This window comes from Nomascus leucogenys, chromosome 7b, assembly GCF_006542625.1.
Source record: "Nomascus leucogenys isolate Asia chromosome 7b, Asia_NLE_v1, whole genome shotgun sequence".
Taxonomy (NCBI): domain Eukaryota; kingdom Metazoa; phylum Chordata; class Mammalia; order Primates; family Hylobatidae; genus Nomascus; species Nomascus leucogenys.
In genome coordinates this window covers 73,274,963-73,347,051 of record NC_044387.1, presented here as the reverse complement: position 1 = coordinate 73,347,051, position 72,089 = coordinate 73,274,963, and the positions used below count along the sequence as shown (strand labels likewise).

General features: G+C 42.2%; 1 protein-coding gene across 2 annotated transcripts; it reads left to right on the top strand.

Moving 5' to 3' along the window:
• The first annotated feature begins 15,713 nt into the window (after positions 1 to 15,713).
• TMEM154 (transmembrane protein 154) lies at positions 15,714 to 70,529 on the top strand. Of its 2 annotated transcripts, XM_003257843.3 has the most exons (7): positions 15,714 to 15,883; positions 43,643 to 43,903; positions 43,994 to 44,032; positions 52,171 to 52,198; positions 53,454 to 53,539; positions 55,613 to 55,670; positions 68,081 to 70,529. In XM_003257843.3, exons 1-7 carry the CDS (start codon positions 15,820 to 15,822, stop codon positions 68,094 to 68,096), a joined length of 552 nt encoding a protein of 183 aa, XP_003257891.1. In that variant the 5' UTR covers positions 15,714 to 15,819; the 3' UTR covers positions 68,097 to 70,529. The 2 variants fall into 2 exon arrangements, with proteins under 2 accessions (XP_003257891.1, XP_012363427.1); XM_012507973.2 differs by lacking the exons at positions 52,171 to 52,198; positions 53,454 to 53,539; positions 55,613 to 55,670; positions 68,081 to 70,529 and adding an exon at positions 49,646 to 50,082 and having other exon boundaries at positions 15,741 to 15,883.
• Positions 70,530 to 72,089: the final 1,560 nt, after the last annotated feature.

Here is a 72,089-nt window from a genome sequence, read left to right as displayed (position 1 = left end):
TGGAGTAATTTGAGGGTCAGAGGCTGGTATGCAGGGCAGGTATACGTAGACCTGCTGGAGAAAAGATGTGAGCTGCGTGCATACTTGTTTTATGTTTTCTCCAAAGCTTATAGCCAGGCTGTTGAGGAACATGGGCAGCAAGTGTGAGGTCAAGGAAGCTATCAAGGGCCGGGCACGGTGGCTCACGCAGCCACTTTGGGAGGCCGAGGCGGGCGGATCACAAGGTCAGGAGATCGAGACCATCCTGGCTAAAACGGTGAAACCCCGTCTCTACTAAAAATACAAAAAATTAGCCGGGCGTGGTGGCGGGCGGCTGTAGTCCCAGCTACTCGGGAGGCTGAGGCGGGAGAATGGCGTGAACCCGGGAGGTGGAGCTTGCAGTGAGCTGAGATTGCGCCACTGCACTGGGCCACAGAGCGAGACTCTGTCTCAAAAAAAAAAAAAAAAAAAAAAAAGGAAGCTATCAAGAACAAGAGGCCTCTTCAACCCTCACCTCTCAACCTAGAAGCTCTAAGCCAATGGTTCAAAACCATGGCTATACAATAGGAGCACCTAAGAGATTTCCTAAAAATACAGAGGCCAGGTCCTCACCCTCAAGGTTCTGACTTGCTTGGTTTGAGGAAGGGGCTGGTTTATCCACATTATTTAAATATTCTCCAGGTGATTCTAAAGTGTAGCCAGAATGAGAACCGCTCATTTTAACTTTGGTAGGGCAACCAACTAGGTGGTCAGTCAGGACGTGGGGCAGGGGAGTGGGGAGGGGTAAAATGGCCCAGAGAACCGTGTTTGCCCAGCAAAAAGATGTTAACCCTGGAATCGGTCTAGATGCTGATTTTTATTTGGCCCTTTTGCCTACTGATTTTTTTTCATTTTACAATTTTTTTTTTTTGACACGGAGTCTTGCTCTGTTGCTCAGGCTGGAGTGCAGTGGCACAATCTCGGCTCACTGCAAACTCCACCTCCTGGTTTCAAGCGATTCTCCTGCCTCAGCCTGCCAAGTAGCTGGGATTACAGGCATGTACCACCAACCTGGCTAATTTTTGTATTTTTAATGGAGACAGGGTTTCACCATTTTGGCCAGGCTAGTCTCGAACTCCTGACCTCAGGTGATCTGCCCACCTGGGCCTCTCAAAGTGCTGGGATTACAGGCATGAGCCACCGTGGTGGCCTCATTTTACAACTTTTAATGTTTTAAAGTGTCTATTTTTCTCTTGGATTCACAGGTGTTAGCTACATCAATTCCTGGGGATTCTGTTGGCTCTGGAGGACTTGTTAAAACAGATTGCTGGGCCCCACCCCCAAGGTTTCTGATTCAGTAGCCCTGGGGTGGGGCCCAGTATTTGCATTTCTAGCAAGTTCCCAGTTTATGCTGGTGCTTCTGGCCAAAGAACCATCCTTTGAGAAATGCTGGGCTTCATTTATTTTATCGTTTCATCTTTCCGATATCTTAGTTTTCTGGATTTAATGTTTCAGTTAGATCTCAATTTTCCTCAGCTTTTGTTTTCCTCTTCTCATTAAACTATGCGATATTTAAATTTTTTCTTAATCTTTATTTTAATCTAGATTCTTATATTAATTTTAGCTCTAATTTTTACTCCATTTTTGTTTTACTAGTCATTTCCCCCACTTTTTAAAGTAGTTTTTGAGAATTCAACACATTGTTATTAACTATTCTCACCCTGTTCTAAAATAAGTTCATGATAGCTCTCTTGAACTTATTGTCTATCTAACTGAAATTTTGTATCCTTTGACCAACATCTCCCCAACCCCCATCAGTAGTTTTTAAATTTGGCCTTTTAAACCATATATGACAGACATCCTTAGTTGCCCACTCAAGATTCATTTTGCGCCCCCCTCTTTCTGTTAACCAAACCCCTATTTTGTTGAGGTATTGGGTAACAATGTGTTTCATGAGCCCCTTTCCAGTCTTAGGGGTGATTCTTGATTAGGCTAAACCAATTACGTAATTCCATTTCCTTTGCCAGTGACAATGGTGATGGAGTGTGAAGGGAAGCCAGCTAGTGCTCTCTGAGAGTTTTTCTTATAACTCAGAAACATCATCTTTTCCAAACTTCAGACACTGTTGTGTAAGGGTTTGATCCTTGGAAGAGAAATAGTCACCTGGCATTTATGAGGAAACAAACCTTAGGACCAAAAGTCAATAAAATGTTGAAGATGGCAGAGCAGAAAGACAGAAGGAACCCGTGTCCTTGATGATGTTGTTTAAGCATTCTTTGGACCAGTAAGCCCTGGAACTGCCTTATCTGCAGACTATTTTTTTTTGTTTTTTTAAGAGATGGAGTCTCGTTATGTTGCCCAGGCTGGACCTGAACTACTGGGCTCAAGCAATCCTCCTGCCTCAGACTCACTAGTAGCTGGGACTACAGGTGTGCCACCATGCCTGACTGGGACTTTTTTTTATGTGAGATTCTCTATGTTTTTTAAGCATTTTAAGTGAGGTCTTCTGTTGCTTGAAGCCAAAAACATCCTCAATGAAGTATGTCTTTTTAACCTTCTTAAAATAACTATATTTTTATTTGTCTGTAGATATTTATAGTTATATCTCATAATAAGTTCCTTGAGGCCGGGAATCATGACATTTTACCTGGAGTTTCCCAAGATCTTGAATACAGTACAATGTTGTTTGAGAGAACAGGCGAATTATTTCATTTGCATAAACATTAAGATTTCCTTCATGTCCATTTCCTGCTAATGACTAGAAACACTAAAATAAAATTGAGCATATAGCACTTTTTTTTTCTTTTTTTTCTTTTTTGAGAAAAGGTCTGTCTGTTGCCCAGACTGGAATGCAGTGATGCTATCTTGGCTCACTGCAATCTCTGCCTCTCAGGCTCAAGAGATCCTCCCACCTCAGCCTCCGCAGTAGCTGGGACCACAGGTGTGTGCCTCCAAGCCTGGCTAATTTTTGTATTTTTTTGTAGAGCAGGGTTTCACCACATTCGGGCTGGTCTTGAACTCCTGGGCTCAAGTGATCTTTTGACCTCAGCCTCCCAAAATGCTGGGATTACAGGTGTGAGCCACCGTGCCTGGCCCACGTAGCACTTTTGATTGTACAAAACAAAAACAAAGTATCTAACTGCCTTAAGGGGAAAGGAAAGAGGGACTTTATTATAAGGCCGTCTGTGGATGGACCTAGCGCACTCTCAGCCCTACCGCTGATTCTCTCTGTGTCGCCCTCTCATCTGACCCAGGCGTTCTCTCTCATTGACCTCTCCTTCTAGCTCCATGTTTGTGAGTTTCACCCTTTTCACTGCCAATTGGCCAATGGGCCACAAATCCTTCAGTCCAGATTTCAGAAGGACAAGTTAGATTTGCTCATTATCATTCCTCTAGGGCAGAAGACCTCAGGCCCGCTACCTTGTGGATCACTGGACAGCTTTGGGTCAAGTGCCACTTTTGATCTAAGCAGTGTTTACTTTAGAACAATAAAGTATCCTGATGCATCTTCTCTGAAACTGTAAGAGGAAGTTAGGAATAAAAGGCACTATGATTAATGTGTTTAGAAGGGCAATTTAGATAATAACTCTGGAAAGAAATGTATCGTGGTGAATAGTGGGTGACTCTTTTATTTTCTGCCTTTTTTTTTTTTTGGAGATGGAGTTTCGCTCTTGTTGCCCAGGCTGGAGTGCAATGGCACCATCTCGGCTCACTGCAACCTCCGCCTCTCAGGTTCAAGCAATTCTCCTACCTCAGCCTCCCAAGTAGCTGGGATTATAGGCATGCACCACCACACCCGGCTAATTTTGTATTTTTAGTAGAGACGGGGTTTCTCCATGTTGAGGCTGGTCTCGAACTCCTGACCTCAGGTGATCCGCCCACCTCGGCCTCCCAAGGTGCCGGGATTACAGGCGTGAGCCACCGCTCCTGGCCTATTTTCTGCCTTTTACTTATCTGCATTTTTCCAGTTTATCTACAGTGAGCATGTAGTACCTGAAAAAATATTAAAATGTTTATTAAAATAAGAGTTGTAAGTAATTAAAAGGTAAAGACAGTCACTATTGGGTTTCATGCACAGCATGATACCATGAGTAATTAAGTGCTTTCCTTTCTTACACTTTTTAGGGTGATGATCTCCATTTCAGAGACAGCAAATGTAAATGACACTAGATCCCCTGTGTACACACTGTAGGCTATTTTGGTTCATTTGAGTGTAGCATTGTAGTAATAAACCTATTTGGGTTAGTGTCAGGTGATGGCTGCTCGTAAGAGTGTTTGTGCTATGACTTCACTTACTATGTATTTAAATAGGCACCCAAAAGGACAGCCTGTGCAGGAGGCTATTTTCATCTGCTTCCAATTTCTCTGTGAGTTCTGTCATCCAAATTGTAGCAGAGTACTCAGCCGTCAGTGAAAACCCACCAACATCAAATGCAATGCTTTTAAAAGCAATCAGTTTTATAATATGGGCAAGAGGAATAAATGTGATTTCAAAGAAAATGTCCTTCATGGAGTGGAGACTTTTTAAAACACTGGTCAAGTCATGTCACTACTGCCCTTCAAAATGTCCAGGGCTCGTGGTTGCTGACTCTGATCTGCAATACCAAGATAGATGCTCCTTTACCAGTTATGACTGACCCCAAGGTTAAGGAAACAAAAGTTACCTACAGGTTGAGGGTTCAGGACCTGGCTGGCATGTAGAAATTTCTAAATTTCTATAGCTACAAACACACACACACACACACACACACACTCTTATTAAACACACTAACAATACCCCTCCTAACTCTGATTTACAACCCAGGCCACTATGACTCTGACTGGCCAGAGGACCGGCCTTACAAACATTCTTTTCCGATAAGCAATTGCAGACCTTAAGCCAGTTTCAGGCAGCTTATAAAGGCTGCATACAAACTGTTTTTGTGTTCTGTAGTTCACTTTTTGATGTAAACAGCCAAATTCCAGCTCATTTTAATGCTAAAACCCCACCCCAAAGTGAACACAGGATGTATATTACATATGTTTACCCATTGCGCATGCACTTTGCTCCCCTTATAAATACGTACAACTTTTGCCCCCAAACCTGCTGAATATGTGTGATACAGGCTGTGCAAGGCATAAAACCCAACCCGTCCTTCCCCTCTTCAAAGAGACAGCACCTTCAATCCACACTTTATCTTCTCAGCTTGCAAACCAGTTATCTCCAATAAAGCTCCCCTTTCTACAGTTTGGCCAATTAGGTGGTTTTTTGGACGACACGACCTAATCTAGTTCTATTTTTCACTTGATCTCCAGGATCGTGTCTCTGCTTTCCAACCTTACTGTCTGCCACATCTCTTTCAACACCTCCACTTTCTAACTGCATGTACTTGTCCTTCCTTGAGCAAGTCAAGCACTTTCAGGTCTCTGTGTATGAAAAACTCCTGTGGGTGTATGACAAAATGAGACCAAGAGCCACCACCAAAGGGAACCCATTGTAGCTGTTTCACTGGCACTTGAGCAATTTTCCATTAGTCCCTTTCAGTAATGTCACCCCTGGCACTGTGACTTTTCTACTTTTGCTTCAGTGGCAGCCCCTCTCCCTGTCACCTTCTGGGGCATGGCACATATTCACCCAAGCATCTAGTTCAAAGATGACTTTGGTATGCCACATGGAACAGGAGAGTCAGCAGGGTGTGGAGACAGGGCCAAAGACCTGGACTCCAGGCCGTGTGCCCTTGGATCTCTCTCTGAACTCCTACTTCCTCAGCAGCCACAGGGAAATAGAGACGTCTGCCCTGCCAACCCACTAGGTTTGTGATGGGGAGCAAATGGATGTGGAAACACCTAGTAAACTGTGAAGCACACACAATGTGAGGCATTAACTGCTCAGCAATCTCATTATTCACTTTTTAGTACAGGGTTTCTCACACTCCATACTTCTGACATTTGGGGTGAAACAATTCTTTGTGGTTAAGGGCTGGCCTCTGTGTTACAGGGTGTCTACCCACTAGATGCCAGTAGCACCACGAAGTTGTGACAACTGAAAATGTCTCCAGACATTAACAAATACCCCAGTCTAGAACCACTGGGGTTTGGAATGAGCTTTTAGAGTTGCATTCTGGTCACCCTTCCATCTCTTCCCTCCAACTGTGCCTCCAGCCTCACCCACAGTCTTTTCTGGTCATCAAATAAAGCTTAAAAAAAATTCCATGTTGGGATGCCTTCCCCTATCCCACACCGATGTTTCATAAAGATACGCTTCCAGTTATCTATGTACAGACTCAGTAGCTTCTCTGGATTCTGTCCACAGAATCTTCTGCAACAAAACTTCATGGCCGGGTGCAGTGGCTCACGCCTGTAATCTGAACACTTTGGGAGGCTGAGGCAGGTGGATCACCTGAGGTCAGGAGTTCAAGACCAGCCTGGCCAACATGGTGAAACCCTGTCTCTACTAAAAATACACACACACACACACACAAAATTAGCCGGGTGTGGTGATGGGCGCCTGTCATCCCAGCTACTCGGGAGCCTGAGACAGGAGAATCGCTTGAACCTGGGAAGCAGAAGTTGCAGTGAACCAAGATCGCGCAATCACACTGCAGCCTGGGCTACAGAGCGAGACTCCATCTCAAAACAAAACAAAACAAAAAAAACTTCACTTCCTGACTTAAAGATGCTTTCTCTTTTCTTTCTCATCCCTTTGGTTTTTGTTTACTAGGCAATCCTACTTTTGACTTATAATTTCTGACTTTGATACATAGTTTCTCTTAAAAATCAAGTTTTATTAATTGAGTCATCTGTCTTCCTTTTCCACTGGCATCACCAACCTACTTATGGGCCCAAAAGTCATTGCATAATTGTACGTCTCTTTTTTTCTCCTTACACTTCTTTTCTTATCTGGTTTTTAATATTAAGAAGGTAATACACAGTATTAATCTTTTTTCAAATAGTACAGAAGTGTATTAAGGGAAACCTGCCTCCTTTATTTTCCCTCCTCCTCCTCCCTGCCCTGTCTCACCTCAGGTTTCAATCTCCTTCTCCAGAGGTGCGCTCTTAATTCCTGGAGGATCCCATCCTTCCAGTTTTCTATGTATATGCAAGCATATTTTTTCTCCTTGCTTTTCAACACGCTAATGTTTTTATGTGAAGACAATGCTTTTTCTCTTATTTTGTCCTCAGCCAGAAAAATCCTCAATCCCTAAAGACCATCAAAGAAGGAGGTTTTATGAGTGCTCTGCAAGCATCTAAAATAAGCTTCCTCTCCTGCCAAAGCCCCACAGGAGCATGGCATGCACTGTAATTGATGACAGCCTGAACAAGCTCCAGACATCACCAAGCGAACACCTTTAGGTATTCACACACAAAAGCCAGGCATTCAAACCTCCATCCTATTGGATCCTTTTTTTTTTTTTTAAGAGGCAATGTGGCAATGTGTTTTGCAAAGGACCCTGAGGAGAAAGGACAGACAGGTTTATGCAATGGAGAAAAACAACTCAACACCAGAGGAGGAGAATGTAGGCAGGGTGTGTGTACTGGGCTCATTCCAGTGAACGGCCTCCCTTGCAAAGGTTCAGGAGTTAATCTCCTGGCAGGGAGACAGTAAGAATTGTTTTATTTGTCCCTGATTCAGTAACTTGTGACCATCTACAAACGTAGGTGCCCATATGCAAGAAGAGATTTTTTTATCTCATTTGAATAAGGGCCATTTTAAGATTCTTTAATTCTTGTATTCATTTAACATGTATTACTTGGCTCTAGGCTCTCCTGGGAGGGCAGGGCTTTGAGTAGAAGGAAGTCATAAAGTTAACTCAGGTATGGATCCTGCTTTCCAGAAGCATTTCCAGAAGCGTATTATCAATTAGTGCAGAAAGAGATCATCTAAATTATATCATCTGAATATAATGTGATAAAGATCACAAGTACAGCTTAAATGCTGCAAGTGCTATTAATATCCTTTCAGTCCAATAAACACTTCTGTGAACACGGGTTCTAACACAACTGTCCAGTGACTCAGGAATCCAAGATGCCATGGGTGAAAACATAGCATGACCCAGCTGAATATAATTGCTGGCTCTAGACTGAGCAGTGGTTCCTGCAGGAGAAGGGAAAAAGATGACCGTGGCAAGTTAAGTGTGAACAGTCCTATCTTCCAAAGGCTTTACAGTATAACCTGACAGCCAATTTCTCAAAGTTTTTCTCTGCGTACCAAAAGCAGTTCTTATTTTCTTCTCTGACTTTCTTCACTCAGGTTTGCAACTCCTGAATGAAGAATCCTAAGAGATAAATCAATTCGCTATTGCTGCACTAATGCTACGGAACAATCTTATATCCCTCCATAGCCCATAATCATAACCACTTAGTTTCATGCTCATGGGTCTGCAGCTGAGGTTTGGTTGACTTAGGCTATACTAGCCTGGAGTCTGGGTTTCTGATTTTGTGTTCTGCTTCACATCATGGGGCTCATCTTCGAAGATCATAGAAATGCAAGATCACAGAAAGACAAGAAGGCAAGTCAAAGTCTGTGATGGCTCTTAGAGACCTTTACCCACACCCAGCACAGTGTCTCTCCCATCCATATATCTTTGATCAGAGCAAGTCATACATGGCCTGGCCCAGCATCAAAAAGGCAGGGACATAAACTTTGCCAACTCTAGTGGAAGGAACTACCAAGTTGCAAGGACATAGATGAACAACTGTAATTCAGAAAAGGCACGAAGAACTGGGAACGATGATCTAGTCTACTCCAACGGATTGCCATTTTTCACGAAGAGAGAATGTAATAATGAGATATGGAAGCAAGTGACCTCTTGCCACATAGCAAAGTTGTTGTGGACCTTTGGGTGCTAAAGCATTGTTACCAACACCAGTGCTTTTTTTTATGTGGTCGTAGCTGAGACGATCATCACTGTGGATATGAAGACTTTTGTTCCTGGTCTCAGATAAGCTTTGCACTTGCTGCTTTGCAGATAGCGAAGCAACCACGTCATGTTTCTTTTCGGTGTATTTTCCTGTTTATTTCCTTCCTCCTGCCCTGATTTCACAACTGTCATGCTTCTCCAGCCCCCCCTGTTTATGGCTGTCTATTTCAATTCAGTGATACCCAGCTGTTTGGCAGTTCTGGAAGGCACCACCCTCTATTCTTATCCTGACAGGGCTGTGATGTTGCTGTAAATACAGACCTTCGTTTCTGGATCTCAGTGATGATGGAAAGTCTTGAGGACCTGGCTGGGTTGTTTGTAGCAGGTCCATGTCTTTAGAAGCTGAGGTCTACCTTTGCCCCTGAAAATCTTTGTATGTGCCTCCCCACCAGGAATCTGATAGACTCATGGGATGTGAGTGCTGGATCTTAGAGATCATCTACTCAGCCCTACTGTTTTACATATAAGGCAAATGAAGGCAAGAGAATCCAATTAGTGAAAGAACTAAGACTGGGACCTTGGACTTCTGGTGCTCAATCCAGTGGACCCACCATGTCTCACCACATCCATCCTTCCTTGGAGACAGTGCATTGCATTTTTACTGAAATTATCATGAATATAAGTGGCAGGATAGTAAATGAAATTCTATAAACATAATATGTGTTTGGAAGTCCTGGACACTCTCTGTTTATACACCTACCTAAACCCATCCAAACTAGGAAATTAGACCATTTGATCTACAAAAAGGAGGCCATTCTAAAATATAAACATAAGGAGTCAATTCTTAGCTCTTGATCCTCTAAGGGCTGAAGAACCAGTGTTGTATTTTAGAGACAACTTTCCCTATCAACTCTTTAGCATTCTGGAGGCAATTCTAGAGAAAAACGGAAGTGGGGATAAAGGATGGAGCAAGGGAGAGACCCAGAAATAACTGAAGTTAATCCCAAATAACTGGGAAATCACTAAACTGATTGTATTAGTAAGTGACTGCATTTGGTTTACCACTAGCAGAAGAATTGGAATTCAAAGTCGATGCTGTAATAGAAAACTAGAGCAAGTTACGATTTTCCCATATCTAAATTTGTTACCTGTGAATTCTATACCTCCGGCCAGTTAGCAGGATTGTAATACCAACTGCTAGTACAGGAAACAAAGTGGAATAATACTGCTAGTTAATATGTATAGAAAAAGATCTGGAAGAATTTAAAAACAGAATAATTTTGATTCTTCTTTTTATGTATTTTTAGTTTTTCCACAACAAACATGTATTGTCTCTGTAATATGAAAAATAAGTTATTTAAATTGAAAACTAGTCACCTGTTACCTTTTCTCACCTGATACAATATCCTTTCAAGTTTTGCTTATTTCTGGCACTACCCACATATATACCTTGGCACTGGAGTTCCTCCTAGCATCTTTCCTAATTATTTTATTTCATTTTATTATTTTTTGAGATAGGGGCTCCCTCCGTTGCCCAGGCTGGAGTGCAATGACGCAATCATAGCTCACAGCAGCCTTGAGCTCCCAGGCTCCAGTGATCCTCCTGCCTTAGCCTCCTGAGTAGCTGGGACTACAGGTAGGTGCCACCATGCCTGGCTAATTTTTTTATTTTTTGTAGAGATGGGATCTCACTGTATTGTCCAGGCTTTCTTTTATAATTTGCTACATCCTCCACATCTTTGTTCCTTTGTTTTTTCTAGGTCTATTGGTGTTGAAGATTTAGTTGGCAAGGGCACTATCAACTGTGAATCGGGAAAGTCAAATTCAACAGAAAAGCAAAAGAAGAAACATTGAGGCCATCAATCTGCATGTATCATTCTGGAGTGGACTTTGGTATAAATACTATATATTTATTAATGAGGTATGTCCTACTTGCAAAATGTGTGGAGAGACTTGGGGGGAAAAGGCCTTAAGATATGATTTGATCAAAAACAACAGCAATAGAAGAAGAAGTCTAGTTCCTTTTAACAGATGCAGGAGACCACAGATGAGTGAGACTAGGGTAATCAAGGTGGGGAGACAAAGACACAGCCAGGTCTTCTGGATGTATTCTGATGGGTGTTATGTGGGTGGCAGTAAAAGATGAGCATTTTGTTCAGCTTGGGTTAGGGGGAGGAGGAAGGCTTCTAAGATAGCTCCCTGCTGGACATGTCTTCTAAATTAGGGCTAGACAGATGAGTTACAGTTAGCCAGGAAAAGAAATATTCCTAGAAATGGTAAAGGCACCTGGGCTAATAAAAATTACACAACCAAGCTTAAACTTTTAGTTCCAGGCTTCCTGGCAGTCAAGGCAAAACAGGAAAATACAATGTGCTTTTTATTTCTCACCTTTGGAGAAAAGGGATCTTTCTAGGAACTAGCAATAATTTCCAGGAACTAACCAACAAATGATTCTCAAGTTTTATCTATTATGCATAAAAATCCCCTCAAACATTACGAATACAGAATTCTGGACCTCAGCTCTAGGGATTCTGACTCAATAGTTCTGGCATAGGGTCCAGGACTCTGCATTTTAACAAGCTCCCCTGAATAATTCTAACATAGGTGGCCCCCTCCAGTGCACTTCAAAAAAATACTGCTGTAAAGGGATTTTCCCCCCATTTACTCACTTCTCTGTTCTCTGTCCTAAATGCTGACGATAGACTGGAGAGCAAGACAGAGAATGCCATTGCTCTCAGAGGGCAATTAGAGGAGGACCACGGATGTTCACCAGTGAGCTGATGCTCTGTCTCTTCTCAGATGAGCCACAGCACCCTCTAGCCCAGAGCTCTGCACTCTGTCCCATGTGTCAACTGCCTCTTTAACTCCTAATCACAATCCTTTACAGTTTCATGTTGTGGTGACCAGGCCATCTGCCTAGGCCTTGGAAGACCCTGTCATGGAAGCCCCTAGGATTATCCAAACCTTGCAACAGCTTGTCTGAAGAGTATTGGCAGCTGGGATGCAGAGACAGAGACCCCCAAGGGTGGAGATAGGCTGGTCAAGATGAACCTGGCTGTGCAGGCTCCAGCTGCTCCCACTTCACATGCAGCGAAATTGCTGTCAGCCCCTCTCCTGGCTGTGGCTTCTCTGTACACCCTAAGTTTCAGCCTAATCCTTCTGCCCCAGCCTCTGCCCTGCCCGGCTACCTCTCTGGGCATTCCTTCAGAACCTGGGACTTCAATCTGCCTCCTCCCTGCACCTTCCTGGCTGGCTTCAGAGCAATACACAGGCCCCATCTGATGTCACTATTATCTTGTCTGAGGGCCAGCCCACAGCCAACCAAACACCCAGGAGCCATCCACTGCCACTAGCTGGCATTTAGACAGAGAAAGAAGCCCCAGAACATTTGTGCGTGAGTGTCAATGTGAGAGTGTGTGTGTGTGAGAGCATGTGTGCACATTTCTGAGTATGTGAGTGTGCCTGTGGGTGTGTGTTGGGAGACTGGATGTACAAATGGACAGTGGCCAAATAATATATGCAAAAACAGAACACTGACTCCCAGCTTGCAGCAACCAACCCCGGAAACCAATTCACTATCTTCAATAGCAAGTCTAGGAAGCCAGCCTGCTAGAAATCAAACTTGTAGGAGGTCAGAGCACCTTCTGACAGATTCCCTCATTTTTATCTCCTCTTCTGATCTAGCAGCAGCAAAATATGCACCCCCTTACCAATCACTAGAACTTGCTGCTGGTTCCCCATGCCAGCAGCCTCCCTTCAGGCCATACCTGAGCCTTCTTATTTTTTTTTTTTTTTTTTGAGACGGACTCTTGCTCTGTTGCCCAGGCTGGAGTGCAATAGCGGGATCTCGGCTCACTGCAACCTCCACCTCTCAGGTACAAGTGATTCTCCCACCTCAGCCTCCTGAGTAGCTGGGATTACAGGTACCCCGCATCATGCCCAGCTAATTTTTGTATTTTTGTAGAGATGGGATTTTACTATATTGGCCAGGCCGGTCTTGAACTCCTGACCTCAGATGATCCGCCCACCTTGGCCTCCCAAAGTGCTGGGATTACAGGCGTGAGCCACTGCACCTGGCCCCAAGCCTTCCTTTTATCCACTATAAAGTTTTCTCATTCCTTGGCCTGCCTTTGGGTCTTTGCCAAAATGCAGTGATGGTGATTGACTCTCTTGCTATGGCAAGCTCTGAATTAAATATCCATTGCTTGGTTTCATTTGCTTGTGCTCATTTAGTCTTCATTTATTTCCACCATGTGCATGAATGTGTGTGTGAGAGATAGCTGTGTGTGTATCTGAGTGCATGTGCACATCTGTGTGTATTGGGAATGGCAGGATTGGAGTGTGAAGAGGAATGCGGAGAAGGCTGTCTGCACTCACTGGAAGATCCTATCATTTATCTGGATTTGTTCCCTTGGAGTCCCTCTTCTTTTATGGCCCATGGAGTTGGTGGTGGGGAGGGGGCGGGGGGAAGGGAGGGAGGATTGGATGAGAGTCGCTTTTGTAGTACGGACAGTTGATTGTAAAAGTCACACTCCTTTGTGTAAAGTAATAAAGAGTCCCTAGACATGGTTCCCAGTGTCCCTTCCTGCCCTTCTGAACATGATGACGCACCATACTTCTTTCCTGCTTTCAGACAGCCAATGGCAGGCTCCAAAGTGACATTACCCCTGCCTGTGTGCCACTCACTCCGAGGTTCCCCTGTGCCCGACATCTGGGACGGAGGCCCTGACTTCCTACCACCAGTGCATCGGGATTTAATCTGAGGCCGGGTGGCTACTTGCGTAAATTAATGGTTGCTAAAATTAAAACAGAGGTAAATAGCCCTTTACCTACCACACAGCCTCCCTGGGATTTTAACTGCAGCAAAGAGATCATTGAGGTGTTACAATTTTCTGATCAATGATGGTAATATTCTTGCCCCTAAGATCAGCTTAATCATGCTAAGGGTCTTAGAGAGCACAGGGGTCAAAAGAAAATTATATGGTTGGGCAGGATTTCTCTGCAGCTCCGGTTTATTTTGTACCCCACTCTGATTTAGTGTTGCACTGCTCGGAAGCAACGCATAGTGCACTTGTTGAAACTGTAATGAACTGTTTGGCCATGTCATGGGGCTCAGCAGAGGTCCACAGAATAAGACAGTCTATGGTCCAATCCACAGATACCTGACTGCAAAAGCTTCCACAGGGAGCTGAAGTTTAAGATGAAAGAAACGAAGGCTGACAACGTTGCCCTTGCCAAACATTTGCCTCCAGCCTGGGATTCAACAATGTTTTAATAACATTTAATAATATTTTAATAGGGCATAAATGGTAAAATGGAGAGAACTCCCAAGCCCTGGGCCTGCTCTCTTGCACGTGTGTGTCACAGCTGCAGAAACACGTGCTTGTACAGGAATAATTGCCACCCCAACTCTGTACCAGCAGGTCTTGGAGCCCGTGGTCTATTCACATGCTCAGCAAGTGTTTAATTAATAGTTCTTTCTCTGTTGTTTTCAAATCAATCACCCCGTTTTGAACATGTCTATTTTCTCCTGCTGTTTGTTCTGTATTGTCACCTATGGTGCAAAAAGCATATTTTATCAAGAGTTGACTTAATTGCCAGTTTAAAACACTTCAGTGCATACTGTAAATCCATTAACAAACTGATCATTACATGAATCACCAACCTATTTCTTGTGGATAATAACTGCGATAAACAGTGACTAATGACACTGAAAAGCAGCAATGCATTAAAGAAAAAATTAACAGCTATGTCAGGGGCTAAGGATTTCCAGTCACCTCATATGTTTGCACCAACCAGATCACTGAAGACAAACGACGGGAAGTGGTGACTCAGATGGTAATGTGCAGGGAAAGGTTTAGAGATGAGATGTGTCTGATGCCTCAACACTACCCCTCTCTCCATCTGTCTGTCTCTCTTGGCACCACGGTTATGAAATTGCATTCTGAATGCTTAGGCCCTAAACCTAAATCAAGGGAAGGACCTCCAATAGAACACCCAACACACACTAATCTCCCCTGTATACTAGACATGACCTTTCTGTATTGTTTCGATTGGATAGGATTTCCACCATTATTCTATTTCAATTCAGTCCTGTTTGGTTTGTTGTCTGAGAACTTGATTGTCAAGTAAGAAGGAAGGAAGGTGAGATGCACCTACCTCCACCCTCAGAGCATATTCTCCTTTGGAAATGGACCTTGAAAAGATCATTTCTCTCTGGGGAAGCAGAACATAACCTTCAGGTGTGGGTGTGGCATCCACCTCCATGTGGCGTGGGCCTTGGTGGGAGGCGGGCATTGGGGGGTGGAGAAAGGAGAATGGGCCTGGCTAGAGAGAAGTGGTCTGGCAGTTTTCTGATGATGCAGTTGTCCCTGCTGTCTGGGCCTGCGCTATCCAACACAGCAGCCACTAGCCACTTGGAGTTATTAAAATTTTATAAAAATTCAATACAATTTAAAATGCCATCAGCACTAGCCTCATTTCAAATGCTCAGTGGCCAATGTGGCTGATACTGTATTGGACGGCACAGACTTGGAATATTTCCATCAGGGCAGAAAGTTCTACAGGACAGCTTCTTCCTAGGCTCTAGGCAGCCCCGGAGCCTCACCTGGGGGATAAGCAAAATCACAGAGTGAGAATAAGCAGAATCACAGAAATCACCTGGGGGGTAAGCAAAATCACAGCGTGTGGTCCAGGACCCCTCCCAGTCCCAGGTGCCGAATGACATCTGAGCAAGGGACTCTGTTGCCCCGGGGACGGTTTCAAAAGCTGGAGGCCGAGACTCCAAAGGGCTGGAGAGGCGTGCTAATAGAATCAGTGCTTCAACAGCAACTTCTCTTTTGCAATCCTTGCTGGTCTGACAGGCTTCTGCAGAATTACATCACTTCCTAAAAAACAGGCACACACCTCTCCTTCAAGTCAGCACCGACCCAAACAAGCAGGAAACAGGAAATGTTAACGTTTCAGAGAGGCTGCAGCCCGGCGCAGCATCCTGAGCGCGCCTCTCCCGAGGCGAGCGGACATGCAGGCTCCCCGCGCAGCCCTAGTCTTCGCCCTGGTGATCGCGCTCGTTCCCGTCAGCCGGGGTAAGCCGCCTCCACTTCCTACTCCTGGGAAGGAGGATCGCAAAAGCTGGTAGGGTGCCCGAGGCTACAGAACTCTGCCGGGGAGGGTGACACCCAGAAAATCTAATCCTTTCTGTGAAAGAAGTGGAGAAAATTAGAACTCCCTTTTTTGGGGGGTGGGATGGAGGGGGGACTTTGCTTATCGCTGCAGCTGTCTAATCTGGCTCCAGCTCTCTCACTTCATTTAACCCTCTTTCAGTCTTTGTCCTCTAGGATGTGTGCGTCCCTGTAATTTACCAGCTTTAATGGGCATGTTAAGAAAACCATAAACTTTTTGGCAGTTTATGTAAAAGAAAAAAAAAAGCTTCAATCGGCTGAAACAGAGACATGATTAATTTGCTTTTAATAGTGTGGGCTGAGAAGTCTGCTAGTTCCAAAATCTCCTGGAAAAACTGGGGTGTGAAAATTTACCACTAGAAAGCATACTAAGGAAACGACATAAACTTAAAAAAAAAAAAGGAAACGGGAAATTATCCGAAGAGCTACCAAAGAGCTGTGTTAGAGGGTATCCCCTCTAACACATCAAGTGAGCTCTCTCATCTACTTTTATTGCACCTTGTTACTTTTACAGATTTTTTTTTTTTGCATTGATTGTTACTAATGAAGATTTGTTTGAAAAAGTAATATGATTGGAGCCAATCAAAGGTATTGGAAAAAACAAAATATTGAATCTCATTATTATGGCTAAAAGCAACAACTGATTTACACCCTTGCCAGTTGCTACAACAAGCACAAGTACCCTCAGCTGCCTCTCTTGTTGACTTGCCCTTGGGCAGATACGCTCGCTCCCCATTGTTTCTGTCAATGAACACCTACTGCTTCTAGTGTAGGGCGGTATTTACCAAGCAAAAGGAAAGTTCTCAAGCTAAAGTTCTTTAGATAGAATGAGGGACATCAGCCACAACCTAACAGATGTGACAGCTTCCTGGAGGTCAGCAGCCAGCACCCAGCCACCCCACCCCATCAATTTCTCTTCCCCTGGGTGTTCTCCATGTGGTCCCCCAGGCATCTGAGGTAGAAAACAAAGTGGAAGGCAAATCATTCCAGCTGAAAAGAGGTCTCCTTAAATTGAGTTTAGTGTTCAGAGTGGGTTTGGAAGTTGATGTGTTGTTTTATGCCCAGTGTTTTGGAGCTGGAAGGGAACTTGAAGATGATGCAGCTCAAACCATACTGGGCACACAGGTGAAGAAACAGTTGTGGAAGAAGGGAGATGTCTGGGTCTTACTGCTAGTCAGCTCTCCTGGCTTCTACTCCAGAGTTCTTTGAGCTCCTCCACACCCCCACCACCACTCCCCCTCTCCCCCCTCCCAGCCCCCAAACCAATTACTGTCTCTGCCAAGAGCTCTGGAACCTTTTGTAGTAGGACATCAGGGAAGAAAAGCCTAGCCATCCTCCTTCCACTTCTTCTATTGCGCAACACTGCCACAGGTGCCTCAAACACTCCCTTAATACTAATTCATCTTGCCTGAACTTTTTTTTTAGCTTCTAAAAAATGATTGAGTCCTAGTGTCTGCAATTCAGGAGATGCGAAAAGAGAATCCAAAGAGACTCGGTTAAAGTTGCCTTTCTAACACCTGAATCTGATCATGCACATCTTGCCCCTTAAGGACCCCTCATTTATGCCCCTTCACTTGTTCCTCATTTTTGCTCCTTAGACTCTCACTGCAACCTCCTTCCCAGTGGCACCTCCTTCCAGCTGTCTTCCCACTCCGTGGCTCTTGCCTATAATGAATACATTCTTTTTCCTACCTAGCAAATTCTTATATCACCTTAAAGGGATCAAACTAAATGTGATCTCCTCCTTGATGTCTCCTTTCTCTGCCCCTTCCCTGGAGCTCTACTCGTACCTGCTGCTGTGCCCTCATAGACCTAAACTTCTGCTACTCACTTTGAACCATAATTGTGTCCATGCCTCCCAACTGGCTGTGAACAACTCCAGGGAAAATCCTCTGTAGTTCATCTTTGACTTTCCAAAATCCTGTAAGGGCTCAGTATAAATTAGAAAATAATTGTTGATAAATATGAAAATCATCCCTAGAATGGATATGAGGCTGATTACAAAAAAAAAAAAAAAAAAAAAAACCTGATAGCTCCTGTAAACAGGTAGTGTTGGAATGTAAAGAGAAGTCAAAGAGGAAAAGTTGCATTTCAGTAGAGTGCAGGGATTACCTAAATAATCCAACATGCTCATTGGGCCCTGCTGGGATTCCCAATGTCTGAAAAATGCCCACTTGCAAAAGCTGTTGAATAAAAGCTATGACTTTGAGATGATTCATCATGGAAAAGGTGATTTTAAATTAAAGATTTTTAAGATTAATGTACACTACTTTTAGCTAATATGCCTAAGGCTTCAGGATATGAGTTACTTTCTAGGTGTCACAGGTATATTTCCTTGAATTCTTCAAAAAATACCTGGGGATGTTTGTTAGAAGAATCCAACCTACTGAACGGCCTGACACTCTGTTTGTGAGTATACTCTGAGATGCATCTCAAATTAAGCCTTTATTAACAACGAGCAGGCAACATGAGATAATATCTGCAGTTGCATGAGACGAGCACTGTTACCTCTGAGTCAGCAACCTCTTCTCTTTTTAGAGATAGATAGCCTGACATAGAATTGAGTTCTACCCCAAGAGAAATAATTCACTTGGAAGTTAACAGGAGAGAAATAAGAAAGCAGCATTTCTGGGACTATAATCAAATGGGTGAGCACAGTTAAAGGAAAGCTTGGGCCTAGGTGTCTTGGCCAGTGTAGAATCATAAGAAAGTTCAAACTCAAGGAGATGTTCTGCTCATGGAGTGAAGCAGGGCAGGGGTGTTCCCATCTCTGTTCTTTATGCCCTGTCAGTGTCAGCTTAACACTATCAGAAAACCAAAAGCAATTTCCTAAATACCAAAAGCATGGGATTTATTAGTTGCTACAAGCAGAATTGTTGCAGAAGGGAGAGCTGAAGGCCATGAGGCAGAAACAAGGATGCTGTGACTGTTTTGGTGGCCAAACAGAGAAGAATGGGAGATTTTCTATGCTGGTTCAGAAGAATAAGAATTATATAAGTATTGGATGAATCTTGACAAGGAGAGAAAGAATAGTAGAAAATACTAGCTATGTAAGTAAGGCTACACATTCTGACACTGTGGTATCTCATATCTTATTTTAATGAACACGGCTGACATCTGCTATTTCCTGGGACAGTCCCAATTTCAAGTATTAATAACAATGGTAGCTAACATATATAGAACTCATTATAGGTCAGGCACTGTTCTAAACGCTACATACACTAACTCGTTTAATTCTCAGGACAACCTTATAAGGTGGGCACTATTATCCCTGTTTTTACATTTGAGAAAACTGAGGCACAGAGAGGCTAAGTGACTTGCCCAAGGTCACACAGCTAATTAGTGAATCTAAGTAAGATTCTGCCTCAGGAGTCCATACTCTAACCATACTCTATACTACCTCTGGGTTTCCAGGCTCTGCCAGGCTACTCGTCTAGTTTTGGGTTTAGAAAACTGTGGTTGTTGAACCTTTCCAGCTGTAGGTGCAGCACAGAACTCTTGGCGAGGCTTTGCGGTTGCTGCATGTCAATTATAGAGCTGCATTTGTTTGCACTGGGTCAGAGACTGGCTGACAGGAAGGGGAATGATGAGAGTTGGGTTAAAACTCAGACTGCTCAGGAGGAAGGGAGGGGCTGAAAGAGGTGCAGAGTGAGCACAAGAGAATCTGGGGATTTAAGACTAGAAGCAGGAAAAACAGAACGTTGAAGTCACTGGGTAAGAGGCTTCAGGGTGTGGGAACCAGCGAGGAGAAGAACAGCCTTATGTCAGGCAGTCACTGTGGGAGAGCCCTACTGAGAACTGGCCATTACGACCAAATACTCTCAGGGACTCCCCCAAAAAACAGACAGAGAGGATGAGCTTTAAAGTCCTTCTGTGTCTGAAATTTGGAATCCCAGGAAACCATAAGAGGGAAGATATTGACTGGGATGGGCTCAATTCTGTAATGAAACAGTGCAAACTGCAGCTTGCCTATTCGTATGTAGTTTGTACCACTCTCAAATGTTGGCAAAGACATGGAGAGACAGGAACTCTGCACTACTGGTCCAAGGGCAGATTAGTGCAATCACCTTGTCTATCTTGATGGTCGAGCCATCCATTGGGCTTTTAATTTTAGTCATCATTATTTGGCATTTCTAGAAAATTTGTTCTTTTTTTCTTTTTGAGACAGAGTTTCACTCTTGTTGCCCAGGCTGGAGTGCAATGGCATGATCTTGGCTCGCCGCAACCTCTGCCTCGCGGGTTCAAGCGATTCTCCTGCCTCAGCCTCCCGAGTAGCTGGGATTACAGGCATGCACCAGCACACCTGGCTAATTTTGTATTTTTAGTAGAGATGGGGTTTCTCCATGTTGGTCAGGCGGGTCTCAAACTCCCAACAGCAGGAGATCCACCCTCCTCGGCCTCCCAAAGTGCTGGGATTACAGGCGTAAGCCACCACGCCCGGCCTTGCCTCCCATTCTTGATGGAAATCCTGGGGGCCCTGAGAGCAGAACCTGGTACACCGAGAATGGCTCACCCTACTTAATGGAACCCCAAATCATCTGATCCCATCACCAAGGTACTATAAAGTGCTCTAAGCCCCAATTCTTTTCTAATATAACCCCAGCCTTGTCATCACAAACTAGGATTTGGAAGAAACTGAGACAGGGGTGTGCTTAAGGGAGCCCATGATTGGACCTCAGGCTTAATCCCCAGCCTTGAATGGGAAGTGGCAGGCATCAGAGGTCAGCTTCCAAGAGCTGCAGGAGGAAGCAACAAAGCCTCCATGAAGGGGTAAGCTGGCCAACCAGAGCCAGCAGTGGAGCCAAGCCAGGCGCCAGAAGTAGGTAACCAAGGAGACTGAACTGATTGCCCTCAAGAAAGAAGAAAGGAATAGAGCAATCCTAATTGAAAATCAGAGGAGGGACCAGGTTCCACAGGTGTCAGGATGATGGCAAGATCAGCCTGGGGAAGCTGACCTGACTCTGAACTTTTTTCTTATACCATGGTCTGAAGTTTTAGCTTTAACTCTTGACCCAGTGAATGGACAGGAGCTCCCTGAAAACATTATATAGCCTGTTATCTCCCTGGGCCCACACTTTTGTTGAGGAAATCCCCATTGGTAGATATAACTCTGAATTTCAACTTCCTCTAAGCATTTAAAAATATATATCTCTCCTAAGCCTTAGGCATTTTCTTGCTTTCTTGAGATTTCTTTATGCATTTAAAAGATTGCCTTTTATGTTTTATTCAACATTTCTAGGTGTTGCACATTGGGAGAATTTTCAGGTTACCACGTTTATCAGATTATATGAAAAAGGAAATTTTTCTATACAACCATTCTGGAGAATAATTTGGAAATATTACATAAGCAGAAGATGTTCATGTGCCACAATCCCAAGAACTGACTCCTAGCTCACTCACAAATGTGCAGTCAAAAGATACGGCTGAAGTTGCTGATGATAACATTGTTTGTAAAAATGAAGAACAAAGCAAAACAAAATGAAAGCAACCTAAATGTCTATCAACAAAAGGAAAAATAAAATTAAGTATAGTCACAGAATGAGTACAAGATAACAAGTAAAATTAATGAATTCCAGCCAAATGTATCAAGGTGAATCAGTCTCAAAAGTCATGTTGATACATGTATCAAATGTATAAAACCAAATGTATCAAAAGTCATGTTGACGAAAAAGTCAGTTAAAGATTATTATGCCACCAGGGATGGTGGCTCAGGACTGTAATCCCAGCACTTTGGGAGGCAGAGGCAGGCAGATCACTTGAGGTCAGGAGTTCGAGACTAGCTTGACCAATGTGGTGAAATTCCATCTCTACTAAAATTACAAAAATTAGCTGGGCATGGTGGTGCACGCCTGTAGTCCCAGCTACTCGGGAGGCTAAGGCAGGAGAATTGCTTGAACCTGGGAGGCAATAGTTGCAGTGAGCTGAGATTGTGCCACCTCACTCCAGCCTGGGCAACAGAGTGAGATTCTGTCTCAAAACAAATAAAGAAGTAAATAAAATTATTATGCAGAGGCGGGGTGGGAAAAAAAAAGATTATTATGCATAGAATAATTATACTTATTTAAACATTTTTAAACATCCAAAATTAAGCTATATATTGCATAGGGACATAGACATGTTTCAAAAGTGGGAATGATACACAGTAACTTTAGGACAATAATTACCTTTGATGAGTGACGAAGAGAAATGAGATCAGGGAGGGGCATAATGAGGGCTTCAATTATATCCAAAATATTGTTTCTGTCAGCAAAAAGATGGTAGTCCAGGGCTCAGTAAACTAAGACCCATGGGCCAAACCCAGCCAGCTTCCTTTATTTCCAAGCTAAGATTGATTTTTACATTTGTAAATGTTTATATCTTTAATGTTTATATAAATAAGTGCTTTCATAATAGCTGGTATTTGCCTCTTGGCCTGAAAAATCTAAAATGTTTACTCTCTAGCCTTTTAAGAGAAAGTTTGCCAACCTCTGCTCTTGTCAGTATGGAAAAATTTAAGATAATTAGGGGATGAGTGCCTTGTTATTTGTTAAATCATTCTCTATTCTTTTCAGTAGGTATACTTTCATAATGAAAAATAATGAGAGAGCCTGTGAGTTCTTCTTGCTCTTCTCCATCTTTCTTTTTCATGTCTCCCAGTCTCTTCGAAGATGGTCAATACACTCTTATTTTCTCACATTCCATTCATTTCTCAATCCTCTGCCATGTGGCTACTGTGTCAGGTACAGATTTCAAATCGCTCTGTCTCCATCACCAGTGCCTCCTAAAATCGAAACCCAAAAGACCCATTTCTGTGCTTATTTTATGTTTTTCTCCATAGCACTTGTCCTAATTAATCAGTGATTGCAGCTCTCTTATCCTTGATCTTCACGATGCTCTTTTCTTCTGGGTCTCCTACTGTGACTCTGATTGCTTCTTTCCAGTGTTTGGTTATGAATCTTTCTCTACCACCTGCTCATTTCATGTCAATGTTCTTTTCTTTTATCACTCCTTACACCAGTCCTGGGTCATGACAACCCTTTTCTTTGTTTTTTTTTTAAGGGTTTCACTTTGTCACTCAGGCTGTTTAGTACAGTGGCACGATCCTGGATTCAAGCCTCTGGGTTCAAGCAATCCTCCCACCTCAGCCTCCTGAATAGCTGAGACTACAGGCGCATGCCACCATGCCTAGCTAATTTTTGCTTTTTTTTTTTTTTTTTTTTTTTTTGTGGCGATAGGGTCTCTCTATGTTGCTCAGCTGGTCTTGAACTTTTGGGCTCAAGCCGTCCTCCCACTTAGGCATCCCAAAGCGCTGGGATTATAGGCGTGAGACATTGAGCCCAGCCACACCCACTTTCATCTCACTCCTGGGTTGAGGATTCCCAAATAACCACCTCCAGCCAGACCTATCTGCCCAACCTGGTATTTTCATCACCAGGTTTCCCTGGACATGTCACAGGGGCCTTCAACTCAGTTCCAAAACAATACTCATTCTTTGCTCCCTGCCAGTTCAGACTCCTGTGGGCTCTCACCTAGGCTGTTTTCTTAACTTCTTAACCAGTCTTCTTGCCTCTAGTCTCATCTCCAACCCATTTTCACATAACCTCCAGAGTGATGGTTCTGCAATAAAAATGGAATGATTTCCTCCTGTACTCATCCCTCAGTGGTTCTTCATCTCCTTGAGATAGAGTCCAATCCCCTTGGCATCATTACAAGCTAATGATGAGCTGGTCTTGAGTTCCTTTCCTGCTTTACATTCGCTACTTCCTGCTTCCCACCATGAACCCTATAATACAGCCACTTGAGTGTGCCAAGCTCTGTCAGGCCACTGAGTCTTTCTGTATGCTGTGCCCTCAACTGTAATGCCTTTCTCTTCCCTCTTTGCTTGGAGAACTCCCAAGGTTCAACTGACTGGTCCACTCCCCTGCATCAAATACCTGAGTACCCCTTAGCCCCAAATGCAATGAATGTCTTCTTCTCCCATGTGCTCATGAGACTTTGTATACAAACACATGATGGCTTTTATTAATCTGTATTATAATTACTGATTTGCATGCCATCGTCCCTACTTAACAGCCACTTCCCTGGGAGGCAGAAGCTGGTCTCATTCACCTTCACTTGCCAAAGCTTAGAATGGCGACTTGCACGTTAATAGGCACACAACAAAAGTGTAGTGGCTGACTCAATGAACGCATAAACAACATGAAATTTATCAAATGCCCCAAGATTTACTTGTATTTATGAGGAGATTATAATCATTTAAATAATAAAATCAAAATATAGCAATACTTGGATAAATGTTATTTTTAGTTAACCCAGCTTTATAATTTTATTCCAGAATATTAGCTAACTATCCCAAATCTTTTATTTATTTAGTTAGTTATTTTATTTTATTCTTATTTTTTTGAGATGGAGTCTCACTCTGTTGCCCAGGCTGGAGTGTAGTGGTGCGATCTCTGCTCCTGCAACCTCCGGCTCCTGGGTTCAAGCGATTCTCCTGCCTCAGCCTCCCGAGTAGCTGGGATTACAGGCACCTGCCACCAAGCCCAGCTAATTTTTTTGTATTTTCAGTAGAGATGGTGTTTTACCATGTTGACCAGGCCGGTCTCAAACTCCTGACCTCAAGTAATCTGCCCACTCTGGCCTCCCAAAGTGCTGGGATTACAGATTACAGGCGTGAGCCACTGCACCCGGCCTCCCAAATCTTTTAATGTATGAACAGTTCACTTCTGTCCCTTCAAACCAAAACAATTATTGCACTCCACCCCCACCAGCCTTCCTGGAGAAAATACTATGTAGCTGCAGAGAAAACGTTTTTACCCACCTTCTGAAAATATGAACACAAGTTCAGACCCAGAAAAATACACATTAAGTGGCAAAATTATTTACAGAAAGGACACACAGTTACAAGCATTTTGGGGAGACATTTGAAAGGAAAACAAAGGAAATACAAGTTCCATAGATACTTAACTTCAAGCCAGTAACAGCTGATTTGATAGCTTTAAAAATAACTAAACTTTGTGTAACATAAAACTCATGGGAAAATCTACTTCAGTTGTTGAGGAAAACACAGACATATTTCCTGAGTAATTAAAGAAGGTGGTTAAAAAAAGAGTTACCTAACAGAACAGTATTCTGGTAGTTGTTCTGCCATCTTTTCCTTAAAACCAATAAATCTAGTTTGTTTCTGAATTTTTTCTATGTTTCATATGAGTTAAAACCATCGTTGTTATTTTCTACTTCACACTACGCTGTAATTTTCAGAAACGGGATTCCAATGGTTGCCAAGGTTTGCTGACATGTTATTATTCCCTGACAACACTAAATTCATTCATTTAAAAATTGATTTATTCTTTTCTAAGACTTATACTTGTTTGCTTATTTGTTTATGATTAAGATTGCCAAATTTAGCAAAAAAAAAATAGGACAACCAGTTAAATGTGAATTTCAGATAAGCAATGCTTTTCTTTAGTATAAGGATGTCCTTTACGATTTAGTATAAGTATTTAGTACAAATATTACATGGGACATACTAATACTAAAAATGTTTCATTGTTTATCTGATACTCAAATTTAACTAGGCATCCTGTATTTTACCTAGTAATTTTATTTTGGATTATGATTATCTTTTATCAGGCAAAGACCATCTCTGTGTTGGTTCTGGTTCATCACTAACGTCATAGACATGTTGGTTATGTACTGCTACATATTAGAATAATATTTAGGCTGAGTCCTAGATCAACCATTCAAATAAAAAGAGACCATTTCTGAAAAAAAAATACTGATAATTACATAGAATAAAACCAGGAATTCAAGAGCAGATCAACTTTTTAAAAATCTATGAATGTAATCACATTAAAAACTAAGTTAGGAAAAAATAAGTTTGTATTAATAAATGCACAAGAGAGATTGACAGAGTGAGACTAGCACCACATCGACAGCTCCAGCCACGATAGGAAAATTCAGAGTGCTTGAGCCTTGGAGGCTGTTCAGGATGGAAAGGCAGGATTGATTCTCTTTGAAGGTAAAATAGGACCAGAAGCCCAGTTGCTTTAGGGATCTGTTCGGGGCTTAACTGATCCAAGGAAATGCGACCCACGATTCTTCAAAACCTCAGCAACTTGTTTCCTTCTTCAGCCTCTTGTAGGAAAGCATCAAACGCTGTTGCTCCTATGCTCCTGCTTAGGCTGGCGACGGGGACTCTGGTGCACATCCTCTCCCTGTTGTTCCTCCTTCACCCTTGGTGGTGACCAAGCCCCTGGGGTGGCAGCCCACAGCGTTCCCTGGTTTCCTGTTCTTTAACTTATCACGAGCACACACCTACCAGTTGTTGTTTTGTTTGTCTCTGTCTTCCAGTTTTTCTCTCTGGCAATGCTGAGCTTGTGCTGAGCTGAGCAAGGAGTGGGATGCCCATGTACCCCATGAAAGAGCTCTTCACCTATGGAATGGGGTGGCGGTGTCTTCCCACCCTGCCTCAGAGGCCAGGGAGACAGCAGATGTCTTGAGGCAAGGGCATGGCTGGGAGTATCTGTTTTCTTTTTTTTTTTTTTTTTTTTTTTTTCTGAGACGGAGTCTCGCCCTGTCACCCAGGCTGGAGTGCAGTGGCGAGATCTCGGCTCACTGCAAGCTCCGCCTCCCGGGTTCACGCCATTCTCCTGCCTCAGCCTCCAAAGTAGCTGGGACTACAGGCGCCCGCCACCATACCTGGCTAATTTTTTTGTATTTTTAGTAGACACGGGGTTTCACCGTGTTAGCCAGGATGGTCTCGATCTCCTGACCTCGTGATCCGCCCGTCTCGGCCTCCCAAAGTGCTGGGATTACAGGCTTAAGCCCCCGCGCCCGGCCAGAGTATCTGTTTTCAAGTTACTCTTTTCAATTGTAATTTTGAAATTGGCCCTTGAAAAGAAGAAATGTAATAAAATAAGTAGAAATACAATAAAATTGGGAAAGTATTCAGTTTGGCAATAACGATCATTTAATAATCTTTTTTTCATTTCAAAGCACTTTCATGTTGCTTATCTCATTGATGGTACGAAGGACTTTTTTAAAGTTTAAAATGTGTTTGTATTCTGTCTCCTAAAAATACACATTCTTTAAAACTGCCAGGTGCTACAGGCTACTGTAGGATTCCAGTGTATAAAAAGGTAGTCAGGTGGTCAAAAATGCAGCTTCCCCAAGTGAGTGACTTCAAACCAGAAACAGCCTTGGGGCCTGAGCAAATCTGATTAAATGTGAGCAAGCTTCCTCTTGAAAAGACATCAAAATAAAAGTTTAAATGAAAAAGACATTGGAACATTGTGGGTCTCCCCACTGTAAAACATGTTTTAATCTGATAGTAAATTACAGTTGCAGGTGTGCTTCTCAATTCAAGGAGGTAAAAATACAACAAACCCTCAACAAGTAATTTCCCAGAGCAGACTACTGGCTGAAAGTGTTTTACCAGACAACCTCCTCAAAACTGGAAAAAAGAATCCTTTCTTTATGTTCTTTTGATGCAAGGCATCATCACCTCTAGTTATCTGGTGGCTGAAGAGAAAAAGTGTACAAAACACAGGCATTGCTTGATGATCTCAAATACCTTTCTATTCTTACAAGCTGCCATTAACCTTCAATGCTTCTGCCTTGTATCTGTTCAACCACCTATTTATTCTGTCCATATGTTCTTCAAGTAAATTAGTCAGAAAAAAAATTAGGTGAAGGCTTTCACTTAATAAAATTGGCAAATATGTAGAACAATTGAGCTTATAAGAAAGCAGCAATCCCTCCTCTTCTCGAGTCCTGGTCCCAGACAGAATCAAGTCACCTGACATTTACATGGGGGCAAATGCATGAACCACCCTTATTGCTCCTGCCAAAAAAACTATAAACATGAAATCTCATCATTTAGGATGCATAAGTTGTTATTAAGCAATTCCTCCATTCCCTAGTATGTTTGAAAAATTTAGATGGCTTTTTGAAAGAAAACCACTTTAGATTTCTTTTTCTTTGTGAATAGAGATACACCGTGTATGTATGACTGAAAGGAAGTTGTTAGGGGAAGGAGGAGATCAGACTCTGGCGAAAAAGGTGAGAGCGTGACTGGCAATTTCATCACAGACCCACCAGGCCTATTGGACATTTCCTTCAGTCATTCCTTCCACACACAGCAGATGGGGTTTCAGGTGCTGGGGTTACGTACAAAACAGTGAAGGAGACAGATGGTAGACAAGCACACAAATGAAGTAATTCTAGATAATAAATAATAAGTTAGTACCTTTTGGAAATGAACTAGAGAAAAGTACAGAGCACTTCAGAGCAGCATCTGTAGTCCATGAGCATCGGTGTCCTTGTAGCACTGTCTGCAGTCCATGAGCAATGGTGTCCCATCACCACCATCTATAGTCTGTGAGCATTGGTGTCCCAGTGCCACTGTCTGTGGTCCATGAGCAACAGTGTCTCAGTGGTGTCATCCATCCACTTGGAGTTAGTGTCTCTATGCAAACACAACCTCCCACAGCCAGGCTGTGTCCTGAAGAGTCTGGCATGGTTATTCTTATTTTAGTCTCATTCTGTCCCTGACCACATCACAGTCAGATTCCACAGATGCTGAACAATTGATTTTTAAAAAGAGATCAACTGAAGAGTTAAACTGTTTAACGGTGCATACTCCAAAATGCAAATTCTGGTAGGACTTGGTGGCTCATACCTGTAATCCTGGCAGTTTGGGAGGCTGAAGCAGGAGATTGCTTGAGCCCAGTAATTTGAGACCAGCCTGGGTAACGAAGTGAGACTCCCTGTCTCTACAAAATTTAATTTTGTTCCCAAAGCCTTCTGTGGATGGTTCTCTAATCACATTTAAAACTAATGAGGACTGTCTTCATGAACAATGGCAAATTAAAATAAAGTCCACTCAGTTATTATTTAACTCAGTCATTCTCAACCTAACATACATACTTACTAGAGTTATTTGGGGGAGCTTTTAAGAAATACTGTTACCTAGGCCACACCCCCAGATATTCTCAAATAACTAATTTGGTTAGGGCTTTAAAAACTTCCCAGGTGATGCTGATGCACAGTAAATGTGGAGAACAACAACAGGTGTGACTGATAAATAGACACAACTAAATGAGATTGTTTGAGCAACTTCAACCAGTATGCCCTGCAGACCAGCAGCATCAGCACAACCTGATTACTTGTTCAAAATGCAAATTCTTGGGGCTGGGCGCGGTGGCTCACGCCTATAATCCCAGCACTTTGGGAGGCCGAGGCGGGCGGATCACGAGGTCAGGAGATCGAGACCATCCTGGCTAACACGGTGAAACCCCGTCTCTACTAAAAATACAAAAAATTAGCCAGGCGAGGTGGCGGGCGCCTGTAGTCCCAGCTACTCGGGAGGCTGAGGCAGGAGAATGGCGTGAACCCCGGGGGGTGGAGCCTGCAGTGAGCCGAGATCTCGCCACTGCACTCCAGCCTGGGCGACAGCGAGACTCCATCTCAAAAAAAAAAAAAAATGCAAATTCTGGTAGGACTTGGTGGCTCATGCCTGTAATCCTGGCAATTTGGGAGGCTGAAGCAGGAGGATCGCTTGAGCCCAGTAGTTTGAGACCAGCCTGGGTAACAAAGTGAGACTCCCTGTTTCTACAGAAAATGCAAAAATTAGGCGTGGTGGCACACGTCTATAGTCCCACCTACTTGGTGGGCTGAGGTGGGAGGTTTGCTTGAGCCCAGGAGTGCAAGGCTGCAGTGAGCCACGTTCATACCACTGCACTCCAGGCTGGGCAACCGAGTGAGACCCTGTCTCAAAAAGAAAAAAGCAAATTCTTGGGCCCCCTCCCAGACCTATTACATCAGAAACTATAAGACTACGCCCAGCAATCTGTGTTTTAAGAAGGGCTGTAGGTGTTTCCAGTACACATTAAGGTTTGAGGACCACTGGCTTAAAGCACCGATCAAAGCTATTGCTGATAGCTGTTCTATTAGCCATAACACTTTCTGGATATGCAGGGTTTAAACCCTGGCATGCATCTCACTAATGCAGGCTTATTCAGGAAGGTGTGATGGTCACAGCCCTGTCTCATATCCTAGCTAGACTCTTCCAGGTTCTTGAAACTTCAGTGATGATTTTTAAGCTATTGTGTTCTGGTGATAGAGTTGGCAGCTGCTAGGCAAGCCTTTGGCATCCAACTCCTTGACCTCGATTTTTCTCAAATTCACCAAGGAGCATAGAGAACAAGACAGGGAATGATCTGGTGTGGCTCAGGGGAGGCCAGAAGTGGGCAGGGTCTAGAGAAGTGAGTCTCAACTTCAGCTGCGTCCTGGAGCCACAAGAACTGTAAAAATTATTGAGACCTGGGTTCTACCCCTAAATATTTTGATTGATTGATATTTAGAACAGGGTCTTGCTCTGTTACCCAGGCTACAGTGCACTGGTGTGATCATAGCTCATTCAGCCTTGGACTGGACTCAAGTGATCTTCCTGCTTCAGCGTCCCTAGAAGCTGTACCCTCAGGTATTTTGATGTAATGAGTTTGGGGTATGGTGTGGGCATCAGGTTATTGAAAGATGCCTCAGTGATTCTATGTGCAGACTAGGCTGAGAACCACTGGAAGACTTCTTGGTTTGTTTTTCTCTCCTCCTTCTAACGATAATCAGGCTCTTTGTTGTATACTGAGGTACAGAAAAGAATGAAAAGGAGTCAGGCTTTTGGGTTTGATTTCTTGATCATCCTGAAATTCAAACATGTCAGTTACTCCACAAAGCAGGGAAGAGTTTGAAGGCTTGACATCTGACATGTTTTCTTTCATTTCACCATCTTAACTATAAAATTGTTTAAATAATTTGCACATGGAGTTCACATAATTGACAAATGAAAGAATGGGGCATCTGATTGTGGTCCAACATGCTTCACGACATCCTGAGTTTAGTAGTATTCTCTTGTCATTGTTTTATTTCACATTGTATTATTAATGTGACAGTCTTTCAGTCAATTTATAATACTTTCTTCTAACTTTAAAAGCTACAGCTTGGTTGCAGTTTTTTAACATGTTTTTGTGTTTATTAATTAAGCTTCAAAAAAATTTTACTTTAAATTCCAGTGTGCAGGTTTGTTACATAGGTATATGTGTGCCATGGCAGTTTGTTACACCTATCAACCCATCATATAGGTTTTAAGCCCTGCATGCATTAGGTATTTGTCCTAATGCTTTCCCTCCGCTTGCACCCCACCCCCCGACAGACCCCAGTGTGTGTTGTTCCCCTCCCTGTGTCCATGTATTCTCATTGTTCACCTCCCACTTATGAGTGAGAACATGTGGTGTTTGGTTTTCTGTTCCTGTGTTAGTTTGCTGAGAATGATGGCTTCCAGCTTCATCCATGTCCCTGCAAAGGGCCTGATCTCATTCTTTTATATGGTTGCATAGTATTCCATGGTGTGTATGTACCACATTCTCTTTATCCAGTCTATCATTGATGGGCATTTGGGTTGGTTCCATGTCTTTGCTATTGTAAATAGTGCACGTACGTGTTGGTTGCACATTTGTTTCACTTTCAGAAAAAGAGAAGTTAGCTAGTTTGCTTCCTGGAGAAGCAGAGTCATTTCCACTTAGTGATGATGCCCTGAGCAGGGATAATGCAGACACTGTGCAGCCCAGCTGTTGGGGCTACCAAGCGTTACCTCAAACATTTCTTCTCATTTACAAGGATTTCCCCATACATCCTCACCAGATGTGTGAAAGATGAGTCCCAGATATGTTTGCGTGAATATTGTCAATAAGTATGTGTAAGTGACTCTCTACACTGTGCAGTTTATTATCGGCTGATCTTAAGATTTTTGGATTAACAATAAAGTGAAGTATTGCAGCTTAGTTTCATCATTCACATGACTGACCACTTCCATTATCTCTTTAAAATGCTACATTATCTGAGCAGAGAAAAAGAGAAATGGTGAAATGGAGGGAGACTTCCTGGGAGAGTTTGTGTTGGGGTCACTTGAGATGACTGTGACTTGGCCACCTAACAGGAATGGCTTCTGCCAAATCTGCAGCTTATGAGCCACCAGCCTCGGCCCTCACACCCAGTGATCTGGGAGTTTGGTCCCATGCAGGGCGTGAAGCCACACAAGACTGACCTTTACCCACCTTTCTGCTTCTAACCTGTTGTCTTCCTTATTTCTTCTCTTCTATTCTTTTGCTTGTTAATTCCTCTTTCTTTGCCCTCTCACCCTGTGTCCTATTTCTGTCTTCTGCAGCTTTGCTAGTTTTACCTCTAGCCCCACCTCTTTTACCCTGAAATATGCCCAAATTTAGATAAGGAAGTAAAGTAGCAGTAAAATGAGGAAGTTATACCAGGCAGATTAACCTTCTGGGGAACAGCAGAGAAACAGGCAAGTACAGAGCTGGGGGGAAAGAGAACAGGCCATGGATGAAGAAAATAACAAAGACACAAATACCTGGCCTGCGGGTGGTGCTTTATGGCTCCTAAAGCATTTTAACAGTTCTTATTTCACTTACTTTCGTATGAACACTATGGGCTAGACACAGCAGAAGGCCTACTTTTTTGGCTTTTAGGAAATGGATAATTAGAGAGGGAGGGAATTCTTCCCAGGCCCCAAGGGTGCAGAGGGCAGCAGCCAGTCTCAAGCCTAGCTCTTCTGAATTCAAATCCTGTCTTCCTTCCATGATGCTATGGTTATGTCCTTGGAGTCCTGGAGCACAGCACAGGAAGTACCACTGGGTGTTCTGGGGGGTTCACCTCCAGACTTATTTCCTGAAAGAGAGTTCTGCCTTCCTCCCAGTGGCTGGACTCCCAAGGTTGTAAAAGGTCACTTTCACCCAAGAAGCCCAGGATGCCGCCCGCAGGAAATCTCCATGGATGATTATGGGCCTTAGTCAGTGTTTCTTTCAACACAGTGGTTTTAGGGGGCCCCATGTCCACTGGATTAAGAGTGGCTGTTAACCCATAGGCCATGGGAGGGACACCTGTCATGTTTTGGGGAAAAATCCCTCGAGCTGCCCTCTGCATCCATACTTTTGTGGCCTTTGGCACCTCCTCTGGTTTCCACCTTGTTGGTGTACACTTCTGATTTTCTTCCTAACTCTTACCCTTGTCACCTTGGCAACCCACTCCTGGCTGCTGATCTGATTCTATGGCTCATCTTTGTTTGCCAGCCCCCCTTTTGATGACATTTGATTCCTCCTTGCACAAACTCTTGGAGCTGATCCCCAGTGTTTTCAACTTTCCTCCCTTTGACATCCCAGACTCCCTGCACACCCGGTTCTTCCCTTAGTTTCTGCCAATTCTTATTATGTGAAAACTGGAGTACTAGGTTTGTCTTAGAGAATTTTTCAGATCAGACCACCAAGAGTAGTTTGATGCTGTCCCCCCCTACCCTGCACCTAACACCCTCTCATGCTCTCTCCATTTTTAGATACACTGTAGAACGTGCTTGCCTATGTGCAAACTGAAGGATGAACAGAGGTTTATTGCAGTATTGTTGGAAACACAACAGAACTTAAATCTCTATCAATAGGAATAGATTATAATACATTCAAACAATGGGGAAAAAAGCTCTCTATACAGTCGTGGAATGATCTTCAAGTAAAATTTTAAGTGAAAAAAGCAAGGGGCAGAAAGTATATACATTGTGCTACCATTTGTGTCAAAACAAGAAAACAGGAAACAATACTTATACTTGTATATGCATAGAGTTTCTGTCAAAGGAGCAGAAACAGTGGTTACTTCTGGGGAAGGAAACTGAGTAACCTGGGGAAAGGGTGGTAGTGAAACTTCCTTTCTGAACTAAGTACCATGTGCAGATTACCTATTCAAAAACTTTACTTAAAAACAAGGTAGAACACTTTGGAATCAACAGAGATGTGGAAATAGATGGGACCTTGGGGATCACTCCTCAATTGTACAGATTAGAGCATTAAGTCATTAAGGGAAAAGTAATTTGTCCAAATTCTATAAGTACAAAGTGACAGAGCTATGACCAGACCCTCATCTGTTATTTGTCACCTATGCTTGAAGAAATGCACCTTCAAAACCCAGTAGAAATTAACAATGTAAATGACAGGATTGCACCCCAGGGCAAGACATTCAAGATTCAGTTTCTTCATCTGTAAAATGTGGGCAATAAAGTTGTGAAGATCGAATTAGATAGCACATGTTTATCCTAGCAGCTAGCACATACTAAGCATTCAATACATCCCAGTTACTGTTATTTATTATTTCGAAGCTATCATAGAGTTGGGGGAAGAGAGAGTGAGAGAGAGAGAGAGAGAATGAGAACAATCCCTTGATTCTCATTTAGCCACTAGAGAATCTGAGAGAGCAAATGATGCTTAATGCGGAAAACACATGTGAGGGCATGTGGGAGAGGGCATTGCAGAGAGAACGTTCAGCCTCTTTAACTCCACCGTTCCACCAAGGGCCACCTGTGAACAGCGTTGTCTCATGCTGAAAAGTAAATGTACACAGTCCAGGACCATCTGGTATGCTTCTTTCCGTTTCTCTTTTATTCCCGATTGTCTAGATGTCCCCATTATTCTTGTTAGCTTGTTTCCTTTCCTATTTTCTCTTTTCCCGGGGCCACGGGTCAAATGGTGACTAAGAGTGCAAAGTGTTCCTCTAGGGACTTCATTCACCTTCCTCAGAGAGGCGCTGAAAAGACCCTGTCCTTCTGGGCAGTTTTGCTGGCAACGCATCTGAGCTGAGGAGCCTTAGCATGAGCCCCAGCAAAGCCGAGGTTTCTGGGAACCCTTTCCTCTGTCCTGTCTTCTGCCAGAAAGCCACCTCCTAGTATAGGCAGAGGAATGGGAGCAGGAGGTTCCCTCTCATTCACCACTTTATGGCCAAACTTGATGATTTGCAAGCATTGCATTCCTCCCTGAGGGAGGGAAAACTCTGTGTGGGGTTATAAGCTCTGGTTCTGCCATCGGCCCCCTGGTTTCAAATCGTCACTCCTCCATGTGAGCTCTGTGATCTTGGGCAAGTTGTGTAACCTCTTTGCCCTAATATCTATCTGAAAAAATGGTGAGGACAAAATGAGATAATCAATAATCTGGGTACAAGGCAGAGCATAGAGATTGGTTCTTTTTTTTTTTTTTTGTGAGCAACATGGCTGTTTATTTCACCTGGGTCGAGATTGGTTCTTAGTAAATTCTCAAAAAAAGACGCTGAAATAGTAACAGCAGCTACAGCATTCATAGAAGTAACCAAAAGAAGTAAAGTGAGGGGGGCGGGGTCTGGATACTCAAGGAAGATTCACTGACCTCTAGGTAAAAGGATTATTACCACCAACCGCACCAACCACCAACCCCATTCCCCACCCCACACCCAACCTCATCATACCCATATGTACCAGTCTTCACTGGCCAAGGTTACCAGTGAAAATGCTATTTGATCTGGCTGCAGTAGTTCTCCAAGCAGAATCATTTTAATGAGGAGGTTTTCTTTACTAGTTCAGGGTGGTACATAATATATCAAAGGCTTTAACATATATGTGAATACATTATTGACTTACCCAATTTTAAAGACTTAAAAAGTAGTCCCCCCTTATCCACAGTTTTGTTTTTCGTGGTTTCAGTTACCCATGGTCAACCATGGCCAAAAATAGTACAGTACAATAAGACATTTTGAGAGAGAGAGAGATCATATGCACATACTTTCATTATAGTATATTGTTGTAATTGTTCTATTTTATTACTAGTTATTCATTGCTTACTGTGCCTAATTTATAAATTAAACTTTATCATAGGTATGTTTAGAAAAAAACACAGTTTATGTGGGGTTCAGTACTACCCATAATTTCAGGCCTCTTCTGGGGCCTTGAAACATGTTCTGCTTGGATAATGGGGGACTACTGTAAATGTAGGACAAAGCCACTTAACTCAGAAGGCAGAGATCAGTAAGTGGTAGATTTTTATTGACACATAATATTTTACATACTTATAGGGCACATGTGATATTTTTTGTTACATGGATAGAATCTATAATGATTAAGTCAGTGTATTGGGGGTATCCATCACTTTGAGTATTTATCATTTCTATGTGCTGAGAACATTTCAAGTCCTGTCTTCTAGCTACTTTGAAATATAAAATATATTATTGTTAACTACAGTCATCCTACTCTACTATTGAACGTTATAATTTATACTGTCTATCTAACTGTATGTTTCTACCCATTAACCAACCTCTCTTCTTCCCCCACTCTTACCCAAACACCCTTCCAAGCCTCTGATATTTATAATTCTCCCTCTACCTTTGTAAGATCAACTTTTTTAGCTCCCACATATGAGCGAGAACGTAAGATATTTGTCTTTCTGTGCCTGTCTTATTTTACTTAAAATAATGACCTCCAGCTCTATCTATGTTGCAGCATAAGATATGATTTCATTCTTTTTTATGACTGAATAGTATTCCATTGTGTATATATACCACATTTTCTTTATCCATTCATCCATTGATAGATACTTCGGTTGATTTTTTATCTTGGCTATTGTGAATAGTGCTGCAATGAACATGCGAATGCAATTATTCCTTTGATATATTGATTTATTTTCCTTTGGATAAATGCCCAGTAGTGAGATTGAGGATTGTATGGTAGTTCTCTTGTTAGTTTTTTGAGAAATTGCCATACTGTTTTCCATAGTGGCTGTACTAATTTACATTCCCACCGACAGTGTGTAAGAGTTCCCTTATCTCTGCATTCTTGCCAGCATCTACTGCTTTTGCCTTTTCAACAATAACCTTTTTTTTTTTCTTTTGAGATGGAATCTTGCTCTGTCACCCAGGCTGGAGTGCAGTGGTGTGATCTTAATTCACTACAACCTCCAGCTCCTGGGTTGAAGTGATCCTCCTGCCTCAGCCTCCCAAGTAGCTGGAACTACAGACTTGTGCCACCATGCCCAGCTAGTTTTTGTATTTTTAGCTGGCCAGGCTGGTCTCAAACTCCTGACTTCAGGTGATCCTCCTGTCTTGACCTCCAAAAATGCTGAGATTATAGGCATGAGCGACTGTGCCCAAAAATAACCATTCAATGAAATGATATCTCATTGTAGTGTTGATAGTTTGTTTTTTGTTTGTTTTTAGTCTCTATTTCATTTAGTTCTGCTCTGATCTTTATTATTTCTTTCCTTCTACTAATTTTGGGTTTGATTTGCTCTTGCTTTTCTAGTTCCTTGAGATGCATCACTAGATTGTCTGTTTAAAATCTTTCTACTTCTTTGATGTAGGTATTTGTTACTATAAACTTCCCTCTTAGCACTGCTTTTGCTGTATCCCATAGGTTTTAGCATGGTGTGTTTCCATTTTTATTTGTTGCAAGCCTTTTTAAAAAAATTTCCTCCTTAATTTCTTTCTTGACTCGGTGGTCATTCAGGAGCATGTTATTTAATTTCCATGTATTTGTACAGTCTCCAAAGTTGTTCTTATTATTGACTTGTAGTTTTATTCCATTGTGGTCTGAGAAGATATTTGATATGATTTCAATTTTTAAAAATGTGTTGAGCTTGTTTTGTGTTCTAACATTGTTTTCATGATGATAAATGTTGTTCTTTTGCTTCTCAGTGGACTCCCTTAAGCGTTTCTTTTAGGGCCAGTCCAGTGGTAATGAATTCCCTCAGCTTTTGCATGTCTGGGAAAGACTTTGTTTTTCCTTTGTTTTTGAAGGATAACTTTGCTGGGTATAGAATCCTTGGTCGACAGGGTTTTCATTGTCATTGTTTTGTTTTCTTTCAGCCCTTTGACTATATCATCCCGTTCTTTCCTAGCCTGTAAGATTTCTGCTGAGAAATTAACTGTTAGTCTGACAGGGGTTCCTTTATAGGTGACTACTATGTGTTTCTCTTGCTGATTTTGGATTCTTTCTTTGTCTTTGATGTTTGACAGTTTGACTATAATGTGCTGTGGAGAAGTCCTTTGTTGAATTGTATCTATTTGGAGAATTCTGAGCTTCCTGTATCTGGATGTCTAAATCTCTTGCTAAACTTGGGAAGTTTTCATCTATTGTTTCATTAAACAGGTCTTCTTTTTCTTTTTCTTTTTTTTTTTTTCAGGCAGGATCTGGCTCTGTTGCTGAGGCTGAACTACAGTGGCATGATCTCAGCTCACTGCAACCTCTGCCTCCAGGGCTCAGATGCTCCTCCTGCCTCAGCCTCCTGAGTAGCTGGGTTTTCAGAAGCACGCCACCACACCCAGCTAATTTTTGTATTTTTAGTAGAGATGGGGTTTTGCCATGTTGCCCAGGCTGGCCTTGAACTCATGAGCTCAAGCAATCTTCCCTCCTTGGCCTCCCAAAGTGTTGGGATTGCAGGCATGAGCCACTGCATCTGGCCTTGTTTCATTAAATAGGTTTTCTAACACTCATTTTCTCTTTGTCTTCTTGCTTTATGGTATCTCATATGTCACACAGGCTTTTCTCATTCTTTTTTCTTTATTATTATATTTTTATTTTTTTTATTTTGAGACGGAGTCTCACTCTGTTGCCCAGGCTGGAGTGCAGTGGCACAATCTCGGCTCACTGCAAGCTCCGCCTCCAGGGTTCACGCCATTCTCCTGCCTCAGCCTCTCCGAGTAGCTGGGACTACAGGTGCCCACCACCACGCCCGGCTAATTTTTTTGTATTTTTAGTAGAGATGGGGTTTCACCGTGGTCTCGATCTCCTGACCTCGTGATCTGCCTGCCTCGGCCTCCCAAAGTGCTGGGATTACAAGCATGAGCCACTGCGCCCGGCCTTTTTTTCTTTATTTTTATCTGACTAGGTTATTTCAAAAGACCTGTCTTCAAATTCTGAGATTCTTCCTTCTGCTTGATTTAGTCTATTGTTGAAGCTTTCAAGTGTATTTTATTTTATTTTATGAATTCTTCAGGTCCAGAATTTGTTTGGTTCTTTTTTATTATCTCTATCTCTTTGGTGAATTTGTCTCATTCATACCCTGAATTGTTTTCTAATTTTGGGTGTTGTTTTTCTGTATCCTCTCATGGCTGGAGTGCAATGGCATGATCTTGGCTCACTGCAACCTCCACCTCCCAGGTTCAAATGATTCTCCTGCCTCAGCCTCCCGAGTAGCTGGGATTACAGGCATGCACCACCATGCCCAGCTAATTTTGTATTTTTATTAGAGATGGGGTTTCTCCATGTTGGTCAGGCTAGTCTTGAACTCCCAACCTCAGGTGATCCACCTGCCTCAGCCTCCCAAAATGCTGGGATTACAGACATGAGCCACTGCGCCCGGCCTCTGAATTTACTTTCATAGGAGAGGAAAATGTTCTCCCCTATGAAAGTAAGGTGTTTCTATGGTGCTGGTTAGGTAGAGTGCTTTGGCTTTGATTCTGGGTATGTACATTAGTTAGTGTAGTCTCCGTATGATTTATTCTGCTAGAACCAGTACCAGCAGTATCTGTGGCTTCCCCAGCAGCTTAGGATGTGGTTGCTAGTGGAGGCTGTGGTGAAGTATTGCTGGGGACTAGGATACCAGGTGGGCCAGTCTTCAGGCCCCAGTGGTGACAGAGGTGGGTTGAGCATATCTGTCCTTGGATCCCAAGGCAGCACACACTGGCACTGGTGTTAGTGTGTCCAGGCAGGCTGGTTCTTGGGCTTCCAGGTATCTTGCTTGGGTGCTAGAAATGGTAGTGGTTAGCCAGGCAGGTAGGCAGATTAGCGTGGGTGTTGGCAGTATCAGTGGTAGGACAACACTCTGGGTCCCAAGTACCCGTGCTGGTGTTGGCAGTGGTTGCAATGGACTGGGCAGGCCAGTCCCCAGGCTTGTAGCTGGTACATGAGGGTGGATGCCAACTATGATGGTAGCAGCAGAGTGGGTAGTCCCAGGCATCTGGGAGGAATGCTGTGGTGCCAGTGGTGATGGGCTGGACTGGGCTGGGCGATCACCAGGCCCCAAATGGCACAGTCAAGTACTGCACTGGGAGACAGCTGGCCTGTGCAGACCTGTTCGTTGACTCTCTGGTGGGGCATGCAGTATCTGGCTGTAATAGGCAGGGGTGAAGCAATCCCCAGGCTGCTGATAGAAAGCTCAGGTGAAGGCAGCAGTGACTACATTGCTGCCTGCTACTGCAGAGGATGGGATTGCTTTCAGTGGGAGCAACCATAGGCAGCCAGCTGGGGCAGGGGCATGCTTTTCTCATGCCTTGGCCCTAGCAGCAGCAGTTTATAGCAGCAATAGCTGTGAACAGTGGAGTTTGTCCTTGAGGCACATAAACATGTGTGAGCGCCCCTCTGCTGGCCGGGGTGGGGGGAGGGGTGCTGCCAGTGGCTTCTACCTTGGCCCTGGCAGCAGCAGCCAGCAGCAGTGGTGGCTGCAGGCAGGGGCTCCAGAGACATGGAGATGCAGGGGTTGTTGGGCCCTAGGGCAGGATACAGTCTGGTGGGGGCTGGGCCCTCAAAGTGGCACTGTGCTGCAGCCACTAGGGCTCAGGGGTGTGTGGGACTCCGCATAAAGTCCCTCTCTGGAGCAATGCCATTGCACAGTCTACAGGCAGCTCTCAGTGTTAGTCTCAGGGCCTGTGAGAGTTGAGGGGCTCTCCCACGGCTAGGCTGCAGGAGTCTGCAGTGGAAATATGGACCACTTACCCTTTCCCTACATTGGGGAGCTTCTCCTGGCTCCCAGCCAGTCTCAGCCAAGAAGGATGCCTTATTTCCCTCTTCTTCCTTGCTTTAAGTGTTGACTGTTACTACTCTGTTGAATTCCAGTGTTCTCCCTTAAATGATCAATTCAAAATGTAGCTTATCTACTCACTATTTTTGTTATTTTTTGTGAAGAGATGAGTGCCAGATGCATCTAGTCAGCCATCTTGAAGCCCCTCCTCTCTTCAAAAATTGATAGTTTTTTTTTTCAATCCTGCCTTTGGCATATACACGTGAGAAGCACCAGTGAGTTTACTCTACAGTTTGTAATTGATTCTGATGGTTTGGGGTTGCATTTACTAAAGGGATTCTCAAATGAATTCCCTGATGTGGGAGACTGAAGTATTTATTCATACAGTCAACACAATTAGATTCTTACTGTCTTAGCTCAGATGCCATAACAAAATACCACAGACTGCGAGACTTAAACAGCAGACATTTATTTCTCACAGTTCTGGAGCCTGGGAAGTTCAAGATCAAAGGTGCTAGAAGATTCAGTATTTGGTGAGAACTCTCTTCCTGGCCTGCAGTTGCCACCTTTCCATATCCGCACATGGCAAGGAGAGAGAACTCTGGTTTTCTTATCTTCTCATAGGAGCAATAATCCCATCATAGGGTCCCCACTCTCATGACCTCATCTAAACCTAATGACCTCTCAAAGGCCTCACCTCTTAGCCCTAATCCATCATATTGAGGATTAGGGCTTCAATATATGAATTTGAGGGGAATGCAAATATTCAATTCATAGCAGTGACCAAACATTTTTATTGTTTCAACCAAAATCAGAGGACTCCATTGTCATGGGATTATGAAGATAGATTAACTATTGAATTGGCTCTGCAATGTCCAGTTTGATCATTCTATAAAGTAATTGCCTAACCTATACTGCAGAGTGTGGTTTAAAGCAGCTGACTTCTCTATTTGCATAGTTCCTTTCACCTTAGAATAACTTTCTTATAAATTATCTCATTTGATAATTTTTCTGTAGCATCAACTTACAAGGTATTTTCGTCAGTTGGCCCCTTCTGAAAGGTAGCAACATTATACAATATTAGGACAAAGACCTTCAGCTTACCTTACCATGACTACTGCTTAGACAAGTAAGGAAAAGTTTTTCAGACAGTCATCAAGTCAGTAGTCCTTTCTCATCCTGATAATTTTTATTTTCCTTTTCTTTTTTCTTTTTCTTTTTTGTTGAGATGGAGTGTCGCTCTTGTTGCCCAGGCTGAAGTGCAATGGCACGATCATGGCTGACTGCAACCTCTGCTTCCTGGGTTCAAGCGATTCTCTTGCCTCAGCCTCCCAAGTAGCTGGAATTACAGGCATGCACCACCACGCCCAGCTAATTTTTGTATTTTTAGTAAAGACAGGGTTTCACCATGTTGGTCAGGCTGGCCTCAAACTCCTGACCTCAGGTGACCTGCCCTCCTTGGCCTCCCAAAGTGTTGGGATTACAGGCATGAGCCACTATGCCCAGCCAGGATGGTTTTTCAATATACTCTGAGGTTCAAATAGAATAAAGTTACTTACAGTTTGACAGTAGGGGAAGCTCTACAGATGCATGTAATAAATAAATTTAAATATTGATGTCATTTCCTTAGTCCCTAAGGGAACTGTCCCTTGAGAATTTTACTTTACCAATGAGATATGCATCATATTTTTATTTAGAGTCCAGGAGGATTTCTGTCAGATAATCTCAGAAGCAGACTCAGCTCTATGCAGAAAGTGAGACCTTATACTGAAATCTGAGCAGTCAATCCATTTTTTTTTCTTTTCTTTCTTTCTTTTTTCCTTCTTTCTTTCTTTCTTTCTCTCTCTCTTTCCTTCCTTCCTTCGTTCCTTCCTTCCTTCGTTCCTTCCTTCCTTCCTTCCTTCCTTCCTTCCTTCCTTCCTTCCTTCCTTCCTTCCTTCTTTCCCTTCTCTCTCTCTCTCTCTTTTTTTTTTGGATAGAGTCTTGCTCTGTTGCCAGGCTGGAGTGCAATGGCGCAATCTCAGCTCACTGCAACCTCCACCTCCTGGTTTCAAGCGATTCTCCCACCTCAGCCTCCCAAGTAGCTGAGATTACGGGCAGCCGCCACTATGCCCAGCTAATTTTTGTATTTTAGTAGAGATGGGCTTTCACCATGTTGGTCAGGCTGGTCTCGACCTCTTGACCTCAGGTGATCTGCCCACCTCAGCCTCCCATAGTGCTGGGATTACAGGCGAGAACCACCGTCCGTGCCCGGCACAGTCAATTCATTTTCAAAGAATTATTTTCCATTGGTAGGTAACCTTTTATTTAAATATTAGGACACAGACAGGCGCAGTGGCTCACACCTGCAATTCTAGCACTTTGGTAGGCTGAGGCAGGTGGATCACTTGAGGCATGGAGTTCGAGACCAGCCTGGCCAACATGGTGAAACCCTGTCTCTACTAAAAATACAAAAATTAGCTGGGTATGGTGGCATGTGCCTGTAATCCCAGCTACTCTGGAGGCTGAGGCACGAGAATCGCTTGAACCCAGGAGGTGGAGGTTGCAGTGAGCTGAGATCATGCCACTGCACTCCAGCCTGGGCAATGGAGCAAGACTGTGCCTCAAAAAAAAAAAAAAAAAAAAAAAAAAAATTAGGAAACAGAGTGCACTTCTTTACATCTAAAAGTGCTGTATGGCATGTACTTAACTTTTAGTAAATGTGAATTTAAATTTATTCAGACATTTTATTAAAACATTATCATATCCTATAGGAGATGTCCTGTAATATCACATAACTTGGCTTGGAAAATCACCCTTAACATGAGGAAGCTTCCGAATGCACTTTGCTTAAGCGTATCTAAAACGTCTGGTCAATGCAAAACTGCCTACCTTTGTGCGAGGTTTTTCTCTGAGCTCTGATTCCATATTCAGTATACTCCCAGATTGAGCTTCATTTATGTTAAATCAATGTTCTGTGTCACACTTAGCTTGGAGGCCAAGTATAGTGGGTCAAATTTATCACAGAATGTATCTAGGAATAATTTAAAAATCATTGACAATATAACATACTAACTTTGTCTCCATGGCAATTTCAATTTTGTATCTGTTCCCACAGGTAATTATGAGGAATTAGAAAACTCAGGAGATACAACTGAGGAATCTGAAAGACCAAATAAAGTGACTATTCCAAGCGCATTTGCTGCAGTGACCATCAAAGAAACATTAACTGCAAATATAAATTCTACCAACATTGCTCCGGACGAAAATCAGTTAGAGTTTATACTGATGGTGTTGATCCCATTGATTTTATTGGTCCTCTTACTTTTATCCGTGGTATTCCTTGCAACATACTGTAAAAGAAAAAGAACTAAACAAGGTAAATATTTGGTGTATTCCCATTTCCAGAAAATTGCTTCATGTGTTAGTGAACAATCAATAAAACAAAATATTCTTTGCTTTGATACAGAACCTTCTAGCCAAGGATCTCAGAGTGCTTTACAGACATGTGAGTATTATCCTAAAACCTGCCTACAGGTGGGGGTGGGATTGGAGAAGGAGCAGAGATGTTTTAAAATTAAGCAACAAGGACTACATATAATAGTAAGCGATAAATAATACATTTCATTGAAATTTTCCAGAAGTGAATATATGCATATTCCTTTCTTAAAAAAAAAGTTTAATTGAATTTTAAAATACAGGTGCACCTTGTTTGGTTGCACTTTGCTTTATTGCACTTTACAGGTATTGCTTTTTTTTTTTAACAAATTGAAGTTTTGTGGCAACCATTGCATCGAACCAGTCTATTGGTATCATTTTTTCAACAGCACGTTTACTTTGTGTCTTTGCATTACATTTTGATAATTCTCACAATGTTTCAAATGTTTTCATACTACTATACCTGTTATGGTGATCTGTGATCATGATCTTTGATATTACTGTTGTAATTGTTTTGGGGTGCCTGAAACCATGCTCACGGAAGACAGTGAACTTAATTGATAAACGTTGTGTGTGTTCTGACTGCTTCACCAACAGGCCATTCCCCATCTCTCTCCCTGTCTTCAGGCCTCTCTATTCCCTGATACAGAACAATATTGAAATTAGGCCAATTCATAACCCTACAATGGCATCTGAGTGTTCAAATGGAAGGAAGAGTCACATATCTCTCATTTTAAGTGAAAAGCTAGAAATGATTAAGCCTTGTGAGGAAGGCAAGTTGAAAGCTGAGATAGGCTGAAAACCAGGCCTCTTGTGCCAAACATTTAGCCAAGTTGTAAATGCAAAGAAAAAGTTCTTGAAGGAAACTAAAAGTGCTAGTCGTGAACACACAATGATAGGAAAGCAAAGCAGTGTTATTGTTGATATAAAGAACGTTTCAGTGGTCTGGGTAGAAGATCAAACCAGTCACAGCATTCTCTTAAGCCTAAGCCTAATCCAGAGCAAGGCCTTAATTCTCCTTAATTCTACAAAGGCTGAGAGAGGTGAGGAAGCTGCAGAAGAAAAATTGGAAGCTAGCAGATGGTGGTTCATGAGGTTTAAGGGAAAAAGCCATTTCTATAACATAACAGTGCAAGATGAAGCAGCAAGGACTGATGTAGGAGCTGCAGTGAGCTATCTAGAAGACCTAGTTCAAATCATTGATGAAGGTGGCTACACTCAACCATAGATTTTCAATGTAGATGAAACAGTCCTCTATTGGAAGAAGATGCCATCTGACTGGGCATGGTGGCTCACGCCTGTAATCTCAGCACTATGGGAAGCTGAGGCAGATCATTTGAGGTCAGGAGTTCAAGACCAGCCTGGCTAACATGGTGAAACCCTGTTCCTACTTAAAAAAAAAAAAAAATGCCATCTAAGACTTTAATAGCTAGAGAGGAGAAGTCACTGCCTGGCTTCAAAGCTTCAAAAGATATGCTGACTCCCTTGTTAGAAGCTAATGTAGTTGGTGACTTTAAGTTAAAGTCAATTCTTATTTACCATTCTGAAAATCTGACAGCTCTTAACAATTATGCTAAATCTACTCTGCCTGTGCTCTATAAGTGGAACAACCAAGCCTGGATGTTAGCACATTTGTTTATAGCATGGTTTACTGAATAAGTTAAGTCCACCGTTAAGATCTACTCCTCAAAATACAAGATTCCACTAAAAATATTACTGCTCATTGACAATGCACCTGGTCACCCAAGAGGCCTGATGGAGATGTACAAGGAGACTAATGTTTTCATGCCTGCTGATAAAACATCCATTCTGCAGCCCATGGATTAAGGAGTCATTTTGAATTTCAAGTCTTATTGTTTAAGACATACATTTTGTAAGGCCATAGCTGCCATAGATGGTGAGTCTTCTGATAAATCTGGGAAGGAATCTTCTAGGAAGAATTCACCATTCTAGATGCCGTTAAGAACATTTCCGATTCACAGGAGGAGGTCAAAATATCAGCATCAACAGCATTTTGGAAGAAGTTGATTCCAAGACCCACGAATGACTTTGAGGGGTTCAAGACTTGAGTGGAGGGGTCACTGCAGATGTGGTAGAAAGAGCAAGAGAACTAGGATAAGAAGCGAAGCCTGAAGATGCCATGGAATTGCTGCAATCTCATGATAAAACGTTAAGTGGCTGGGAAATTGCTTTTTCTGAATGAACAAAGAAAGTGTTTTTTTGAGATGGAATCTACTCCTAGTGAAGATGCCATGAACATTGTTGAAATGACCACAGAGGATTTAGAATATTCCATAAACATAGTTGGTAGAACAGGGGCGGGTTTTGTGAAAATCGTCTCCAATAGTGAAAGAATTCTATTGCGGATAAAATGCTATCGAACAAAGCATCGTATGCTACAGAGAAATCTTTGTGAAAGAGAGTCAATCAATGTGACACATTTCATTGTGATCTTACTTTAAGACATTGCCACAGCCTTCCCAACCATCAGCAACCACCACCCTGATCAGTCAGCAGCCACCAACATCAAGGCAAGACCCTCCGCCAGAAAAATTACAACTCGCGGAAGGCTCAGATGATCGTTCGCATTTTTTAGCGATGAAGTATTTTAAATTAAGGTATATACATTGTCTCTGTAGACACAATGTTGCACACTTAATAGACTACATTATAGGAAAAACATAACTTTTTATGCATTTGGAAACTAAAAAATTAATGTGACTTGCTTTGTTGCAACACTCACTTTATTGCAGTGGTCTGGACCTGAACCTGCATATTTCTGAGGGATGCTTTTCTACTGCTGCCATCTTTGTCCCTAATCCAGATGAGGATCCTGTATAATTTTAGCCAGTAAGCCAGTATAACATTTCCCATCACTGGGGAAAGAGAAAGGCTGATCAAGGAGTGGGTCAGATCAGGGTTAGGGATGGGAAGGCTAGAGGCCTTGGGGTCATCACCACCAGAAGAGCATTCTTTCATCTATATTTCTGTTACAGATTTTATTTTCTCCCCCACCCCACATCCCAATTTGATCTTGAAAAGTCCTGGAGGAAGCATTGTTCTTGTTCCCATTGAAGCTATGCTAACTTTCATAATCAAATTCTTCAACTGTCTAAAGATTACTAACATCAATCTGAAAATGAATTAGATAGAAAATTCCCTCAGTCAGAGACCCACTTTGAGAGTATTCAGTTGTGATTCAAGGAGCATCACATGCTAGGAGTCAGGGTAGTTCTAGGTCCAAAGCAGACTTGGGTACTTTTGGCTTGTGCTAGTAAAACTCGCTCGGATTCAATTTTTAAGTTGAAGCCTTTATAGTCTTTCCAAAAAGTTACTCAAAGGATAGGAACGTCTGTAATACAATACATAGTCATACATGTATACAAAACTCACTTTATGTCCCTCACACCCATGACAGGGCACCTCTGGCTTTGGGGCCGTGCCCTTGTCCCACATGCCTACTTCACTGTCTCTGTGCTAGAGGAATATTTCATAGCCAGCAGATGAGGCAAACGTGAGCTGGGGAAGAAGCCCTGAAGAGTATTTCCTTTCATGGCAGAGGCCCATATAATGGATTCCAAAGAAGTCAGAAATACATATATTTCTCCACTGCTTGAAATTTCCGGACTTCCTAATAACGTGGTCATATGGAGGCTTCTTTCTAAGCTTAAGAAAAAAAAGCAAACAGAGCTTTTTAAATTTTTTAAAATTCAGGGAAATTCATCATTTCCTTCCCCAAACCATGGCTGGTTTTACCTAATGGAGTCAAGGGGTGGGGGGGATATCCACTCACATGGTGAGGCTCTTAGGCTCCAAATCCAGAAATTGATTTTTCATTGAATTTCATCGTGAAAGTCTCAAGGTTCAAAAGCCATTTACAAGCGAGAGCCAGCCTCAACCTCAGACATGGTTCATGCATCCTCTGCTGCAACGACACTTGAAGTATTTGCTATTCCCAGAACTTGACTTGACTTTCAGGATGCCTCCATGCCTGGTTGATACCATTTCTTCTGTCTGGAATTTTCTTCTTGTCTGCTTGGCAAACTGCCATCCCTTTTTCCAGGGCCCAGGTCTGTTTTTGTTTTGTTTAAGAGAGAGGGCCTTGCTCTGTCGCCCAGGCTGGAATGAGGTGGCACGATCATAGCTCACTGCAGCCTCAAACTCCTGAGCTCAAGTGATCCTCCCACCTCAGCCTACAGAGTAGCTGGTACTGCAGGCCTGTGCCACCATGCCTCGGTAGTTTTTGATATTTTTAAAAAATGTTTTGTAGAGATGGAGTCTTGCTATGTTGCTCAGGCAAGTCTCAAACTCCTAGGCTCAAGTGATCCTCCCACCTCAGCCTCCCAAAGCACTGGGGTTACAGATGTGAACCACCATGCCCCCCTGCTAGGGCCTAGTTTTTAGGAAGCCTTTAATAATCCTCCCCTAGGAAAAATTAATTGTCATCTCTTCTGTGCTCTCAGAATACTTTGTTCACACTCTTTGTTCACAGCATTCACATTGTCATAAGTTGGTGACTTGTTTCCCTCCCTCCCTCCCTCCCTTCCTCCTTCCCTTCCTCCTTCCCTTCCTCCTTCCCTTCCTCCTTCCTTCCTTCCTTCCTTCCTTCCTTCCTTCCTTCCTTCCTTCTTTTCTTGTTTCTTCTTTTCTTTCTGGGTTATGTGGTCGTTAAGGTCCAGGAGAACCAAAAGCTAGTCTTATTTGTCTTGTGTGACAGTGTGGCATTGAGGTTGAGAGTCCAGACTCAAACCACATACACTGCTTGGTTGGCTTGCACTTCCTGGCACTGTGACTCTCTGATTAAGTTTCTTCATCTGTAAAATGGGCAAATTCAATACCTACCTCATAGAGTTGTGAGAATTAAATGGTTTATATAGGCAAATCACTTAGAAAAAATCAGTACCTGGCATAAGTGCCAAGTGCTAGCTTATTATCATCGCTTTACCTAACTCAACGCATAGCCCAACACACACTAGCTGCTTGTATATGTTTGTTGAATAAGTGACTTAATTAAAGAATGTTAGAATGTTTTTTAAAGAACATCTACTCTCAGAGGGAAAGTGAAATTTGTACATTATCCTTACTAAAAATTGGTACATGATTTTTATCTTAAATATGCCTAACTTTAAAAAACACAACAGAGAAAACTTAGAATTTCAAAACAATTGGCTTATCACAAAAGTTTTCGATAAGAGGTTTTATTTGAATTTTTTTCTCTTATCAGCCAGTGCTTTAACACAGACATGACCACTAACTGCTTAACAGATGGACAGCTTTTCAGAAAAACTGAATGCTAAAAGTTAATAAAAGCAGAATATTTACATTAGCAAAATTTGATTCTTTTCAGGTAAAATACAACTATCATGGAAGGTCAGACCAGTGTTTTGCTTGGAAAGCTCCCACAGAAATGTTTTATGGGAGGGCATGGATACCTGCACACTATGTCCCCTGGGAAAGTTAGAAGCAGACATACTGTTTCTTACCCCACATAGATAGAGCCTGGTCTATTATACTATACCAGGAAAGAAGTCTTTAAATTTGACAATGGGAGAGGACTTGGCCAAAACTTTTAGAACACTTCATCTGATTGGAAATTACTTTTTCCTTTGGGCTGGTCCGTTTCATGTCCAGGGAAAGGGAAACATGCTGTAGTAACGTGATGTTCTGCTATCATTCTTCCTAGACCTCCCGGCATTAAGTTTGCAGTGTCTTGATGTGCGAGGTCACTCTGAAAGAGCTGCAGGGAAAACAGCTGGCGATAAACTACCACTTTAAACAGGCTGTGGCTACATGATGCCTGGCTTACTCAGTAAATCTTCCGGAAAGAGACTCTCTCTCTTGCTCACTGCTCAGCGTGGAAACAAGATAAGGAAGCCAGAGGCTCCTGTAGCTCCTGCCCTCCCCTAGCCTCCCCCCAGACAACCCCACTATCGAATGCACAGAGGAGAGGATCTGAGAGGAGGGTACTGTCAGGCTAAGTGGGGGTAACGTAGGAACTGAAGGAGGAAGACAAAGTGGGTCAGAGGAGATGAAATGGAAGGATTGTTGGAGGGAAAATGGAACGGGAGGCTTGAGATGGAGCTTTATAAGAGCTGCATTTGCCTCCTGGTTGCAAAGGGAATAGGTGGCTATTCATAAATATATATAGCCCGGGTGGAGTGGAGCGGGCAGGGCCTGATTGCTGAGGACAAGTAATTGGTCTCCCTCCTGGTTTAATGCTCTGCTCTTTGTGTGCTCTCCCAGATGTTTTTCTGTTGCCATGGTGGCTGGAGCAGAGGTAATAGCCATGGAGCGGGGAAGATGAGGCCATAGAAAGCTTTTTGCTCTGTTTTAATACTGATTACAGGAGCTTCACATTTGGTGCATCTGGAGCACTTTTGTAATGGCTTTTAAAAGTTTTCCGTCATCTGCATGCAGGCTAGCTTTTGCTCACCCTGAAGCCTGTGGGGAACCCGGATTATAAAGATAAATCCATGCCCACAATGGTGGGGTCATGCAGCCACTTGCTCTCTGGGAAAATAGTCAGGGGTTATTCAGCAGGGGAAAAGGGAGGGGGGAGGAGGGAGTGACAAAACAGGAGGATCTTTACGGGTCACCTGTAGGGATGTTCAATTGTGTAGGAGCTTTATTTATAGTAAAATTCCTTAAGGAAATAGCCTGTGTATTTTAGATAGAAAGTGTGTGTTTGTGGAGAGTGTGTGTGTGTGTGTGTGTGTGTATTCTCCTTTCCCCCATCTAAGTTTCTGAGGAGTCAGGCATCTGCAGGAAGCTTTAGATGCCTACTGGAGGGCAGGAGGACGTAGCCTGCAGCTCCTGGAAGGCAAGCAGTGATGGCATGAAACTTACATCTGTGCCCAGCTTTCCTGGATTAGCAATGCCATTCAAGCTTGCCAACCCGCAGGAAATTACAGCAGCTCACTGCTGCCAGGAACTCAGTTCCAGGTGTCTGCTGGTTGTATTCCTTTACTGAGGACCTCCATTTCTCCAGGACAGACAACGGGAGGCCTTTAACTGCCAAGGATCAGAAACCTCTGACTATTTGGTGGGCCCCTACAAAGTGGTTTGCTTTTCAATAGTTTTCACATGATAAATGGTGCAGCAGGCCTGTGCTATCCACTCAACATCATTGCCTCATTTCTCTGGATGTGTTGGTTCTCCTGCCAAATGAAACAGGGCTTCAGCTGGGATATCAGGCTCCAATTCTCACCACTTGTTCATTTGGAGTCTGATGTGCATTAGAGCCATTTTGTAAACAGTTACCTGACTCTCACCTCAACCAACAGGAACTAAAAACAGGCTTGTTGGAAGTTTCACTATGCTAAGTCCGAAATATTGGACATGAATTGAATCCCAGTGCTGGACAATGGAGGTTAACACCTAATCATTTATTCCACTGATACTGACTAGGCATTTACCAGGTACTGGGCTAGCTGGCTCAGAGCTGAGGGGATACCACAATAAATAAGACAGACACGATCCCTGCCCCTTTGTACTTTGTCTAGTGAGAGAGACAGACAGAAAAAAAAATCAAACAGACGGGTTGACCAATGAGAAATTGTGGCCAGTATTATGAAAGATGCAAGCAAGGTGCTGAGCTGGGGAGCAACAGGAAAGATGGGCCCTTCTTTAAGTAGAGTAGGTGGGGAAGGCCTCCCTGAGGAAAGAGTATTTAAGCTGGGACCCTGAGGATGTGAGGGATGCAGCCATGCAAAGAGCAGGGGTAAAATGAAAATTCCAAGGGGAGCCGCTGATGGAAGAGCCCACATCCTCCGCCAGGAGTGAGGCACAGTGCCACGGCGCTCAGCATGGTGTATCACAGGAGATGAAGCAGCAACCTTTAGATCTGGGACATTTTACTGAAGGACGCCAAGGAGCAAGCCCTCTTGTTTCACCCTCCCTTGCCTTTCCTTACCAATGTTTTCCTCTTCTCGTGGATGTAAAAAATAAAGACGGATGAACATCTGATCTGAAATGAGCGTTCTCAGCAGACCATCCACATCTAAAAGAAAGCAGATTTCACACGGATTAGGACCTCGTTTTAATATGGCAATCCGCACTTGTTTGACTCTAAGTTAATGATTGCTCCTTTAAAAATGTTACTTAATGTCATTTTACTCTCTTTGTAAAGGAGACTTCAGCTGTTGTTGAAATTAAAAGTTGTTACAGAAGAACAAAGCTAACATGACCTTTATGTTCATTTCCTTTTAGATGAACTGGGAAGTGAAAACGTGAAAGTGTAAGTTTTCCCTGCTGTGTAAATTTTCCCTGCTGCTTCTGATCCACCTGGGGTGTGAACAGCAACAGTTAAGGCGGACAGCTGCCTTTTCAGGTGTTTTTGTTCTGACACCTTGCGGGACTCTCCTGCTTCCCAGGCGGGGCTGGAGATCCCTGGCAGCCTAAGGGAGGATGTGCTGGCATCCCCAAACCCTATCCAGCGTGTGAGTGTGATCTGGGCAAGGACAGCGTGGCATCTGCTTTATTTCGTTGTCCTACATTCAGAAAAGAATCTGAATGCTACCAATTTCAAGTGCTTAGCAGTTAAATATTCTATCCCTAGCTGTATTTCAAGGACGTTGGTTCATTTACTCTGATTAGAAATTTTATCACCAGGAAAGATACTTGAGCTGATATTTAGCAGGGAGCCCTGATCGAAGCAGAAGTTCACACAGCAAGAACCCCCAGCAATGGGAGAGAGAGAGGAGGAAGAAGGGAAGAGTGGGAGGAGCAGGAGGAAGGGAGAGGAGGGAGGGAAGGAGGGGTGGGAGAGAGAAAAACAAGCCTCCACTCAGAAGCATGCTCTGGGGTGATGCCATATCCTCCCCATCTTCCAAGCAGCCTCCTGGTTTAGAAACTTTGTCGCTTCCTCTACGCAGTGTACCGCCTACGCTGCTTTCAGAGCTGGTGGTCCCTCTTTCCCCACCCCCATCTCCACTAACCACGGGCTCTGTCCCCTGACTGTGCACTTTGAGCTTCTGCAAGTGAGGGCGGTGAATTTCTGAAAGCAACTGCTCCATTTCTCCAAGAGAGAAAGGCCTGGGAATTGAAGGGACAGGTGATAACTCTAGCCTGTTGACAGTGGCCTCTTGACCTGGGGCACTGATCAAAACACCCCAAAGAACAGGAAGTGAAATTAAGCAAGGCTAAAATGCTTAATGTGGCAACTCCCCGGAAGCGCCTCACCCTGGGAGCCTTGCAGACTTGACTTTGCACCTTCAGGGGAGCAGTCTCCTGGGTTCCCTTTTTAGTCCACTTGCTGGGCCCGTGGGCACCCCACTTTTGGACCTGTGATAAATGTATGTTTGCTTGTGTGGTAGCCTTTCTTCCTATTGAAATTTGATAGTTTGGAATAGGGCAAGCCTCCAGGCTTCCCTAGAGCATAAGGCACTGAATCAAGTTCATCTTCCTCAGGATCAGCATTCTAGTCTCTTTCCAAATGAAATTAGGCATCTTTCACATTTCTTTCTAACAAGCCTTTTGCTCTCTATTTCTAGCCCTATTTTTGAGGAAGATACACCCTCTGTTATGGAAATTGAAATGGAAGAGCTTGATAAATGGATGAACAGCATGAATAGAAATGGTATGTGGTAACCTAAAGTTGTTTTTTTTCCTTTCCTCTCTAGTAACAGAAGGCTGCAACAGCTTTATAAATATCTCAATAAATCCTGGAGTGAGACAGAGCCCAATCCCACATTAGATCTGGTACATGCAGATAATAAACTTGGTCTGACAATACTTAAATATTCAGCTTAATTGGTGCCACTTGTTTTTATTTCTGTACAAGTTGTTGAAATGGTCTTTTTGAAGAAGAAAATGGTATTTTATTTGAGAAAGGAAATCTCTGAGGCCAAATGATCTGGAAAAAGTTAGCATCTGGCATTATCTTATACATTACAGAATTTAAAGATCTATAATTTTAAACTGACTATGGATATAAAACTTTATCAAATGTAGTATCCATAGATCTGTGCTGTTCAACCTAATAGATAATCACCAAATGTGGCTATTTAAATTTAAATTAATTAAAACTAAAATTAAAAAATATTGAGTGTTTAGTAGCCAATGGCTACTAAGTGGAGAGTAACGTAGAATATTTCTATCACTTTAGAAGGCTCTATTGGACATTGCTCATGTAGATGGTGATATACATACCCCATATAACAATTTCCAATTGATATCTGGCAGTAATGGAAGTATATGTTCCTTACTTTTTAGTAAATCAATAATGGGACTTTAAAATGATGACAGCTGCTTTTTTCTTTTTTAAATTCCCTTTAAAAATTAATTATTGTTACTACTTAGATTAAATTAATAAAACCCAGCATTATCATATCATTTGTATTTTTTACCATTTATCTTAAAAAAATACCCTAGGGTCTGTCAAATTCAACAATCTACAGTAGAGTTAGAAAATTCAGAGACTGGTTATAAGAATTACTACTGCCAGGCCAGGCACAGTGGCTCACGCCTATAATCCCAGCACTTTCAGAGGCCGAGGCGGGTGGATCACCTGAGGACAGGAGTTCAAACCCAGCCTGGCCAACGTGGTGAAACCCCAGCTCTACTGAAAATACAAAATTATCAGGGTGTGGTGGCACATGTCTGTACTCCCAGCTACTAGAGAGGCTGAGGCAGGAGAATAGCTTGAACCCAGGCGGTGGAGTTTGCAGTGAGCCAAGATGGTGCCACTGCACTCCAGCCTGGGTGACAGAGCGAGACTCCATCTCAAAAAAAAAAAAAAAAAGTGATTACTACCAGAGGCTTATCAAGATGTGATTTCAAAAAACAGTCACTCAGCTAACTTGTACAATTTCTAACAGTTTTTCATACTGAGGAAAGAAGGACTCTGTAAAGCCATTCTATTTGAGGATGGGGCAGGTCACTGAGATAGTCCTTCAGGAATCTCATTTTGTTGTTTTTCAGTTGCTAAAAGTAATATGCATACATAGTAGAATTTGGAAAATGAAAAAAAAAAAAGGTAGAAGAAAAAAATTCACCACAGAAAGGCAATCTCTTCTTACTATGTTGTTGTATTACGTTTTGTGCCAGAGATTTTGTGAAATATAAAATCATGATTCTGTCGTACTCACTAAAACCAGAAAACTGGAAAAGGCATTTCTATTTGACAACTAAAGCTGAGTTATTTTGACACATAGGTGATAGAATCAAAGAATTTTTTTGCCCTTAAAAATAACGAGTGGTGTAATAGAAAAGAACTCATGACCGTAGGAAGATCAGCTGTTTTCCCACTTTACCCAATTCTTTTCTACCACGCAATCTGATGGAAATCATTCTGCAGACACATTGGAACCTCAGGCGAAGCCATCTTATTCCAGTGTCTATCCTGAGACATGCAGATTCTAGCTTTTGGATCACTGGGGTGCTACAGGGACAGAATAACCAAGCAGTGATGAATTGTGTCCTTTCCAGGGTCAGAGGCACGTTGAAGTTTTGTATCTGTGTTATTAGTGCTTTTGCCATTTCAAGAGCCTTGACATCATTAATCTTTTCACCACTATCACTCCTTGAGGAGGCCATTTTTGTGAAAGTAACCACACAGATCAGAGAACTATGGTATTCAACTGTATCAGGTTTGTGGATAGAAAATACAATTTCAGGAACTAACAATGAGTTTGCTTTTATTCTGTCCTAGCTAACTTTGAATGTTTACCTACCTTGAAGGAAGAGAAGGAATCAAATCACAATCCAAGGTACTTCTTATTTCTACCACAGATTATATGTATATGGCAGGGAGGGATTGGGAACCAGGGTGGAACACTTTTTGCTTGCCTTCTCCACGCCTATAAGTCGTATGAGATCATTTACATGGGTGGATATGTGCATAGTGCGGAGAAGAGGAAGTGTGTTACAGAAAATAGAAGGCTACAAAGTAAATATCCTAGGACTCTTTATCTTTAGAAATAAATGAGTATTGACATTTCCTTGCCCTTCTAAAGAGACACTGTTGCTTCGGCTTCTGTTTTAGTCATAAAGCTTTCCAATTATGAAAAACTGTAGGTTTGTTTACCTTGGATAAATAGATGTTTGGTAAGGAAAACAGATGGAGGCGACAGTCTTAAAGTGGGTAACTGTAAACTAGGAGTGAGAAAATAAATGGGAATTTTAAAAAAATGTTGCATTTTACCACTAGGTGGCTCTGCTTGATAGAAAAATTTTAGTGCTTTGGGGTTTGGGTGTATAGTTTAGCATTCCACAATCTCATTTAAATTATATTATCTTTTGTGAGGATAGAAATGACCACGTTTGGGGTGTTTTGATTAGAGAACTGTTTTGTCAGGACGTGGGAAGTGTTCTAAGGAAAAAGGATTGATGGTTCAGAAGGTTGGGGACTGGCTCTGCAGAGCTCTGCTGTGACCTTGGAGGTACTGAGTTGTTGGCAGCAATCACTCATGGACACCCAGAGAGAAGAGAACTTGAGCCTACGCCTGAGATATCACACTTGTGTTGGAATAAATGCAATAAACCTTCAGGCAGGATAAATCCTCTCCCTCCATGTTCACCAGAAGTCTGGTGCCAGTCAGTCACTTGTCACCAGGCAATCCCTGAAGCCTGAGCATCGCGCGGGAATACTGATTATTAGGCAGTGGTTGGGGCAGTCAGATGTTTATCTTCGGACCCTTTTTCTGCGTCTCCCCGCTAAACCTTACTTAAGAATTCACCATCCCAAATCTCTCCTCACATCACACCACCAGTCTTACTCAGACAAACCTCAGCTCTGATGCCAAAGTCTATACCTATTGTAGATTTAGGTCAATATCACCACCCTAGGCATTTTCATGTTAAGATTATTGCCAGTTCAGGAAGGATTCTATCCTATTTAAAAGAGATTCCAGGTCATGCTTGGTGGCGCTTGCCTGTAGTCCTAGTTACTTGAGAGGCTGAGGTGAGAGGATTGCTTGAGCCCAGGATTTCAGGATTGTAGTGAGCTATGATTGTACCACTGCATTCCAGCCTGGGCAACAAGCAAGAGCAAGACCCTGTCTCTAAAAGAAAGGGGGAGAGAGAGAGAGAGAGAGAGAGAGGGAGACAGAGAGAGACACTGATTAACAAGCAGGTAGAAGAAAACAAAATGCCAGGGGGAATATTACAAAGGAATATTTTCCCCATGTTTTGATCTTACCTGGAAATATGTAACTATATATGTCTGGTACAGGGCTCAAATTGCTACTAAAACTCCATAAATATCTTAAGTATCTTATTACTCTATCACTGATAAGCACCCTCAATGATGCTGAAAACCACCCTCAGTGGTTTTTACATTCCTGCCTTTCGCTCTTTGAAATTGTTGGCAACATGGAAGAAGCTTAACATTACAGAATTGTATGGCAGTGAAAACTCCTTAAAAATCAGATTTTTGGCCAGGCAATGTGGCTTATGCCTGTAATTCCAGCACTTTGGGAGGCTGAGGCAGGCAGACCACCTAAGGCCAGGAGTTCGAGACCAGCCTGGCCAACATGGTGAAAGCCCATCTCTACTAAAAATACAAAAATTAGCCAGGTGTGGTGGCAGGTGCCTATAATCCCAGCTACTCAGGAGGCCGAGGCAGGAGAATCCCTTCAACCCGGGAGGCAGAGGTTGCAGTGAGCACTGATCACACCATTGCACTCCAGCCTGGGCAACAAAAGTGAAACTCTGTTTCAAAAAAAAAAAAAAAAAGTCAGATTTTTGAAATAATGAGAAAATGAGTCAGAGCCTTAACATAGTTAAATTATTGTTTTAAAAGGGAATGTCTACATTTCTCTGTGGGTCCAGAGCTGTGTGGCATTCACAGGATGGCTGTCAGGCCTTCACTTTATGCCCTATCAGTGATGCCAGCACCAGCATTCGAGAATGAAGAATGGCAAGTCCCAGATCTTTGTACCACTAGGCACTTTCTGATTACTTCAAAGGTTATTATGCCATTGCAAAGTTAATTTTTTATTCACTAAAAAATCTAAGAAAAGTACATTGGATTTAGAACAAAGCCCAACACAAACTAAGTTCTCAATAAGCACTGGTTATTGCTAGTATAATTATTAGGAAGTTAAAACTGATATGCAGAAACTGACTGCCTTTATACTAAGACCCAGCTCACTGGATTAAAAAAAAAAAAAAAAAACTCACTTCCTTTATCCTAAGCCAGTATCCTAAGACCCAGACACATCAATATTGGTGGGCGAAGAATTATTTTTGTCCCTGTGTTCTCTAATGGTTTCTTTCTGGACCTACCAGTCCTGGGAAATCAGGAATTTGTTTGATCTACTATGAGACTTTCAGTTCTCCTTAATTACTGGCATAGGCCCATTAATGTTGGTGATTTCAGAATAGTTCACTTATCACTCTGGAGTTTTTTGGTGTTTTGTTGTTTTTTGTAGAGATGGAGTCTCATTCTGTTGTCTAGGCTGGAGTGCAGTGGTGTGATCACGGCTCACTGCAGCCTCAACCTCCTGGGCCTAAGTGATTCTCCCAACTTAGCCTCCCGAGTAGTTGGGACCACAGGTTTGTCCACCATGCCTGGCTAATTTTACTTTACTTTACTGGGGTGACAGAGTCTCCTTATGTTGCCCATAAGGAGTTTGCTTTCAAACTTTTGGGCTCAAGCAATTCTTCTGCTGCCTTGGCCTCCCAAAGTGTTGGGATGACAGGAGTGAGCTACCGTGCCTCACCTAGTCTGAAGTTTTTAAAAGGATATTAACACCTTATAATTTGGATAATCTTTCTTTTCTGTCATAATTTTATTTACATTTCTTTTTCCTATCCTAATGCTTTAATTACATGGATAATCCATAAAATGTTCACTTTGAGTATCTACCCTGGGACAAAAATAAGATTTCTTTTTTCTCTAAAAGCTTGTGAATTGTTATAGATACAGGTGGAAAGTGCATTAGTGGGTCATTGGACTTAGAATCAGAAGACTCATTTTCAGACCTAATTTGAATGCTTGTTTGTTCTTTACACTAAAACAAGTCACTTTAGCTCTCTGAGTTTTAATTTCTTCATCTTGAAAAATGGAAATAAGAACATCTGTCCTTCTAGTTTCACAGGATGATGTAAGAGAATGAAACTACCTAGCTAGGTTTTATTTTTATTTTTATATTTTTTTGAGACGGAGTTTCACTCTTGTTGCCCGTGCTGGAGTGCAATGGTGCAATCTTGGCTCACTGCAGCCTCTGCCTCCTGGGTTCAAGCAGTTCTCCTGTCTCAGCCTCCCAAGTAGCTGGGATTACAGGTGCCCACCACCACGTCCGGCTAATTTTGTATTTTTAATAGAGACGGGGTTTCACCACATTGGTCAGGCTGATCTTGAACTCCTGACCTCAGGTGATCCACCCACCTCAGCCTCCCAAAGCGCTGGGATTACAGGCATGAGACACTGCACCTGGCAGTAGCTAAGTCTGAAAGCACCATGCAAGTGAAACTAATTATTCTTCTGCAGGGGCAATAGTTCTTCCCCCTCCCACACTGGGATTTTAAAAGATTATTTTTAGGGCAGTTTTAGGTTTACAGCAAAATTGAGCAGAAAGTACAGAGTTCCCATATACCCTCAGCCCTCACACATGCACAGCCTCCCCCATTATCAACGTCCCCCATCAGAGTTCTACATTTGTGGCAATCAATCAACCTACATTCACACACCATTATCACCCAAAGTTTTCCATTGGCTTTTACCTTGTGCGTGATTCTTCCTCTGTCGTTGAAGTAGTATACAGGTGAATTTAATGCTTCAGAAAGTATGTAACAGTCATTAAAAATTGAATTTAGTGGAAAACACACTTCTGGATAAAGATAAAGACTTCTGGAATTCATTTACAGGGTTCCACTTTCCTTGATGCTAGAAAGACATCTCTGACATAGAACCTCTGTTATCTATTAAGTCCATAGAACTTACATCCACCATGCTTCTGGGAAAAGGGAGTCAATCTGATAACCATCCTACACTGAATATACCACATTGTGTGCAAAGACTTCAACGCTTCAACCTTGTCTTGTTAGGGTCTATAATCTCAGGGCTTTCATTCAGAACTTTATCCTTGTCTCATTGGCCAGTCCTTGTTCATTACTTTCCTCTGTCTTCATTGAATGGATATTCTTCCTGAGCTATGGAATCGAAAAGACAGCACAGGATTTTAATAAGGACGAGAGATGTACAAAATACTGTGGGAAGTGGACACTATGGTTGTCATGTTTTAAAGAAATCAACAGGAAAAGCAACAAAGGAATCATGGTGGAGGGGAGTGTTGTATATTCTTATTTTCCATCTTAACATCTTTTCCGTGATTCATACCTGCTATGTGCCTGGCGCTGCACAGGCGCATAGTGTCAGTGGGAGGAGGGTGCTAGGAGGGGTCTGCCCTCAAGTTGAAGAGAATTTCATCCCTGATCTCGTTAAGCATTGCCAACACATGGTAACCACAGAAAACAGATCCTTTTGGTTGCTTTTATTATTGTTTTAACTTCTGTGCAGAAAACACACTCCCTTATTGCCTAACCCCACCCTCACAACACCCTCCCAAATGCCACTAGATAGTGGTGCAAACAAGAAAAAGTCCCTTTTATCATGACTCTTCCAATCTAGCCGCCTCTTCCTTCTTCTGGAGGCATTTGTAGTTAGACGGTTTCCTGAAAGCTTGGTGTTTCTGTCTCTGCAATCTCAGATGCATAACCACAGACAAGGAATCGCAAATATTAGCCAAATGCCTGTCTTCTTTCCTCTTATATCTCTTGACCACAGGGATGATTTTACATTGAGCAACAACATAGGGAAAGATTAGGGAAAGAATTAGATTTGGTTCTGCTCAAGTGGATTTATAATTTTGAAAATACAGTAATAATTACAACGATAGTAAGACATTTACATCACATTTTCTATATGCTAGTGCCTAAGAAATTAACTAAGAGAGAGTGACAGTATATCTATTCTTATAATAATTCCACTGCTTATTCTATAGTTTATGTTTCTGAGCTCAATGTCATTGTAAAAATGAGTCGCTTCACTATTTTTCAGGAAAAATTTAGGTTAGTTTAATAGAGAATTTTGTGGATTTCTTCCTGTTTCATCCCTTTTCTTTGTCATTTTTTGAGAAAGTATAATTTTTGATGTAGGTCTTCAAAAGACATTTATTGAGCACTTAATATGTGCCTGACACTGTCTACATCATGTCAAAACAACCAGTTAAAAATAAAATAATTTGAGTAAACTTAGAACTCAGAGAGGTTAAGTGGCTTGTTCAAGTTCACATGGCAGGTTCGTAGCTGATAAAGCTGAATCTGGAGAAAATTTTCTTTTAAAAGTGTATTTTCATTCTCTTTTATTATTTTGTTAAAATAAGAGATATTTCATAAATTGAAAGACAAATTATAGATTAGAAAAAGAAGAATACTCAGCAGCAAGAAAGCCAGCCACCATGAGGCTAATACAGGAAAGTACTCAGTGAATGGTGTGTCTGTCACTCAGCACAGTCACTGACAACACTTACCCGTTAATTGCAAGAAAACAGCAGTTTTGTGTGAGTTTTTTTGGCCTGTCTGCTCAATTAAATCTTTGTGACCACTTCTAATTTTTCTCTTTGTGCAGAGGCTTCTTTCCTCTTTTCTTCTTTAGTCCCTCAAAGTTATTTAAAAGTATATAGATTCTTCTTGACTCACAGTGGGGTTAGGTCCTGAGAGACACAGTGTAAGTAAAAAAATCATAAGTCAAAAATGCACGATATTTTCAAATTATAATGTTTATCTAGAGATAGCCCCATCGTAAGTCAAGGAGTGTAGTGAATACATATCGATTTTGCTCCATTGTAAAGTCAAAATTGTAAGTTAAGCATTGTAAGTTGGGGATCATCTGTAATTCAAGTATTAAGTGTCGGATTCTCTCAAATCTGAGCTTGATATTATGAGGGATACAAACTAACAGTTTATAATCCTGCAGGATGATAACCTCAAATAATATTATTAAAACGCAGATGCACGTGCGCACGTGTGTGTGTGCATGTATGTGTTGGATGAGGGAAGATGTACTTACTTTTCAAAACCACAGCATTGCTTGAATAGTGGCCCAGATTATATCTACAACACTGGCATGATCTATGTGCATGGCTAGGCTTGCCTCTGATGTTAGCCAGATGCATTACCTCAATCGTTCCACCTGAGACCAGGCCTCTTGCAGGAAGGAGAAAGGACATTCTATTGAAGAGAAAGGGAGCCTGATCTAATTGTTATGTGACTTTGTGCTAAACCGAACTCTTGCACTCCCCCCAAAAATGAGTTGGCATCGTAACACAAGAAAGGTTTAACATAGGTTTATTGCCATCTTTGGAGACAGTACATGAGCTGTGGTCATAAAGAGGGATTGTTACAAGATAGACTGGTCAGGAGAACAAAGATGACTTATCTAATCCTGACTGCAACAAAGGGGCAATTATGAAACAAGGTATTACAGTTGCATCAGTCCTTATTTAACTGGTAGCATGCCTATTACGTGCCTTCTTAAAGAAAACAATGCAATGATGCTTTTGAATCAATTAAATTTGGTTTTATTTGTCAGCCTGTTACTATACAGGCTTTTGGGAAAGGTGTTCCACATTCTTTTATTTATTTATTTATTCATTTTTGAGATAGGGTCTCACTCTCTTGCCCAGACTAGAGTGCAGTGGTGTGATCTCAGCTCACTACAGCCTCAATCTTCCCAGTCTCAGGCAACCCTCCCACCTCAGCCACCCAAACATAAGGTATAAGGTTGGTGCAAAAGTAATTGCGGTTTTTACCATTACTTTTAATAGCTGGGATTACTGACACGAGCCACCATGCCCAGCTAATTTTTGAATTTTTTGTAGAGACAGTGTCTCACTATGTTCCCCAGGCTGGTCTCGAACTCATGGGCTCAAGTGGTCCTTGAGGCTCAAGCGCCTGACCTCCCAAGTTGCTAGGATTACAGGCATGAGCCACCACACTTGGCCCACATTCTTAAAATATCTGTCCAGCATTCCTAGAAAAATTGCTCGCTAATGTTACCATCATAGTTAAGTTACCAAAACTGCTTTCAAACTAAAGGTTTGAAAAGGGATCACTTATTTGATTTGTTGCAATTCTGTGACAGTTTGCTAAGATCTTTTTAACAGAGAACTCCAGGATTTTTCAGAATTAAAAATGTCTAGGTTTATTTGATGATTCCACAGAGAGAATAAATAGCCAAAAAGACAGCAGGAAACATATCTAACTAAATAAAGGAATGAGCATTTGGGAGAGAATGCCTCCAGGCTCAACTGGTGGGCCAGCTCCCAACTTGCTGATTTACCAACACGCCTGATGTCCATCCCAGCACCAGTAAGAGTTGCTACACTCTGGGAGTGGCCTGATGTCCCACAAGTGAGGCAACTAGTACACTGTGTAGCAGTGCTTGTCAATTGCTCATGGTCCACAGAGCTGTGGCAGTGGGCACCATAGCTTGAGCTTCTTTTCCTCTTTGGTGCTTTAATTTAAACAAGTTCTTGTTGATTGACAGTGTCTCACACTGAGCCTTCGAAATGCTTCTCCTTAGAAATTTAAAGTTTGTTTTGGAAGATGGTTACTAAAAGCCTTTGGATATTTCAAACAATATTCATGCTAGTGTTTTACCAACAAACACTGGCTACTTATGTAAAACCTGCAAAATAAGGATTACTAACATTCATTCATGTGTCTGTGTGTCAGGCCTGGAGTATGGCATTTTACCTGCATTTTCTCATTTATTATTTACAAAACAATAAAGCTCACGGTATAGTTATGTATGTTTTGCAGGTGAGATGAGATGAGAACACTCCAGCTAAGAAAGGTTAATTTGCCCAATGTCACATAGCAAGAAAGTGAACCCTAATTCAGACTCAGGCCAACTGACCCAGGGCTCTTATCTACTATGCTAAAAAAAGCCACTCATTAGCACACACCAACATTGGTAATATCATAAAAACAGCACAAACATAAACTACCCAGGGATAAACTTAACTGAAAAAATGCAGGCGATAATATAAAATGTTCAGATTTTTATTGTGGCACATAAAAGACTTGAACGAATGGAGAGGTATACTGTGTTCCTGATGAAAGACTCAACAGTGTAAAAATGGTCATCTTAAATTCAACCCAGTCATCTTAAAAATCCCTATGCACATTTCATCTGGAAGAATAACTGTGCAAATAGCCAGGACAATTCTAAAAGAAGGAAAAAGTGAAATTGTAAGATGGAATAAGGGTGGGGAGTTCACAGGGAGCGTGTCATGCTTGATCAACAATTAAAACAGTGTACACTTGGAACCAAATTAGAATTAACATTTCATAGCAAGTGGATTATTTAATAAATAGTCTTGGGACAACTGACTAACCTTTCGGGGGGAAATTTAGAGCTCAAACTCATGCTTTATACTAAAATATACTCCAGGTGAGTTTGAGTGTTAAGAAAGAAAAAAATCCAGAAAAAATATAGAAAAATATTATATAGCTTTAAGGAGGGAACTAGTTTGAAAGCATGACACACAAGTCAGAAATCATATTTGAAAAGGATGGATTTGGCTGGGCGCAGTGGCTCACGCCTATAATCCCAGCACTTTGGGAGGCCGACGCGGGTGGATCATGAGATCAGGAGATAGAGACCATCCTGGCTAACACAGTGAAACCCCGCCTCTACTAAAAAATACAAAAAAATTAGTCAAGCGTGGTGGCAGGTGCCTGTAGTCCCAGCTACTCGGGAGGCTGAGGCAGGAGAATGGCGTGAACCCGGGAGGCAGAGCTTGCAGTGAGCCGAGATAGCACCACTGCACTCCAGCCTGGGCAACAGAGCAAGACACTGTCTCAAAGAAAAGAAAAGAAAAGGATAGATTTAACTACATTAAAAACTCAATGTTCTTGTACTTCAAAAAACACAATATGCTGGCTGGCCATGGTGGCTCACACCTGTAATCCCAGCACTTTGAAAGGCTGAGGTGGGTGGATTGCTTGAGCCCAGGAGTTCGAGACCAGCCTAGACAACATGGCATGACCCTGTCTCCACAAAAGTTAGCTAGGTGTGGTGGCACACAACTGTAGTCCCGGCTACTGGGGCAGTGGGGGAAGCAGAGATGAGGTGGTAGGATTGCTTGAGCCCACGAGGTCGAGGCTGCAGTGAGCTAAGATCTTGCCACTACACTCCAGCCTGGGTGACATGGCAAGATCCTATCTAAAAATATAATAATAATTGTTCCACTTTAAATATGAGCAGAGACTATTAATAAGCAATTCAGCAAAGGAAGAAATTAAAATTACCAACGAAGCTTTGTAAAAGGTTTATTCTTTGTAGTAATAAAAAAGTAACAGTAAATATGATACCATTTTCACCTATTGGACTCACACAAAAAAAGAAAATAATAATATTCAATGTTGGGGAAGACGTGGGGAAAAGGATATTTCCCTAAAAAGTAGTGTTGGAAGAATGTAAATTGTAAAAATTTCTAGGAAAGGGGGATAATTTGACAATGGGCCATTAAAGCTTTAAAATTGTATAAACTTTGACCTAACAATTCCTTTTTTAGAGATATATGCAAAGGTAACTATTGGAAGTTTCCAAAGATGTAGCAAGGTTTATAATAAATAAAAATTAAAAATTTGAAGTAGCCTAATTGTTTAACAATAAGGGATTGGCTAAAAAAAAGTTTTTGATTTAGTGAGACAATAGAAAGCTATGTATACACTAAAAAGATGTTGTATATTTATTAGCAGAGACAGATGTTTACATGTGAATGAGAGTGAGAAAAGCAGATTACAGAACAATATATAAAATATGATCCTATTTTGTACAAAAAGGATATATATCATTATCACAGAAAAATCTTTGGAAGAATAAATACCAAAATGTTAATGTAGTGAGATTATTGGTATTTTTGTTTTGCTTATTTGTATTTTCTATTTTTTAACCAATGAATATGGACGAATTTTATAATAATTAACTTTAAAAATCACTTCTATTATAACAGCTGGACAAAGATTAATGTTGTGGACAAAAGAGAGCTTTGCCTTTGTTGTTCAGCTATGTATTGTACTCTGCTTCAAGTGGCTGAAATTTCAAGATAAGGTCAGAAAGGAAAACATGCAATTCAGAGAGTTATGTTCTATACAGATAGACTCCTGGATCTCTCAAATATTCTCTTACTACCACCCAATTTCCAAGAAATTAAACCTCCTTGGCCAATTTAAAAGTTATTCAGGGTGACGTAAGTGAAAGGGGTTGTCATATCTACTCTTCAGATGAAACATTTCTAAGTTTTCAACCAGGCTTTTCATTTGAAGTACATTTTGATATGGTTTGTCCTTCTTTTTTTTTGTTTTTTTTTTGAGACAGGGTGTCTCTCTTACCCAGGCTGGAGTGCAGTGGCACAATCACAGCTCACTACAGCCTCGAACAGTAGGGCTCCAGCAGTCCCCCACCTCAGCCTCCTGAGTAACTGGGACTACAGGTGTGCACCACCACACTTGGCTAATGTTTAATTTTTGTAGAGATGGGGTCTCACTGTATTGCCCAGGCTGGTCTCAAACTCCTGGACTCCAGCAATCCTCCTGCCTCAGCCTCCCAAAGAGCTGGGATGACAGGTGTGAGCCACCACGCCCACCCTAGTTTGTCCTTTTGTTCACTTCCCTGCCTCAGATAAAATTCTGTCCTCCCCCTCCTTTCCCATTGTTCTTCCCTCCTTATGATAGCTTCTGCCTCTGTCTTCACAACATGAACGAACACCACACACAAACATATACACAATGTCTCCTGCCCTTTCATGGATAGATCCATCCATTATCTGTCTACTTATCTACCTATTTATCTATCTGTCTATCTATCTATCTATCTATCTATCTATCTATCTATCTATCTATGTGTGTCTCAGTTGCTCCGAAGTCCTTTTAGAAACACGTGGAGTTTCACTGAGTAGGAGAACACTGAAGTAGGAGTCAGAAGAATATCACCTTTTGCAGACTATCCACACCTATGAGCGAGGGAGATACCGGATCTGTTGATCGTTATCATTCATGCACTCCCTTGGAAGCAGAGGTCACTTCAAATAGAGGCCTGCTAGGATGTGAGTGAAGGGAGTACAGAACTAAAAAGAGAAGCGTGAGGAAGGGAAGTGCCACCTGTTTTCCAGGAGACTTGGTGGAGCTGTGGGCCCACCAGGAAAAAGCTGTAGAGCCAGATACTTGGCAAAGACAGCCAAGTTAGAAGCAAAAGACCAAATTAGCCAAAGCGTGGTCACGTTCAAATACCGTATTCATCATTTATGTCTGCTCACACCCCAGGATGCCCGATGTTTGAATTCTAAATGACACTGAGAAGGCCCCTCCAGCTCCTTCGTAGGTATGAACAAAATGGGCTATTGAAGACATGCCAGGACCACAAACTCTTGAGAGAAAACAGCATGTGGAAAATTTGTTTCAGAAAAAGGCAATTTAGCATGTATTCATAGAGAATGGAATTAGATTTATTAAACGGGGAACCCCCAACTCCATCTGGTTCTCTCTGCATCAGCACTGGGGAGGGCTATGAGGAGAAAGAGCTAGGGATTATTTTTTGGCTTTCATGGATTTCTTCCTCAGGGATCAAATATAAAATTCAGACTGACCTTCGTTTCAGAAATTGTAAGCTGGACACCATTGGCTTCCTGACGGTTTGTGATCTCTTCAGTCACCTCCACAATGGAGTGACCAGCTCTCTTTAGCTTCTTAGAAATATATATTACTGTTGGCTGGGCGCGGTGGCTCACACCTGTAATCCCAGCACTTTGGGAGGCCAAGGCAGGCAGATCACGAGGTCAGGAGATCGAGACCATCCTGGCTGACACAGTGAAACCCCGCCTCTACTAAAAAAAAAAAAAAACTACAAAAAATTAGCCAGGAGTGGTGGCGGGCATCTGTAGTCCCAGCTACTCAGGAGGCTGAGGCAGGAGAATGACCTGAACCCAGAAGGCGGAGCTTGCAGTGGACCGAGATCATGCCACTGCACTGCAGCCTGGGTGACAGAGCCAGACTCCATCTCAAAAAATAAATAAATAAATAAATAAATAAATATATTACTGTTTTTGTGTGTGTGTGTGTGTGTCTCTCTGTGTGTGTGTGTGTGTGTGTTTTTTTTTTTTTATAGTGACAATGAATCCTAAACCTGAATGGCGCTCATGTTTTCCAAGAGAAGCAGCCCCTGAGGGAGTCCGCTGAGGCTGCCAACAGAGGATGAAGAGGATACAAATTTAATTAATTTCAAATCAACATAGACACAAGAACCTTTTGCTGTTTCTTCCAACGCCCACTCTTCCTAATGATGGCATCACTTGCACTTGGAAGAATGTGCAATTGAGAAGTACTAGGAAAAGGCCTGGCTGCCATCCATGGCCGCCTCTGAGGATGGAGAAGGAGGCGGGTGATGTGCTCACTTCTGATCAACACGCGTTGCCTCCTCTCAGCCAACTTCTAGCTCACTGCACTCACTCCGGTCATGATAAATGTTCGTCACCTTTCTGTTTCATTCCTTAAGGCCTAAATCAGGAAGCTGTTTTATCGATGGTTTCCTTTTGGGTCACTAACCAGCTTTGGATAATTTCCTCTGATTATTCAAGTCCTCGGACAGGTAAACTACATTCAGCAGGAACTTTTCTCAAGGAGTGTTATGTCATGGAAAAGACACCAAACACAGCAAGTATTTTAATGAATACACCATCCCACGGGGTCAGTAAGCTCTGCCTGCCAAGAAGACACAGTGAGAGGGGTCCACAGTCCTGATGAGATGGTGTTTGGTAACTTGTAGACCCTGACATGGCCAGGTCTGGTCACCCTTAAGATCTTCTCAGAGAAACTAGGAATGTTCAGTGAAAGAACTAATGTTCTCCTCAGCTGAAATTCCCTTGCTTGTCAGCATTTCTGCAAAGCTCACACTTGTTTCACCATACCTCCCTTGGATGTGACATGTGGGTAAGAAGTATGTGCAGGTGGGAGTCAACTGTCAGCCTTCTATGTTTCAGAGATCCTGAACGTGGTTTGAAACAAACAGAAGAGGAGCAGGAAATATCCGTGCCTGTGGCAGATCTCACTCATCATGCTTAGCATTCTCTCCTGCCAAGCTGGGATAAGCCTCATGTCCTAACACAGCGCAACAGGAGGTCTCTGTCAGTCCATCAGAGATGACATTCTATGTGATATTTTTGACATCCTTGTGCTAAAAGCAACGGCACAAAATGGAAAAGGGCCTATTGACCACACCTACTCCAATAAAATCGATCTCCATTTATTCCTTAATTTTCTAAATCTGACCCCTTTAAAGCAATCTAGCAAATTGAGAGTCCTCAGCTCTCCTTGGATACCTGATATTTTATTTCAAGAAAGAGACAAAGAAAATTTTATTTATTTTACTACCCACATATAAACCGAAGGGAGACGGGACTACCCAAACATCTGCTGCCCAATTTTGTGTCTTGTGCTTGAAAGTCTGCCCTAATGCATAACAAAAACCACTTGTCTCCTACCTTTTGGGATCCCTTTAACAAGTATTTGCCTTCTGAACTACGTGGATAATTTCAAAGGCAGAGTTCCAGACCAGAGAGGTCTTTCCACACAATGAAAGCTATAACTAGCTGGTTGTGTTTAACCACGCTATCACGCTATCCTGGGACTGCATAGAGCTTTGACAAAAGACAGACTTCATGGTACACAACTTCAACAGATTTGTCTGTCATATTCTCACCAGCACATCTGAATGAGGCTTTGTGTTTTCCTTGCTCTCTTGCATGTTCCTTTTCAACTCATGGCCCACAGTAACTCTCAGATATTTATGCCAAAATTGCATACAATTGTTTTCTGAATCATAACTTGTCTATTTTTCTGCCTATGTGTGCTACTTTCAGTTTGTTTCTCATCAACATTTTGACTCTCAGAAGAGCCTCCATTTGCCTCTTTCTCTCTTTAGGTATCTGAGATCTTTGAACAGTTGGGCCTTTACATTTGATCCAACCCTATCAAATAATGAACTTTTAGAAGTTCAGAGAAGTATCTGGGTCCTAGAACTTCATGTTGATGAAGTCATGTTATATAATATGATAAAAATATTCTCATGCAGTATTTTAAATAATTTCAAATTCTAGAAGAAGCAAATTTCAGCGACATGTCATTGAGTTTTTATTTGGTAAAGCTCTAATTGTGCAGTGTACAAAGCACTTTTTAAAAAGATAGTTTATACTGTCAAGGTATACGAAGTTAGTATACAGCCAGAACAGTCAAGCCTCAATTCTTGTACCTTGTATCTTTTTATTACTGTTTAATCAATAGATATCATATATTTATGACAGTTTCAAGAATTGTTTTTAAACCCAAACTTAATTTTATGTTTCAGACTATTGTTAGAAAAACAAAACAAAAAACAAAAAAACCCTCACTGATTTGCCCTAATTTGATAGCCAATCAGAACAAAATCTGACTTTAGAATATTTAAAAGATATGTAAGTTTGATTGCATTTTTGTACATTTTAATCAAACTAGGTTAACAACAACATAGCCTAGTCAAACTTCTCAGGAAACTTGTTTTAATAAATATGTAAAAATACCCATTCGTGACTCTTGACCCAATGGTGTGACTGCTCCCTCTGGGAAGGGCTTTGTTACCCAATGCAAGACCACGGCCTGGATCCACCTTGATGTAGGTGGCTCCTGGATAACCCACATCAAACAAGTGTGATAAAGATGAGTAAAACTGGTCTTGGGAAAACAATTTCATAGTTTTTTTTTTGTCCCCGTTATGCTATATAATACAGGAGAACCAAAAGCGGTAAAATTATTTTATTTTTTAGAGACAGGGTCTCTGTGTTGCCCAGGCTGGTTTCAAACTCCTGGGCTCAAGCAATCCTCCTGTCTCAGCCTCCCAAAGTGCTGGGATTACAGGCATAAGCCACTGAGCCCGACCAGCTGTAAAATTATTATATTCATTTTCACTATGTGCTACTTCTCACCTGACTTTTTTTTTGAGATGGAGTCTCGCTCTGTCACCAAGGCTGGAGTGCAGTGGCACAATCTCGGCTCACTGCAACCTCCGCCTCCCAGGTTCAAGCAATTATCTTGCCTCAGCCTCCCGAGTAGCTGAGATTACAGGCCTGTGCCACTATGCCCAGCTAATTTTTGTAATTTTAGTAGAGAGCGGTTTTCACCATGTGGGCTGGGCTGGTCTCAAACTCCTGACCTCAAGTGATCCACCAGCCTCAGCCTCCCAAAGTGCGGGATTACAGTTGTGAGCCACTGCGTCTGGCCACACCCTGACTTTCATTGTAATCTCTGGATGTTTTATGTAACATATCTGGGAAATAGGGCTTATGGCAGAATTGGCCCACGTGGTGCAGGGCTTCCAAGTTCCGAGTCTCATTTTTAGTAAGTCTTCCCCCATTCCAACCCCTGGATCCACCACTTCCAACAGCCTGGATCCACCTTGATATTGACAGCCAGGCAGATGCTTCTGCTGATCACCGCAGCTCTAGCAATGGAAATGGATGTGTTAAGAAAATACTTGTCTATTCTTTTATTTTGGTTGTTTAAACTATTAATTCACACCATGTTTGAAAAAAGGCCTTATGTTGACTAAAGAAAACATAGGCTTTAGTTTCAGCTTCTGTCAGAATTAGTACCAATTCTGAATCTGGTGGAGTGATAAGACATGGTTTCATGCTGGGAAGACACTGCTGAAATCCTCCTTGTGGGAGAACATGGAAATTTTATACTGAATTAAATTAACACATGTGACTTTTCACATTCAGAGACATTCAAGATGAATTCTGGGGTTTCCATTTAATAGCTATAACAGGCAGTCCAGAACAACTTCACATATAGCAGCATTTCTGCTATGTGACAATGACCAAAAGAGTTCCTGTATATTAGTGTCGAGTGGAATTTGTCAAATTGCAGAACCCAGACAACCAATTGCCTGAATTATTATTATTTTTTGTTTTTAGCAACTCTTTGGCTTTATCTTGATACTGTCTTGTCTGGCACCAAAGTTTTATTTCCTTCTTAGTCCTCTTGGGGATTGTTTTTGGGTGTTTTTTTTTTAATTTTTCTTTTTTGAGACCGGGTCTCACGCTGATGCCCAGGCTGGAGTGCAATGGTGTGATTATGGCTCACTG

Bases quoted from the DNA above. Each gene is read 5' to 3' on its own strand.
- TMEM154 (XM_003257843.3), top strand. From the start codon at position 15,820: ATGCAGGCTCCCCGCGCAGCCCTAGTCTTCGCCCTGGTGATCGCGCTC. The intron at 15,884-43,642 runs GTAAGCCGCCTC...CTGTTCCCACAG, and splicing joins GCTCGTTCCCGTCAGCCGGG to GTAATTATGAGGAATTAGAA. The intron at 43,904-43,993 runs GTAAATATTTGG...GCTTTGATACAG, and splicing joins AAGAAAAAGAACTAAACAAG to AACCTTCTAGCCAAGGATCT.